At 36.1% G+C, this 60,948-nt stretch overlaps 3 protein-coding genes across 4 annotated transcripts; 2 read left to right on the forward strand and 1 right to left on the reverse strand.

Moving 5' to 3' along the window:
• The first annotated feature begins 31,941 nt into the window (after nt 1-31,941).
• LOC145101889 (uncharacterized) lies at nt 31,942-33,333 on the forward strand. The gene has a single exon (XM_079039193.1). It carries the CDS (start codon nt 32,013-32,015, stop codon nt 33,108-33,110), a length of 1,098 nt encoding a protein of 365 aa, XP_078895319.1. The 5' UTR covers nt 31,942-32,012; the 3' UTR covers nt 33,111-33,333.
• Nucleotides 33,334-34,682: 1,349 nt separating this feature from the next.
• LOC145101890 (protein gamma response 1) lies at nt 34,683-37,689 on the reverse strand. Of its 2 annotated transcripts, XM_079039194.1 has the most exons (4): nt 37,529-37,689; nt 37,300-37,410; nt 35,676-36,843; nt 34,683-35,450 (listed from the first exon to the last, which is right to left on the reverse strand). In XM_079039194.1, the coding sequence occupies exons 3-4, from the start codon at nt 36,841-36,843 to the stop codon at nt 34,834-34,836; spliced, it is 1,785 nt and encodes a 594-aa protein (XP_078895320.1). In that variant the 5' UTR covers nt 37,300-37,410; nt 37,529-37,689; the 3' UTR covers nt 34,683-34,833. The 2 variants fall into 2 exon arrangements, with proteins under 2 accessions (XP_078895320.1, XP_078895321.1); XM_079039195.1 differs by lacking the exon at nt 37,300-37,410.
• A 3,221-nt stretch (nt 37,690-40,910) lies between these two features.
• On the forward strand, nt 40,911-42,877 carry EMB2816 (Small nuclear ribonucleoprotein family protein). Its single transcript, XM_079039196.1, has 6 exons — nt 40,911-41,047; nt 41,594-41,669; nt 41,988-42,069; nt 42,203-42,274; nt 42,378-42,430; nt 42,568-42,877. The coding sequence occupies exons 2-6, from the start codon at nt 41,667-41,669 to the stop codon at nt 42,655-42,657; spliced, it is 300 nt and encodes a 99-aa protein (XP_078895322.1). The 5' UTR covers nt 40,911-41,047; nt 41,594-41,666; the 3' UTR covers nt 42,658-42,877.
• Nucleotides 42,878-60,948: the final 18,071 nt, after the last annotated feature.

Here is a 60,948-nt window from a genome sequence, read left to right on the forward strand (position 1 = left end):
TAGATCTTGGCAAAATAAGGGGGGTTTGTTCTTCGCGTTTTTTCATAAAAACGAGTTTTGGAGCATCACTCATATATCTTTGAATACATCATAGATTCAAGTTATTCTTCTTCTTCTTCTCTTCTATTTTGATCCAGCATCATCCGTTTGATTGGGATTCCGCACCATCAAACGGATCTGATTGATACACAACCAGATTGGGGACTTACAAGTGGTATCAGAGCTTGGATTGTATCAATTAATTTTGTTAGATCTGGAGCTTATTTGATCCTATTTTTGAAGAATTTCTGCGTTTTCGGATAGATCTTGGCAAAATAAGGGGGGTTTGTTCTTCGCGTTTTTTTCATAAAAACGAGTTTTGGAGCAAAAAGTGTGAAAAACGTCGTTTTTTTCTTTGCACCAGTTGAAGGTGTACGACTCGGACGTGTACGACTTGGTGGGTTAGGCTCGACAACATCAGTGTCGCATGCGCATCTAATAAAAATGAAGAAGCGATTTTGGGGGTGTCGGGGATCGAACCCGGGTTTCCTCCAAACTCAAAAAGGCGTCTTACCAATTGAACCGGCTTGCATCACGTTCCTTTCCTTCGCAATTTAATTCAAAAGGCTTCTCAATGTCGATCCAAGTTTCGCAATATTGTCACTTTTAACCCCAAAATCAAATTCCGTTATTTTTAAATTACTTTTTCAGTCCAAAAAATTTTAGTTTTTAATTTTTGACTTTTTGCTTAAATTTTGACTTTGACTTCCAAGTTTGACATTTGACTTTAAACTTTGACTTTCTCGTTTAAACCTTCAATTTTTCAAATTTAGCTTTTTGGTTTGACTTTTAAGTTTGATTTTTTTAATTTGACTTTTAAGGTTGACTTTTGAGGTTTTTTTGGTCATAGGGCATTTTTGGTAAACAATGAGTTCTTTAAGTGTCCCGGTCAATGAAGTTTCATGTACTCCATCTTATGAAACTACGATTAAGTTTCTTCGTGAACATAATGATTTGCTAAAAAGGGAAGTCGATGACCTAAAATATGAGAGGTACACTATAGGAAAGAACAGAAACCATTAAAAGCACAACTAGAAGCCAAAATCAAGGATTTCTGAAAACTTCAAGAAGAATATAGCAATAAATGTCAATGTTATGACTATATTAAGAGACAACTTGCTTCTGTGACTGCCAAGCTTGACACATTGAAAAACAAATTTGAAAATGCAGATTATAATTTTAGAAAATTTAATGCGTCGAGTGAAGTAGTTGCATCAATGATGGAAAATAGTTTGAGATTTAAAAATAATCAGTCAAAGAGTTTACGGTATGATAAAGTGCTTCCTCCTTTTAATCACACCTATCAGTATAACCCTTTAACAAAAGAAAAAATGGACAGAGAGACACATCTCAAATATGGCAAACCTGTTGTATTTGTGTCGGGATGTGATCCTCAGGTTGCGAGTACTAATGTTTCCACTTCTTATGCAGATCAACCATTAAGTCATTGCAAGCAAGCTGCTGAAGAGAGTGTGTTTGATAATAAGATTGTTTCAAAGTCTGATATTTTTGTTTCAAACAATGCTACTCTTGTTTCTAACTCTAAAACTAATGCTTTGTATTGATGTCTTGTTGATATGTTCATGCTTGAAAAATTCGTTTTTTGTGAGCCTACCTGATGGACTCGGCGAGTCCCATTGTGGACTCGGCGAGTAGGCCCCTACTCGGCGAGTCCATATGGGTACTCGGCGAGTTCGAGCGTCAGAAAGAGGGGATTTTGGGATTTCTTGCAGTTTTTCTCATGGATACTTGCCTTATCTGTTTTAGATCATTAAAATACGATTTTATTCATATTTTTGAGTATATCCTTGATTAAACAAAAGATAATTACCAATTGATTAGATAATAACTTCCTTATATGATTAAAGTTGATTATTTGTATTAATTGGGTAACTTATTTTGCAAGAAATTGAAATTAGGTCAAATATAGATAATGACAAAATTAATTGTTTAATTTATATTATGTGTTATTTGATCCTTGTGTTATGAAAAGTTTCAATTTTTCCCCTATAGGTTTTATAGTTTAAATTTGAACTCAAAAGTTTAGTTTTGAAATTTAAATAGTTGAAACCCTAATGTTTTGAAAAGGTTTCAAAACTTGCCCTCAAGTTTTGGAATTTAAATTTTGATTAAAAGTTTAATTTTGATGTATATTTAAATTCTAAACCTAAATGTTTTGAAATGTTTCAAAACTTGCCCTCAAGTTTTGGAATTTAAAAGTTGATTAAAGGTTTAATTTAGGAATGTTTAATTCTAAAACCCTAGTATTGTTTTGAAAAGTTCAAATCACACCCTTATGGTTTTATTAATTAATTAAGGTGTATAATTAAAAGAGGTTTAATAAATCCATAAAAGTTTAGGTTTACAATTTAATTGAATTAAAAGTATAATTGTTAAATTTGACCTCTTAGTATTTTAAAAGTGTAAAATACACCCTATACTATATATAACATTAAAAGTCTAACATTATATATATGTATGAGTAAAAGTCAGTCTTACCGTTAGTAGGCCTCATTCACGAAGCTGGTCTATAAGGGGTGTTTAAGGAAATTGCCTATAAAATGGCGATTGAATGGGTATCCACTCTTACCCACCGCACTCTTGACTAGTGGAGGGTCGTTAGCCGAACGGGTAGAATATGACAAAACCTTCCATTATAAGTATAATGAAGTACAAAAGTAACTAAATGTTTTACAAATTCCCAATCTTAGTTACTTAGGCAAAAGTGAATTGATGCAATTCCATGAAATTACACTTTGTGCCCTTGCGAAGACGTTAGTGGAGCGTGTGTGGTTTACCGGCACACTAAATGGTTCTAAGCAAAGGTAGCAAAGGGTGACTCAATGTTTGTCATAGTTCGATGGAGCGTGTGTGGTTTACCGGCACATCGAATAGGTGACTATAACATGTGAGGGCACCATGTAGATTTGCATGGTTATTCGCACCTGCTTTGTGATCCTCGGCATCCCAGTCACAAACAAGAGGGGCATATCGAGATTTAAACATGTCATTGAAATGTTCAATGAATCTCAAAGGATCTAGGAGTTTTCATAGATTTAAAACTTAAATTTCTTTTTCGTTTTCATGGTGGATATTAGGGAATCGTCATTCACTTACCTTCAAATATTCTGCAACTAGATTACGATATCCCTTTTCTAGGTTGTAGCGTATTGTGTTGGGTCCTAGCCTTAGTATCTCATTTGGGTGATTTACTAAGGACTCAATCAATCAACTAACTTGAATTTGTTTTCTCCTGTTTTGTAGATATCAAAGTATGACAACTATGGTCTTCCCAAATCCCGTGGAACAAGCTTTCCACATGAAGATGATATTCCACGATTCGATCGAGGAACAAGAAATCATGCTTCACTTCCTCCACCTCCTCCAATTATTCTCCCTAACCCACAAGTTCGAAGGCTTGAAAAGTTCAACCTCACTCAAGCCCTTTTGGCAAGTAAACATAAAGAAGGAAAGTCGGTGTGTGCACACGTCCTAGGGATGAAGTCACACATTGATAGGTTAAGAATGTTGGGATCCGTTGTCTGTGAGGAGATGGTTGTTGATTGGGTTCTTCAGTCACTTCCTAACTCATATAGTGAGTTCGTAAGAGAGTACTATATGATGAACTGCGATGTGACCCTTATAGATCTCACCTATATGCTTATTGCTGCTGAATCAGCAATGGTTTGGCGCAATAGAAAAGCAAAGTTGATTGGTGAATCTGCCTTCAAGACCTCTATGGATATAGACAATGGCAACGAAAAACATGCTATGATCGAGAAGTTTGATCATAAGAGAAAGGAAATATCTGAAGTAGTTCCATGTGCTGTTCCAAAAGAGTCGATTTGCTTTTATTGCCAAGAGAAGGGGCATTGGAGACGAAGCTGCCCTATTTACCTAAGAGATCTAAGAGATGGGAGAGTCAAAACGTATGGCTCTACTTTAGGTAAAATCCATTGACTAACTCTTTTAAGCTCCTATTCTAGATTCTTAATACATAATGTGATAAGATTACAATTGATGTTTTGTAGGATCGAAGAAAAAAGAGGAAGCTTAAGGGAAGAAGTGAGCAGAATCTAACCGAGAAGGAATGGATTTCGATCACATTACTTGAAGATTAGATTCTCGAGCTGCTACTTAGAGTTAGAATTAGATTGCTAAGAAAGATGTATTAGCATAGTTTTTCAATGAATTGCATTGTAAGGACAAATTTTTCCGCAATAAAATAAATTTTTGATTTTTATATTATGTATTTATTCTTGCAATGGCGTATATGAAAAATTGATGTTTGAATGTTTCTATTATTAGCAATAATGGATTTGATTCTTAGTTATATTATTTGTGGAAATGTCGAGAATTTACCAAATAGGGAGAGTTTATCATCGCCCAAGTTTCAATTGGACAGAAACTTGGAATCATGCAACTTGGTTGCACGAAGAATGAGAAATTTCATATTTGGAAATTAGACTAATTCATTGACAAAGTGTCAAGTGAAGGACTGAGAGATCGAGTACACAAAGTTGTGTGTTGATCAAGTCCACCACAAGAGTAACAAAGACATTCGTCATGATTTACTAAAGGTTTAGTAAATATGATTATACTTATAAGATTAAGTGTAATTCTGAATTGATTAAAAAGGTTTAAATCAATAGCAGAACGAATAAGAAGAATCAAGTAGGCAGAAAGATAAAAGTTTCTCCATTCTAAGAAGAAGGGAGAGTACCTTTTATGCTTTATGATAGGTCTTAATGATTAAGAACCATATCTCAATTGATCCTCTAAGTGAGTCTTAGTGCAATTGTATGTATAAGAAGAGGAATCAAGAATTGAAGAAATGGTTAAATCAAGAAGTCAATCATACTTCGTTCCAAAAACAAGTCTTAGAGTTAAGATTGTGATATTGAGTGATAAGTCTTAAGAAGGTTTATAACATTCATCAAATGTAGAATTTGGAAAAAGGTTTTCTTATTCTTGCACATTTGAAATTGGTAAGTTGTGATGTCTTGGATAAGACAAAGACCAACTAGGACCAATTTATGAAGTGTTTTTGATAAAAACTACACTAACTCTTGAATATTTGTTTGTCAAGAAATGTTTATTGACAAGAGAATCTTATATGTCAAGGAGTCAGTGGGAGTCTTAATGGTCTTGAAAGGTTTCAAGAACAAATCAAAAATAGACCTTATTGATCATCACTAGCACACGAGTTGAGGTTTACAACCTATCGTGTTGACACTATATTGTTTCTGTGCCGTTCCAATTGAGTTAATTATGCATGTATGAGTTCTCATTTGAATGCATAAAAGGCAAGGGCCTTGATCAATGAAAAGTACATTGATAAGAAAAGGTGAGCTGCTTAACTACTTGGAAGACATGGTGGGCAGCTATGCTACCATAAGGCAAGAAATCAAGATTAAGAAAGTTCGGTCCATATGAGTTTGAATTTGTCGTAAACTTTGGTTTTGACAAATTCACATGGATAAGAACACATACACTATTAAAATCTATGTGTCATAAGATTCCCTCCTTCATGAAAATGACTGTGAGGAAATGCTTTCACTAAGAAAGATTTTTAAAAGATAGTGATTGTGAAAAATTGTATTCTCAAATTCGATTATGGTTACAGTATCCCTTTCCATGATTCGAATTGTGAGATTTGGCAATTAGTCTGTATTGTTTAGATACACATATGAGCTATCTATGGAAAAGGTAAGTTTAAGAAGCCTTGATAAAAGATTATCAAAGCATCAGGTATTAGAAACATGAACTTAAGAAATTCAATAGGTATTGTTTTTCTGAAAGTTAAGTTGTTTCTGAATACATGTCAAAGCTAGTGGGAGCATAAGTGTTATGTCTTATAATAATAATCATGATAGTGGGAGCATAAATGTTATGATTGTATGATTATTATGGAAAGTATTGCAAGTTAGCAATATTAATTATAGAAAACAAGAGTCATACTTTGCAAAGTTGTAAAGGTTGAATAGTTGTTTTGCTATAATTAAGGGAGAGAATATTATGCTTCATTTCAAATCTAAAGGCTTAGGTTGTGGAATGTTAATAAATTTAGTCAAGGATCAATAGTGTGTTCTCGAATTTCGATTATGATTACGGCATTCCTCTTCATAGTTCGAATTTTGAGAACGTAGCACATAAAATATTATGGCAGAAGATTGATAAAGTATCTAATCTTTATGTAAGATATTATGCATTGTGTCCCATACGCTTCGGATTTAGGATCGATTGCAAATGCTATAATATTTGACCATTCTAAAAATTTCCAAATGTCTAGCGCATTTAGAGGGAAAAAGGACAAGAATCGGTTTTGACTAAGATAATTAAACAACTATCAAAGGACAATCCAAAGTTCGTCGAGGATTGGTCGATTGTGAGTAGTTGGAAGTATAGTATTGGATGGACCATATCGACATTATTATGAATAGATAAGATTCTATTAAGAATGAGTTGTCATATGGAAAATATGGAAACTTTTCCATATTGGGAGTTGGATATTGAAAATCTATGTCTAGATTAGAAACTGTTATGCAAAATGATGTTCAAAGGAATGTACTTTGAGTGAGAGACATCACATCTATGGAATTGTCTTGTAACAATCTCCGATAAAGGACTTTGTAATTTCATTGGCAATAGTCATTGTGACTTTGGTGCAGTGATATTACGAAAGCATCATTGCATAAAATGTTAGAATCTAGCATATTCTATGAGTGGTAAGAATTTGATATTCTTTCACTTATGAAAAAGGATTTGGAGTTGTGAAATGAGTATGATTGGAAATGTGTTCATTTGATCTATTTCACAAAGTAAGAACCATAGGTAAACATTGTGTGCATGATAAGAGCATGGGACAAGTGTAATAATTCAAGTAAGAAGTTGATTACCCGAAACAACAAATAATGAGTAATCGATATGGTGATAAATAAAAGGTGTTTTATTTATGCTCAAAGGTTTGAGGCCATATGGGATTAGTATTATTCTTGTGTTTCACTTTGCATGTTTTGACTTCCTGAATAATTTAATTGGTTTAGAACAGTCAAATTATTCGAACGGGCCACAGTCGTTCATATGTTGGAAGTAGGTATGAATAAATACTGTCGTGAATTGGTGTGTGGATTGTCTAAAGAGTATTAGACATAAGCAAATGTTTGCTGCAACGTTCATGAGTGCTTATGAATGTGATTTGAGCATTGGATTAAACCCACGCTCATTTGGATCACTCCATGAATTGTATCACGAGTGATTGGTGAGACGATAACATCTTATATTCTTGAAACCGAGATGTGTGAGTTGTATCTTGCGAATTGGTTGCACATTGATAATATGTAAACGCACCAGTAACTTGGTGTCATAAAACATATTGTTGTGTGTGATTCGGTGAGTAAGTGCAAGCGAGCATTGAATCAAATTTTATCCATTCCTTTTATCCAAAGTAGGATAAAAGCGATATCTTTGGGCCCCTCGATGATTTAGTGATGACAAACGTAAATGCTCGGCCGGGCTAGGGCTAATTTGATTTGTTCAATTAGTCAGTCGTCATAAATCGGAAGTCGAGAAATAGTACAGAGAGAATGATTAGAAATCATGTCTCATACGATATCTAGAATGGAGGAATATATGATCCCTTATCTAAAGGACACGCGTATCTGATAGGATCAGAGTTGACAGCGGCTTTGGAAAGCTACGATTGCAGATCAGGATCTGAAGTCATACGCAGAATAGTTATTAGACTTATCCAAGTGGGAGACTGTTGGATTAGTGTCTAAGTCCATAACTATTTTGGTATGTACTTGGCTCGATGGTGCATGATCTTTTTGGGTTGCCTTCACCAAAGCAACTTGATAGGATGAATTATGGAGAGAAAGGATTAAATATGATTTATTAATATATTATGGGAATAATATATTAAAGGAGAAATCATATTGTTTAATTAATATTAGTCAAGAGTTAATAAGAATTAAGTTTGTGACTAAAAGAGATTAATTAAACTTAAGGGACTGGAATTGTAATTATAAGATAATTGCAATTGGGCTATGGATTGCCTTATATTATAAGGTTGGAGGAATTCTATGTGAAAACCCATTAGAAACCGTCCAAGGCCTTTAAGGAAAGGAGTCCATGGGTTGCATAGGGCTTAAGTGTGACAACCGTCAAAATCTGGTCAATTCAAAGTCAAATAAAGTCAACAAGTCAAACCGGTCAACTCAACTAACCCTTGTGTACTATGGCTTACGTTATGTAATTACTAAACAACTCGCTATTCTAATGAGAGATCATAAATCGAAAAGTACGTACGTCTAGATCTCCTTAACCTAAAACAGTGGTAGGAGACGAACCAAACCGATAAAACAATGTTACATAGCTCATCGGGAGTGTGTAAGATCTTTAAACGAGGCTTAACAGGGTTTACGGACATTGCATTGCGAAGCCGGACACCCAAAAAGGTCACAAACGAAACCACTCTCAATTGTTTTCACTCTATCTCTTCTTATCGAGAATCTCTCCCAAATCTCTCCAAGAATGTCAAATCTCTCCCAAATCTCTCTAAGTATGTGAAATCTCTCCAAGAATGTCAAATCTCTCCCAAATCTCTCTTTGTACGTGAAATCTCTCCAAGAATGTCAAATCTCTCCCAAATCTCTCTAAGTATGTGAAATCTCTCCAAGAATGTCAAATCTCTCCCAAACCTCTCTTCGTACGTAAAATCTCTCCAAGAATGTCAAATCTCTCCCGAATCTCTCTAAGTATGTGAAATCTCTCCCAAATATCTCCTTGTAGGAGAAATCTCTCCAAGTATGTCAAATCTCTCCCAAATCTCTCTAAGTATGCCAAATCTCTCCAAGTATGACAAATCTCTCCCAAATCTCTCTCAAAATCTCTCTCAACTTTCTATAATCACTCGGGGCATCACGACCCTCGAATTTGGCGAAAACAGCCCAAAAACGGAAGTCTACGTGAAAAACGGACTTAAGGAGCCGAAAGTCCTCTTAGGACCCGAAAGCCCTCTTAGGAACCGAACCCTTCTGAGCCGAAGGCTGCTGAACCAAACCCGAAAGGTCCTCTCGGGCCCGAACCTCGCATGCCTCACCCGAACCCGAACCTTCGGTCCATTTCGGGTCAAGGTTCCCTCGGTCTAGTTCGCTTCTGACTTGCTTCGGACCGAGCCTTCGGACTGACCCCTCGCCCTTCGCTTCTCGCTTCTGGTTCGCACCTTTCGCTTCCGACTCGGCACCAGCAAGGACCGAACCTCGGCCTAGGACCGAGAGGTCTCGCTGGGAATGCTTTTCTTCCCGGTTATCGACTAAATTTGCGTTTTAGGCCCGTTTTTAATTGTTTTAACACGGGATTTTCACCCAAAACTTTATTTTAACATATAAGGACCCTTAATTATTAAATAATCACGTTTTAAGGATAAAACCTTATCCACAAGAGAGTAGGTGAAGTACAAAGGTAGAGTGTTGACTTAGCTTTACCTTATGACACAAACAACCACTCCCACACCCACTCTATGACCAGCCACACCTCCCCACCTTACCTAGGTCACTTCAATGTCCTTTCCACTCAATTATCACCCTTTTCCCACGTTTTAGAGCTGGAACAACCATTCTCTCTCCTCACTTCTCTCATTTTCTCTCTTTTCACCAAAAAGATCAAACTCCTTTCTCTCTCACTTCCTCCCTCTAGAATTCGAGATTCAAGGGCTGATCTTGGGTTTTTCCTCCACATTTGGTAAGCAAAATCCATTCTCCTTATGATTATTTCACTTCTTTCTACACAAATCATGGATATCTTACACAAACTCCATCATAATTGTGTTAGATCTTCGAATCTTCAAGTGATCCTTCAAGTGTTCTTGGGTTGAACACTTCTCTTCTTCAACACTCATCTTCTGAAATCACTCAAGGTGAGTTTATACCCCTACATTTTCATGTTTTCTCAAGTTTTTAGGGGGGGGGGGGGGGGGGGAAATACAAGTTAAAACACCAAGAACATAACTAAACTTTTCTAACAGCCTTCATCAGAAAAGTTCAACTCCATTCACGGACTGTTTTGGACAACTTAAGCATTTTAGTTTTCAAAACTGTTTTAGGTGCACGTAGGTCCACTTCTTAGCTTTAAAATGACTACTTGCACATCTCCATACGATTTTTCTACAATTTATGGTGATTTTTACAAAACTGCCTATCATTTCAAACATCAATCCGGACCAGTCTGTGATTATGGACTTTTTCACACAAGTAAGAGGTCATTAAAAATTATAATAAAAATTATGAACAAACTAGACTCATTTTCCAAACTCTCAGAAGTTATAGAACTTGATTTGGACATTTTATGATTTTTCTACAAATTTTCCAATAACAGTTACAGAAAATGTCATTAACAGAATAACACTATAAATTTCGTTTCACCTTGTAACATGTTGAGCAAGGTATACATCATTATGTGATTATGTGTTGTTGCAATATATGACAATTTTGTATTCTTATATAGACATACATCAGAAAACAAATGGATTTTTACCTCCATAAGTATGGTAAATATATAAATGATATTACAAGGCTATATCCATTAAAATACAAACATTGGTAAATTATGACAAGTAAGGCTTATGCTCACTACCCACACAAATATTTAATAAACTATAATAGGTATAGTTTAGGGTTATTTTACATAACAAACACATTATTAAAGGTTTTACACATACAAAAGAGTTATTACCACTATGGATAATTATGATAAACTATAATAAGTATAGTTAAACCATTATACCCCCACAAACGAACACGCTAGTTATAATCGGTATAGTTATGGCATATATATTACAAACAAAGTGATAAACTATAATAGGTATAGTTTATGTTTCATCTACACTATGAACTTAATTACAAGAAAGGAATTCACCATCACCACCACTTTTGATAAGCTATAATATGCATAGTTCATGTTCACTACCACTATCACTATTTGATGAACTATGATATGTATAGGTTATATTCACCATCACCACCACTTTTGGTAAACTATAATATGCATAGTTCATGTTCACTAGTCACTATCACTATCCGATGAACTATGATATGTATAGTTTATGTTCACAGTCACTATTACTATTTCATACACTACACTAGGGTTTGGTTTCGGTTTTTGGATTTAAGTCCACATTAAATTTTCGCATTGTTAGACTTCAACTATAATCGTTGAGCGTATATGCTTGAGTCATACAAGAATTTAGTCTGGATTGGCTTAGAATTGGTGGTGCCCGCCTCATCTCTTGTTCCTCTTTGGGTTGTGGACCTAGGGCAGACCCACTATATTCAACGTTTTATCTAACCTAAATCTTATATAACTTATATACGCTGGACGATTATAGGGGAAATCTACGGGTCATTCTAGGGTTCATTAACGCATCATATAGAAATATTCTGTTCATACTTAACTTAGAAAATATTGGATTTTCTGGAAATCAAACTCTATCGATTTTACAAGGAAAATGGTTTCTACTTCAAACAAAACTCTTATGAACTCACCAACTTAATTGTTGACACTCTTTCAAAACTACTTGTATTCTCAGGAAATCAGTGAAACAGGAAAACTTCAGCGCTTTGAGGATGGGACGTTAAACCGTCAACAATTTATTTTTGTCATCATAATGTAATTGATTTTGAAACATGTAAACATATACTTTGGTGTAACTTTTTCAATTATATTTATGATGGTTGTATTTACTTTGAGCACTATTAAACACGTTGTTGTGATACTGTACATGAAGTCCTCCACCCCCGGACGTTTCCGCCATCCTTGGTTTGGGGGTGTGATATTAAGCATCCAAATTAGGGTTTCCTTGTTAGATAACCCTAATAGCCTCACTATATATAGAGCCCTTATGCCCCAAAAACGGCAACAAGCTTCCTTCTAGGGTTTCCACACGTTTTGGGCAGCCTCCTTCTCTTCTCCTCTTCATCCTCTTACTCTTGGTGTTTGTGAACCATTAGAGGAGTGACATTTGTGACTCTAGGCTTTCTAAAGTCAATACAAGAAGGATTTGGGATTGTTATTGCTACATAACAATCAAGGTATGATCTAAACCCTAATTATATGTTATATTGATTATCATATTCTAGATCTAGGGTTTATAGTCTTGGATAACTTGCATGTACAATAGAGAAACCTAGATCCAAGCATTAGGGTTTGTATGAGCACATAGGACGTTCTTATGACCAAAAACCCATCAAAATCAAGACCGGTTAGGTCAAAGTCATCTTGAAGATCGGCTTCAAGTTCAAAATCAAGTACCGAGGCACCCATCGGATCGAAAAAGAAATGGGTTAAACCCAACTACAGATGGGTTCCGAAGGATCAATCTCCCCAATCACCTAATGACTCTAATATTTCTTCATCTTTTGTTTGTGATAAATAGGATATGGCATGTGAGAGAGTACAGTGCAAGGATGAAAAGGGTTAACCCGGTTTCAAAATGGACTGGGTTCCAAAGACCAACTGATCATGCTCTGTGTCGGAGCAGCTATGGAGGCATATCATCAGACTTCGGTTTGTTGGTAGTGGCTGTTCCAGGCACATGATAGGGGGCATCTCTCAAATGTACAACACTCAGAACATTTTTTGAGAGTATGTGTCCTTTGCGGGAAAGGAAGAAAGGAGGGGATCACTCATGGGTTTTGTGCTTAACGATGTGAAGAATTTTCGGATCTGTTCTGAGATTATGCGTGCTATTCTTAGACCTTCTGGATGCAGATTCAATCCGTGACTTACGGTTTGAGTTTTCTTCTCTATACTCCTGAGTTTATCTTACACTGATTCGTTTTGAAGACAATCTTTTATTTTCTTATAGTCCTTAGTTAGTAGGTTGTTTTGGGAAGTGATATAAAGATAAAGTGATAACGGGCAGTCTAAAACCAGTGTAAGGGATTGAATCTGAATTGTCTAGACTCTATGTTCAATATGCTGCTAGGCACGAAGGATTTAACAGTGTGGATTTAGATATAATTATTTGGACTGACCATACGATGCTCGAGTAGATTGATCAGTGAGATAAACACGGGAACCCACGGGATAAACCAAATTATTACGCATCTAGAACAATGATTCAACTTTTCTTTGATGTACGAACTTATGTCCTTAATTCTGGTTCTGATAGGGCGACTGGGGGGTTCTGATAAAGTAGGTCAGTAGGAAATTATTTTCTTGCTTTCTATCTGTCAGTCATATGTTGCTTCCTCTGCGTGATTGGAAGAGATCCGACCTGGAATGCAACATATGCAACTCTATTTCTACGCACCTCTTTATCTATGAAATTCTTTCTATCTGTTAGTCATATGTTGTCTCCTCTGCGTGATTGAAATGATCCGACCTGGAAAACAGCATGTGCAATATTCTACCTCTCAATTCCTCTATCATAGTTAGCCATATGTTGTCCCCTCTGCGTGATTGAAAGAGATCCGACCTAGGACACAACATATGCAGCTATTTCTAAATCTGACTTCCTCCTTAATAATTGTCTATTTACCTAAAGTAAGGAGTTCTTTGGAAGCTCTTGATAACAAGGGTATATAGGGAAGTAGGGAACACGTTCTAGTGCAACTAACATTGAATCATTTAGAGGTTTTCTGTAGATCTCTGATAGCTTCATTTAATTTACTTCTTTTTATAGTTTTTTTAGCACAATCCATCTTATTTTAGTCAATCTTCATGCATATTTTCTTTTTTTGTCATTTTTCTCCTTCACCGGGTACTTTCTAGTTTTTGAGCTTAATTGCAGGATTTTCCGAAGACTATTTGTTATTGGAGGCTTAGAAGGATGCGGGACTCATGGAGGCATGTGATTTGCTTGCGGACTTGAAGTGGTGCGATTGGGCTAGGTGCATGTGTAAAAGAAGAAATCAATTTGGATCTAATTTATGGGCAAAGATGATGATGAGACGGCGCGGAATCGAGCTACAAGAAATTGGAGGAGTGTTGGGTCAATTTTTAGAAGGCTTTGGAATGGCAAATGGGTCTTAAAGAGTTATGATTATGGGCTGAAGTTGAAGAAATGAAGATTGGGCTTAAATGCATGTTAAATGGACCAACTCTCACATTCAGCGTGACCCACGCGGTCCGCGTGGATCCATACGCGGTCCGCGTGAATTGTGCTGAGTTGTTTCCGGGTTTTGACTTGTTGACTCTATTTGTGGAAGTTTGGTGGGTAGCTTTTGGTCTCTTTTTGAATCCGGAAATTGACCCTCTTTAGCTGGAGATTGGAGGCTCATTTGGGGAGGAACTTGAAGAACACATTCCATTTTTTCTCTCTAAGAAGTTTTGGGAAGATTTGAAGAATATTTGGAAGATTAGTGTAATTTCCTTACATCTTGCATCTAATACAATGTTTGGTACCTCTAATCCCTCTTGTTTTTGTTTAATCTTAGCCATGCTTGGCTAGATTTTCATTTGGTTGACTTGGATGTAATTGCTTGAATGTTTTGGTTATTTTGAAGAATTCCAAGAACTTGTGTTGAACATCTATGATTAAATTTTCTATGAAAACTTTCTTCATGTTTATATATCTCTAGTCATGAATATTGATATATGGATGTTATCTTTGTTGGTTAAATTCTTGGCTAAGTAATGGGTCTTCAATTTAACAAGAACCAATTAGTTTAAATGTTTGTTTACATTTCATTTAGATTAAGAAAATATTTTCTCCATAGTGGTAATAAAAGCAATAGATTACTCTTTGGATTTGGTGACTCTTAAAACCCAATGCTAATTGATTTTCACAAAATTGCATGCTTCATTAGTTTTGTGACTTTGATTTAGGAAATGTGCTATGAGCTTCTCTGGTCATTTTAATACAAAAGAAGACTTGAGGCAAGTTATGCTTATAAATTGCTATAGCCAAATTAGATTATAAACACAAGTATTGCACCTTGGTATTCTCATGATTATTTGACCAAATGTTCAAGTAATGAAAGTCTAAAGTCAACCAACTTTCTCCAATTGATTTTACATCAACTTTTCTTTTGTTGAACTGTGTTTTTAAATGTTAATGTAATTTTAGTTTTATTTTAAACATCTTAAAAGATCAAAATCCCTCAATTTTATTTTATTTTAGTTTTACAAGTGTTTGTACACCAAGATTATCATAGAAGTAACAAATTGAATCAATCTCTGTGGATACGATCTCTTTACCACTATACACTATTTTAGTGTGTGATATTTAGGGTTATTATTTGTGTTGGCCTCGACAACCACCAAATTTTTGGCGCCGTTGTCGGGGATTGGTTTATTTTTAATCAATTTGTTTCTCTATGCCCAGATCTCAGCGTACAGGTGACTTGATTTACAACCCAGAAATCGAAAAAGAAGCAAGGCGTTTGGCGAAGGAAAAGCGAATTGAACGTGGTCAAACTTCTAATCCTCATGGGGACCCGAAAGTTGAAACCGCTTCATTAAGTGATATAGAACCCGATTCTAGTCCCGACCCTCGCCAAGAAATTCCCGAAACACCACCCCTACAACAAAATCCACCCATTATTGAACCAATTGCAATGACGGACGGAGGAGAAGTTCCCGAAAGAACTTTGAGGCAAATGATGGAGACCGATGTTACACAAACTCCAACCGGTATCAATTACCCAGTTTTGGAAGGAGGCTCGGAGTTGAAGTCAAGTTTAGTCCATCATCTACCAACTTTTCATGGATTGGAGAATGAAGACCCTCATAAGCATTTGAAGATGTTCCACATTATTTGCACTAGCATGAAGCCACAAGGGTCAACCGATGACCAAATTAAGCTAAAGGCATTCCCCTTTTCATTGGCCGATAGAGCAAAAGATTGGTTATTCTATCTTCCACCGGGGTCGATCAACTCGTGGACCGACATGGAAAGAGCTTTCCTTGATAAATTCTATCCCGCCTCAAGAGTCTCAAGTCTTAGAAATGAGATTTGTGGAATCCGCCAAGGTCAAAATGAGACTTTCCATGATTATTGGGAGAGGTTCAACAACTTGTGTTATAGTTGCCCACAACACCAAATTCCAGAACAACTCCTCATTCAACACTTCTATGATGGATTGTTGCCAATGGAGAGAAGACTAGTTGATGCCTCAAGTGGTGGAGATGTCTTTAGTAAAACCCCACAACAAACAAGACAACTTTTCAACACCATAGCCGCAAATTCACAACATTTTGGCCCTCGCCAAGATATGAAAAGAGACACACAACACAAAGTCAATGAAGTGGGAACATCAAATCTTGAGTCTCAAATAAATGATCTAACATCCGTTGTCCAAAAGCTAGCCATGGGACAAACTCCACAAGTGATGGTTTGTGGAATATGTGCAACAATGGGACACCCTACGGATATGTGTCCCATCCTTCAAGAAGATGCGGAACATGTGAATGCCACGGGAGAATTCCAAAACTACCACCACAAACCATCCGGTTACCAAAATGCATATAATTCGAGTTGGAAGCCAAATCCCAACATGAGCTACAACTCAAGATCATTGCCTCAAAATGCATTGGTTAGACCGTCCTATCCACCACCACAACCTCAATACCAACATCAACAACCACACTATCAACCCAAACCGCACCCCCCACATCACCATCAACAATCTCCTCAATCTCAACCAAGTAGCTGCGGAATGTCTCTTGAAGACATTGTCAAATCTCTAGCCACTAGTACCCAACAATTCCAAAAAGAAACAAGGACTAGTATCTCCAACCTTGAAGCACAAATGGGAGATATAGTTACATCCATAAGCAAGTTGGAATCCCGTGGTAAACTCCCTTCTCAAACCGAAAAAAACCCAAATGTCAATGTGGTGACCTTGAGAAGTGGCAAACAAACCGGAGAAAGTAGTTCAAAGAAGAAACCAAGAGAAGAAGAGGAAGAAAGAGATCGTCCCCATTGAGGATCCCATAGCTAAGAATGATGCACAAGCCGGAGTCCCAAAGAAGACTACTCCTCTAGTGACACCAATAGCCACTCACCCACCGTTCCCCTCCCGATTTGCAACTTCAAAGAAGAATATGGAGGAGAAAGAGATCTTGGACACCTTCCGAAAGGTGGAAGTGAACATCCCTTTACTTGATGCGATCAAACAAATTCCGAGATATGCAAAGTTCTTGAAGGAGCTTTGCACCAACAAGAGAAAGTTGAAAGGGAATGAGAAAATCTCGATGAATGAAAACGCATCCGCGGTTTTACAAAGGAAGCTTCCACCCAAGTGTAAAGATCCCGGAATGTTCACAGTCCCTTGCAAGATTGGAGATGTCACCTTCAGTAGTGCTATGCTTGATCTTGGTGCCTCTATCAATGTCATGCCTTACTCGGTGTATGAATCATTGAATGTCGGACCCTTAAGCGAAACCGGTGTCATAATATCTCTCGCGGATAAATCAAGTGTCTTTCCTAGAGGTGTTTTGGAAGATGTCCTAGTTCAAGTAAACCAATTGGTCTTCCCGACGGATTTCTATGTGATTGACCTAGACGAACAAGTATCCTCAAAATCGGGTATAATCTTACTTGGGCGACCATTCTTGAAGACGGCTAGAACGAAGATTGATGTGTATGCGGGAAGCTTGACAATGGAGTTTGATGGTGAAACAATAAGTTTCAACATTTATGATGCTATGAGATATCCTAGTGATGTTTCCTCTTTGTGTTTTCTTGATATTATTGAACCAATGACCCAAGAGTTGTTCGAGTTGTGTGATGATGACATGTTAGAGATGATCTTGAGCAAGGGGTTTGACTGTGCAAAATTGGCCAAGAAATTGAAGCTTTACTCATTAGACCCCGAAATTGAAAGATTAGTCAACAATTTGGAAATCAAGAATACCACCCAATTTAGTGTGAAGCAGATTGAATTACCTCAAACTCACACGAGATTGCCACCCTCCCTTGTCCAACCGCCCAAATTAGAATTGAAGGTCCTCCCTCAACATTTGAAGTATGCGTACTTGGGAGACAACGAGACTCTCCCGGTCATCATTTCAACTCACGTAACCAAGTGCGAAGAGGAACAACTCCTAAAGGTGTTGAGGGAACATAAAGAAGCAATGGGTTGGACGATTGCGGATATTAAAGGATTGAGTCCCTCCACTTGTATGCACAAGATCCTAATGGAGGATGAATGCAAGCCAAGCCGGGACGCACAAAGAAGGTTGAATCCTCCAATGATGGAAGTGGTCAAGAAAGAGATTTTGAAGCTCCTAGATGCGGGGATGATCTATCCAATCTCGGATAGCAAGTGGGTGAGCCCGGTGCAAGTCGTTCCAAAGAAGACGGGAATCACGGTGGTCAAGAACAACAAAGGTATGATGGTCCCCACTCGTGTGCAAAATGGGTGGAGAGTATGTATTGACTACCGCAAACTCAATGCAAGCACAAGAAAAGATCATTTCCCATTGCCTTTCATTGACCAAATGTTAGAAAGGTTGGCCGGGAAATCTCATTATTGTTGCCTCGACGGGTATTCCGGTTTTCACCAAATCCCGGTGGCACCGGAAGACCAAGAAAAGACGACATTTACATGTCCATTTGGTACTTTTGCATACCGGAGAATGCCATTTGGATTGTGTAACGCCCCGGCCACTTTCCAACGTTGTATGGTTAGTATCTTTTCGGAATACGTTGAAAACATAATTGAGGTTTTTATGGATGATTTCACGGTATATGGCAATTCCTTTCAAGAGTGTTTGACCAATCTCACCAAAATTTTAAAAAGATGCATTGAAACAAATTTGGTTCTAAATTTTGAAAAATGTCATTTTATGGTGAGTCAAGGTCTCATTTTGGGTCACATTGTGTCTAAAAAAGGAATTGAGGTAGATAAGGCCAAAATTGATGTTATTCAAAGCTTACCTTACCCGACTTGTGTTCGGGAAGTTCGTTCTTTTTTGGGCCATGCAGGTTTCTACCGAAGGTTCATCAAGGATTTTTCAAAGATAACAAGACCAATGTGCCAACTCTTGCAAAAGGAAGTCGATTTCGAGTTCAATGAGGCGTGCAAAGAAGCTTTTGACAATCTCAAAGTGTTGCTTACATCCGCTCCCATCATGCAAGCACCAAATTGGGATCTCCCCTTTGGGTCAAAAGAATGGGAGAGCCTCCCACGTGATCTATTATGCATCAAGGACACTAGACAATGCTCAAAACAACTACTCTACCACGGAGAAGGAGCTATTGGCCATAGTGTTCGCCTTGGAGAAATTTAGACAATACCTACTTGGTACCAAGGTCATAGTGTATTCGGATCACGCAGCTCTTAAGTACTTGATGACGAAGAAAGATGCAAAGCCGAGACTCATCCGGTGGATCCTACTGTTACAAGAATTTGACTTGGAAATCCGGGACAAGAGCGGATGCGAGAACCTCGTTTCCGATCATCTAAGTCGGATCACTTCAAGTGAAACTCCTCTCCCATTGTGGGACGAGTTTCCGGATGAGCATCTCTTTTCCCTTACCCAATCTATTCCTTGGTATGCCGATATCGTTAACTTTTTGGTCACAAAAAGGTATCCCGACACATTCACACGTGCTCAAAAAGACAAGTTGAAATGTGATGCAAAATACTATGTGTGGGATGAACCTTATTTGTGGAAACATTGTCCCGATCAAATCATTAGGCGATGTGTACCCCAACAAGAGCACCAATCCATTTTGCAATTCTGTCATGAATTTGCTTGTGGGGGACACTTCGGACCTAGCCGGACCTTGAGAAAGGTCCTTGAGTGTGGATTATTTTGGCCAACCATGTCACGCGATTGTTATATGTTTTGCAAAAGTTGTAAGCGGTGCCAAAGGACGGGAAACATTTCATAAAAGAACCAAATGCCCCAAAATCCAATCCTTGTTTGTGAAATTTTTGATGTATGGGGGATTGATTTCATGGGCCCATTTCTCGTATCATTTGGCAACGTTTATATTTTACTCTCGGGTGACTATGTTTCTAAATGGGTTGAAGCCAAAGCCACAAGATTGGACGATGCCAAAACGGTTATCGAGTTTTTAAAGTCTAATGTTTTTGCGAGATTTGGTGTGCCTAGGGCTTTGATTAGTGATAGAGGGACACACTTTTGCAACAAAATGATGGAAGCTTTATTGAAAAAGTACAACGTGACCCATCGTGTCTCTACAGCCTATCACCCTCAAACGAATGGTCAAACGGAGGTCTCGAATCGTGAAGTGAAGTCTATTCTAGAGAAAACAGTGAATCTGACAAGGAAGGATTGGAGTTTGAGACTTGACGACGCCTTATGGGCCTATCGGACTGCGTACAAGACCCCGATAGGAATGTACCCGTTTAGGTTGGTCTTTGGAAAGCCATGTCATCTTCCCGTCGAGTTAGAGCACCGTGCATTTTGGGCGGTCAAGCAATGCAATTTCAACATTGACGAGGCGTGAAAGGCCGCCAATCCCGGACTTTGCTTCATTCTTCTTCCACAAATGCACCCACATGAGATCCAAGACGTCCGGTGATATTTGCATTGGGGGATTTGTCACACTTTTGGCTCGCGGTCTTGACATCGAGCTCCCTGATGAATTCCAGCCTGTTGACAGCAAAAATCTTTTGGATGAGCGCGCCCTCATAAACATGCACCACATCTGTCGCAGGAACAGGAGCAGCTTCACGTGGTTTTGTCCTCAAGGGGTCAGGTATCTCGTTCTTCCCGACCCTCGAGTCACCAACTTCACCTTCCACGATCGTACTCAGTGGAGACTCGCGAGGACCATCACTCAGTCAGTCAATGAGGATGTGCTCCAAGACCAAGATGATGATGAGATGCCTATGGATGACGAGCCCGGCGATGCGCCCACCCATGGTCCACAGCCTGCCTAGCCTCAAGCCCCTCCCGGGTATTACCCGCTTCCCCCCAATTTCGCTGAGCGATTCGATGCGCTTTGTGTCTCACACCAAATCATGTCCCAACAAACGCACCATATGTGGGGATGGCACCAATCGCAAAACCATTTCGAGAACGTCCCACTTCCGCCTCCCTAACCATACCCACCCACCCATCCTTATCCCCCTCCACCTTACCCTTACCCCTACCCCCAATACCCGTATCCTCCTCCCGATCCGCCGGTTTAGGTACTTTCGCCTCGCCCCAAGCATTGAGGACAATGCTTATTTCTAAGCTTGGGGTGGGGTATTCCCTTTTTGTTTTTTTTTCTTTCTCATACATTTTAGCTTAGGTTGCATAACACTTAGCCTTAAATTGCATTCATCTTAGTTTTTATTTATTTATTTATTTATTTATTTATTTTTTATTTATTTTTTTTAATTTCCAAAAAGATTTTATTTTATTCTTTTTCTCTTTTTATTTTTGCATGACATTTAGCTTAAGGCATTAACATTCATGCATTTTTATTGTCTGTTTATTCTCACCTCTCTTGGATGCCATGGAACAGGTTCACAGTTATTGTATCATTATTGGTCCAGGATCTTGTTGTTATCTCACCCATCGAACCAAAACCACTAGCTGCAGCTTGGGATTTCATACTTGGGATCAGATGCTGGTAGCTTAAAGGGGTAAGTGATCATGGACAGGTAGTCTCATGAAAAATTATGCATACAATACTAACAACTGTAGGATATACTATAGCAATGGATGTTCTTAGCCTTGCGGTCACTACCGCCGAGAGGATCACACTTGATCATGTTTGAACCGTTAGGATGAAGCACTAGTGCTTGTCCCCGAGTAGAATCCATATCCGGTCTCTTTACATCACCATATCTTTTTGCGATTTTCTTAGGATTTTAGAGAAGTCTTTTAGTCCGCATGTGGACATTTTCATTATCTTTGAAAAAAAATCAAAATCACAAGTTTGAAGAGGAGCTTACATTATATCTTTATGCTCCACACATGGTCATTTTCTCGCTTAGACCATTCGGATTATATTATTACCCTTTCGGTTCCACTTACACACTTTAGGAACCAAATTTTGAGTTAAAGGGTTGTTATTACATTACCTTCATGTTTAAAAAAAAAAAAAGGGGGAAGGCAAATTCCCAGCTGTAGAATTCTGAGAAGGGTGACCGGTTCAATTATTGAACTAAATTTTCCAACATTTTGGTCACCCAACATTTGATATTCATTTATTTAGGTATGTTTTATTGTATATAGATCGAGTTGTTTTTCGCAAATTGGTGATATTAGGGAGACTGTCGAGTCGGATAGTACGGGAGGTTTGGGTCAACACCAAGTGAGCCGATTCCTACAACGGTGCCCGAACGATTAAACCTAGTTACACATGAGAGAAACCGGCAGATGTGAGATCAGAGTGTACATTTAAAGAAGAGCTCCACCCGATCCCATCCAGTTGCTTTCTCCCTACTACAAATGTTCTTCATTGTATGCATGTTCCATTGAGGTTGCGACTGCTCATCCCTCCTTACTCACCTAAAGGAGTTGTCATGACTGTGGTTTATGATTCCATTGTCATCGGATGAAAAAGTTGTGAGATAGCAGCGATATCAATTCTGACCATGTTGACTAACGATGAATAGGTTCCATGGTTCTATCCATTCTTTTTATTTCTAGGGCAGTTCGTTCCAAGTTCATTTTAGTCTTGCCTTACTTTAGGACAAGTAAGGTTTAAGCTTGGGGTGATTTGATAGCTTCATTTTATTTACTTCTTTTTATAGTTTTTTTTAGCACAATCCATCTTATTTTAGTCAATCTTCATGCATATTTTCTTTTTTTTTTTGTCATTTTTCTCCTTCACCGGGTACTTTCTAGTTTTTGAGCTTAATTGCAGGATTTTCCGAAGACTATTTGTTATTGGAGGCTTAGAAGGATGCGGGACTCATGGAGGCATGTGATTTGCTTGCGGACTTGAAGTGGTGCGATTGGGCTAGGTGCATGTGTAAAAGAAGAAATCAATTTGGATCTAATTTATGGGCAAAGATGATGATGAGACGGCGCGGAATCGAGCTACAAGAAATTGGAGGAATGTTGGGCCAATTTTTAGAAGGCTTTGGAATGGCAAATGGGTCTTAAAGAGTTATGATTATGGGCTGAAGTTGAAGAAATGAAGATTGGGCTTAAATGCATGTTAAATGGCCCAACTCTCACATTCAGCGTGACCCACGCGGTCCGCGTGGATCCATACGCGGACCGCGTGAATTGTGCTGAGTTGTTTCCGGGTTTTGACTTGTTGACTCTATTTGTGGAAGTTTGGTGGGTAGCTTTTGGTCTCCTTTTGAATCCGGAAATTGACCCTCTTTAGCTGGAGATTGGAGGCTCATTTGGGGAGGAACTTGAAGAACACATTCCATTTTTTCTCTCTAAGAAGTTTTGGGAAGATTTGAAGAATATTTGGAAGATTAGTGTAATTTCCTTACATCTTGCATCTAAGACAATGTTTGGTACCTCTAATCCCTCTTGTTTTTGTTTAATCTTAGCCATGCTTGGCTAGATTTTCATTTGGTTGACTTGGATGTAATTGCTTGAATGTTTTGGTTATTTTGAAGAATTCCAAGAACTTGTGTTGAACATCTATGATTAAATTTTCTATGAAAACTTCCTTCATGTTTATATATCTCTAGTCATGAATATTGATATATGAATGTTATCTTTGTTGGTTAAATTCTTGGCTAAGTAATGGGTCTTCAATTTAACAAGCAACAATTAGTTTAAATGTTTGTTTACATTTCATTTAGATTAAGAAAATATTTTCTCCATAGTGGTAATGAAAGCAATAGATTACTCTTTGGATTTGGTGACTCTTAATACCCAATGCTAATTGATTTTCACAAAATTACATGCTTTATTAGTTTTGTGACTTTGATTTAGGAAATGTGCTATGAGCTTCTCTAGTCATTTTAATACAAAAGAAGAGTTGAGGCAAGTTATGCTTATAAATTGCTATAGCTAAATTAGATTATAAACACAAGTATTGCACCTTGGTATTCTCATGATTATTTAACCAAATGTTCAAGTAATGAAAGTCTAAAGTCAACTATCTTTCTCTAATTGATTTTACATCAACTTTTCTTTTGTTGAATTGTGTTTTTAAATGTTAATGTAATTTTAGTTTTATTTTAAACATCTTAAAAGATCAAAATCCCTCAATTTTATTTTATTTTAGTTTTACAAGTGTTTGTACACCAAGATTATCATAGAAGTAACAAATTGAATCAATCTCCGTGGATACGATCCTTTTACCAGTATACACTATTTTAGTGTGTGATATTTAGGGTTATTATTTGTGTTGGCCTCGACAACCACCAATCTCGCTGCTTAATTTAAGTGGAGAACAATACCCGTGGTCGTCGTTAGCTAAATGGTTTATTTAGAAAAGTTTGTCGATATCCTTTGTGTTTAAGTGGACCACAATACCGACAATTGACCAGATCTATTCATGAAGGTGAAGGTACTGATAAAAAAAGTTAAGACTATCTCACAACTTTGATCCCAAATATTTTTATTTTTGTTAAATTTGTTCATAGTTTTCCTCTATGCACAAATTTTAGGGGGAGAATTAAAAATTTCAAAAATCAAACAAAAATTATAAAAATTAAAAATCCAAAAATAGTGTTATTTCTTGTTCAGAAAAATCAAAAATCCAAAAATAGTTTTGTTTCTATTTTATTTTTTCAAAAAATATAAAAAACCCAAAAATAATGTGTGCTAACTTTCTTTTAGTTTTGTTTTGTCTTGAAAAGTAAATTTAGATGTAGATGAAACTCATGGAGTTTGTGTCGAAAATTTATGAGCCAAGGCTTCATCCGTACGCAACGAAGAATTCTCATTCAAAGGAGCAATAAATGAATATTATTCTTCCAACATTCAATCTTTCAACCCCAGAAGCAAGGTCAAGTTGTAATTGAAGATTATGTCAGATTGCATTGAAGCCTCCTCAATCAATTTGTTGTTATCTTATATTTGCCGAAGTGATCCAGAAGTTTCGTTCTCTATTCTCTCTAAAGATTCTGTAGCTGAAAGCACCATCTTTCAAGAATCTTTTCAAGAAGTCTCCCCACCCAATGTGCATTCAATGTCAAATTCTGCAGAGAATCCCAACTGCTCAAGATGAAGTCATTTATTGAAGATTCATATGTTCATCTTGATGTTGTGAAGAAATTTGAAGATTAATGCTGAAGTCAAGCTCCCGATGTAGATTGACAAGAAAACCTAGTTACCTTTTTAGGGGGAGTTTGTTGGGTCAGTTATAAAAAGAAAGCTAGAAACCAAGGGGGAAATTGTTGGGCCTAAAATTATGGTTTATACTTTGCTTTTTCTAAGCAACTGTATTTTTCTATATTGTAATAGTGTTTGTAGCTTGTTGTGTGGCTGTGTACGGCCGGACATGTGTGTACGGTCGTATACCCTGTGTACGGTCGTACACGCGTGTGCGGCTGTACACTCGTGTACTGCTGGGAGAGCTATAAGTAGAGGAGTGTATGTGAGGAGTATACGGCTAGAGAAGGAGAGCATATTGTAGAGAGAGAAGCTAGAGATAAAAATAGTGTGTGTGAGAGAATCTAATGTGTATGGAGCATCACTCATATCTTTGAATACATCATAGATTCAAGTTATTCTTCTTCTTCTCTTCTATTTTGATCTGACATCATCCGTTTGATTGGGATTCCGCACCATCAAATGGATCTGATTCATAAACAAGCAGATTGGGGACTTACACTAAGATTTATTCTTAAATCCGATAATTGTTCTATTTTGAACATTTGCATATATATATATATATATATATATATATATATATATATATATATATATATATTACTTTTTCGATTTGTTCTACACAGATTCACAGTGAGTATAGATTCACAGTGTGTGTAACGACCCGTCTCTGGTATATTGCTTCCATGATATTTATTTAGAAGTTTTCAAGAGGGACTCAGAGAGTCTATAGCCCGAATCGTCGAGTAGGGACGGGATTTCGAGCACGTGTTAGTCGGCGACTCGGCGAGTCCATATTCGGGACTCGGCGAGTCTGCCTGCCAGGAAGAAACCCTAAATCCTCGGGTTTTCTCACTATTTAAGCAATGTTATGTGCCCCAAACTCGCCTCCTTCACCCTCAGAGAGCCTGTGAGAAAACCCTTAGCCATTCCTTGATTGATTAAAGTGTTTTGTGTGAATCCTTGAAGGTTTGAAGAAGAGAAAGAAGAAAGGACCAAAGGGGAGAGGTGTAGAGCAAAGATCCAAGGTCAAAATCAGAGTTCATTGAGGTATTTCTCGGAATCCTTCTGTTTTGTGCTTAAAACCTCCATTAGAACACTTCTAGGGCTAGTTTAATGTATTTTTCAAGCTTCATAGTTGTATGGATGCCTTAATGGGTCGAGATTTCCCTAGATCTGTTCATTTAGGAGTTGTAGAGCCCTGATCTATTGCCTTTTTGAAGTTGCTTGGCATGAAAACCCTAGATCTAGCCTTTATTATGCTTTTTGAGCCTTATAATCTTCATGGATGCTTATGGGCACGTAAAGATAAAATCTTTACGTGTTAATCGAGCTAAGGGAGCCCAGATCTATAAGTTTTATACGCTGGATTCAAGCAGAATCGAGTTTAGAGTAGCTGCATGCATGCGACTCGGCGAGTCGGAAGAACGACTCGGCGAGTCGTGTCGCAAGTCCCCGATTTTTTTCCCCTTTTGAGTGATGACGAGTGGGGACCAGTGAGTAGTAGAGTGGACTCAGTGAGTTGGAGGTCATACTCGGTGATGGAGGGACTCGACGAGTTGTTCATACAACTCGGCGAGTCCAAGACAATCTTTTTAGCTCAAGAACAACTCGTCGAGTTGTTCATACGACTCGGCGAGTCGGATGCAGATTGCCTGAGTTTTAGAATCGAAAGGGAACTCGTCGAGTTGATGCCATACTCGACGAGTAGCCACGAGTAGGGTTGAGAAGTGAGAATAGAGACTCGGCGAGTTGGCGGCCCAACTCGGCGAGTCAGGTCAACTGTAGGTTGACTTTGACAGGGAGAGTTGATTTTGACCAGGGGTAAAAGAGTCATTTTACCCCAATGCAGTGATTAGTATTTGATTGAGTGTGTTTATGGAATTGTAGCCGGGGAGATACCGGAGCAGCAACAGATAGCTTCCAGAGCCATACACACAGCAGCCAGTTCACAAGGTGAGTTTTCCTTCCAGTAAGAACGGGTCTACGGCCACAATGCCGGCCCGTTTAGTTAGCAGTAGTTCCGGACTTCAGTCTGATGCAGTAGTTAGAGTGCTTGATGTCTTTGTGATTCAAGCATGTTTTGTGTTGTGTGTTCCAGACTTCGGTCTGATGCAGTATATGTGTTATGTTAGCAAATACGTGTTTATGCTATGCTATGTTCAGACAGTTCCGGACTTCGGTCCGATGCAGTTAGTTCCAGACTCCGGTCCGATGCAGGGGATAAGGTCCCAAACAGTCCGGACTTCGGTCCGATGCAGCTAGTTCCGGACTTCGGTCCGATGCAGTCAGTTCCGGACTTCGGTCCGATGCAACTAGTTCCGGACTTCGGTCCGATGCAGTGGGCAAGGCCCAGTATGTGCTTTATTTGTTATTGTGTGGTATGTGGTAGTTTGGGGTGAGCTCACTAAGCTTCGTGCTTACGGTTTCAGTTCTTGGTTTCAGGTACTTCCGCAAGTAAAGGGAAGAGCTCGGGATGATGGCATCGCACACACCACAACTTCAGTTTTGTCCTGGGAGTTGATTCAGTTTCTTAGATATGTTTTAATACAGTTGTGACACAGTTTTTCTCACAGTATTTTAGCATGGTTTGAGATACGCAGCGTATGGTTTTATTATGTGACACTCAGTTTTATGATTTTTGGTTATATTAAAAATGAAATTTTCGGGTCTTATTTTTGGGATGTTTCAGTGTGAATCTGAACATATCAAAAAATAATATATATATATATATATATATATATATATATATATAGAGAGAGAGAGAGAGAGTTAGGTTCAAATGTTTTTGACAACTATTGTGTGACTGAATGCACCAATAGGAATTGAGGAATAATTAAATAATTAAAAAATTGAATAAGGGTAATTATGTAACTTTAGAATGATAATTAAAATAAAATCCCTTAATTAATGGGAATTACCATAAAAATCTCTTTGACCAACTACTTAACCCTAGCCCTAAATCTAACTCATCATCGTTTCTAATCCACGTCTTCTGCTTCTTCTTCTACAATCAATCATCAAGACTCAAAACTCATTACCAGGTAATTATCCTTCTCCAATCAATTATTAAGATTTTCTTTCTTTTCATAAACTCATTTTTTCTTTAATCGATCAATTATCATCGGTGATGATGGTGGTGGAGGCAACTTGTCACAAGAATTGATGGAAAACGTGTGTAGCCTCTTCCTCGTCTCCTCCGCTACTTATAAAATGGTTCGATTATGTTTCAGGCAGTCATGGCCAACACAACTTCCCCTTATGTCCTCCAAGTCCTCAATCTCTCCCTCTTATAAGTTATATTGTCTCGCGGTTGGCTTCTTCTACTGCTCCACTTCTTCACACGACTAAACCCTTGTAACTGAAGATGAAAAGGGCGTCGCCACCAAATAATTTCAATCCCAGGTACTTTTAATTTTTTTTAGGCTAGTAATTCAAATTGACATCTGATACTGGTGCACATAATCTCAAAAGTACTCAACTTTTGATTGTGAATTATGTTTTCCAGATTTCAAAACCCAATTTTGATTGCCAAAATTGGTAAGACTATCACTAATTTTTTTGAAGAAACTGAAGAAGCACACCACGTGTTTGATAAAATGTCTCAATGAAAAAATAGTTAAAAATCATTAATGTTTTTACTTCACTTTGTTCCTTATTCTTTTCAGAACTATATAACTCAATTTAGATTAGGTTGGATGCCATTTTCATAACAATAGGTTGATGCTAGTTCCTTATTCTGTCAGAATTTGTAGTTTAATACATTGAACATATCGAGAAGAAACACATGGAACCCGAAGAATGTTAGTTCCTTATTCTGTCAGAATAGGTTGATGCTAGTTCCTTATTTTGTTTGTTGGATATATTCTTGATAATAGAAATTCTTAAATAATATTCTTGCAGAATAGTTTATTTTGTAAGAATATTATTTGTTGTATTCTGATAGAATTGTAGTTAATTATTTGTATGTTTAATGTGCAGGTTTTAGAAGTGTATCACTACAAATTACTTGGCAATGAATTTCTAGTAGAAAAGGCTTCAAGAATGACTTGAAGACCTGATGGGAAAGGGTTGAAGAATGAATTAAAGAATGATCACACTCATTTTTTAAAAATGTTGTTATTTTTTAAGAATTATACTTGTTTATTCTTTCAGAATGTTTGTTATTATTCAATGAATCACAATCATACAATGTAATTTTTTGATATATTATTAGTTCAAGAATCGATTTTGTGTATTCTTTCAGAATGTATTTACTAGTTTATGTTTGGCATTCTGTCATTCTGACAGAAGAAAATCGAAAAATACATTCACTAGTTTATGGTTGACACTTTATCATTCTGACAGAATAAAATCGGATTTTTAAATTTGAATTAATTTAAAATATTCAGATTTTTAAAAAATAAAGGAATTAATCATCCCTAAAAATCCGAAAATTTCCTTTTTTAATATAGGTTAATTGACTAAAATGCCCTTATGCTGAAATTTGTGTGATTATATGGTACATGCTATCCTATTCTACTACCATAAACCCTCAAATCATGACATTTGATTATATTCCATCCGTTGGTCCAGATTTATGCATACGGGCACACAATAGATGTCAAGAACATTTGAACCTAGCCCTATATATATATATATATATATATATATATATATATATATATATATATATATATATATATATATATATAATTTATTGGATATATTATTTTAAACGTGCACTAATTTTTCCAAACGAAACCATCATCGTGGCTTAAGGCACATGTGTGTTGGCTTGTTTCTACATAGACCGTCGTCGTGGCTTGTTTATTTTACTTCATATGCATCTGTTTAAGTAAATGTAAAGACAACCCACAATTTTCATGTTTTAAGATCTAAAAACACTACACCTGATGAAGAAAACATGTATCATGACTAGTACCTAACAATAAGGTTCGTACCTTTTATATAAAATTTGGAGTAACGATTCAGGTTTAAGTTTGGATATAAAGCTATATTTAAAACATTAAACAAATAAGTTTGACAAAACATGATTTGAATGTTTGGAAAGCTCTATGCTTAATATGAAAGTAAAGAAAGTATGTATACTTTTATTAAATTTGAATCAAGTTTGTATTATTAAACATACTTTTAATAAATATCTCAAGTTATTGAAACGCTTGAATTGAATTGAACTTTTTTTTTCCTATTCGAGTTGGAGCCTTTCTCAAGAAAACTTATGACTTTTCAATCGAGCTCTACTTTTGCCTAAAGTCATTTAATCTAGGTCAAGGTCGATTTTAGTTACATTAACAAGGATATATTCTCCAAAAAAGCATCTCAAAGTTAATATACCAGATTTGTAGAGAACTTCGATTGATGAAATATGTTTAGTTTGTTACAAACATGGTTGGACTCGTTTGGGAAAAATGTAGTATATTGTAGAGAACACTCAGGTTTCAAATATCAACATAATATGGTTATTGATGTTTTCTTTGACGTTTTTAGCTATGTCAGGGTTTCTGCCAAGAAAGAAACATCAGTAAACTTTTTGCTTCACCCGTTGGAATAAAGATTCACCAACTAACATTTTAGTTTTTGAATGAATAGAAAAAGAAACATGGATGTTTGGATTTAATAGGAGCATCTTTCCTCGTAAGCTTGAAGAGTGGGGGTTTTAGTTTTTTACTGTGGACAAACTATTTTAAAATTTATCTCATAAAAAGTAAGAAAATGCGAGAAAATATGCATGAAAAAATCAATACATGCTTATGTTATTCGTTTTTGATACTTTTGGTTTCTTGCAATAGAAGTTGTGAAGCTTATCAAAATAGTTTAATGGATCATTAACTATATTGTTATAATCTTAAAATCTATATATGTTGTTTTTAAAAGAAAGGTTATTCAAAAATAATTAGTAGTGTATTTTATTGCATGTTTGCCTTGTACCTTAATAAAAAAAATAATAAAAAAAGCCTTTAAATTATATAGATATCGATGTATCTTTGGACGTTTAACATTTTACAAACACTCAAATATCATCAAATACCTTTAAAAAGAATTTTTTTTATTTTTTCTAAAATTATATAACATTATATATCTGTTTATTAGCGGTTTTGCACCCATGATTAACGTTTGAGTGTGTGTGTTTTTAATAATCACTTTAATTTTTTGATAATTCTAGAATGAATGTGCTTTTTCTACTTTTAGTATTCTCCTATTAAATTGTATTTTCTTGTTTATCAGTAATTATTATTCATTACACGTTATTAATAAAACCATTTTTTTCTATAAGTTTTCTTTATTTTGTTAAAAGTGTTCTACTTTTTTATAAATGATAACTAATCAAATCCTTTCATTAAACTACATACAGATCTAAATATTATTAACATCCGTTTTAACTTTCCAAAGCTTTTTCGCCTTCTATTTGTTATAAAATACTCCGATATACGATGAATCACAAAATATCAATTTATTCATAAATAATGTTTGTGAAACTACCTCTTTTTGCCAGATTACAAAATGATTCATATTTTGAGAAATATATATTTTTTAAACAAATAAATAGAAAATAAAATAATTTTATAACAAGAACCATTCATAAAATAATTTTGTAAATTAAAATAGTTTTCCGAAAATCAATTATTATAACATAACAAGAACCATTCATAATTTTTTTTATATAGTTTCTCTGGTTATTTGGTAATTTACCATTTCCCATTTAGGATTAACCGTTGGATATATAGCGCCCCGACTGCTTAAACAAAAACACTCATATTTGAAACTTCCAACGCCAAATTAACTTGAGAGAGAATCAGAGAATGGAAACTACATACCTGGTGGTGACGACGGCACTATTCGCCGCCGTCGTCAACTGCTGCCCCCCGGCGGACCTGTCAGCATTGTTGGCCTTCAAGTCCGCCGTGACGGAACCATACTTGGGCATCTTTAACACCTGGACCGGCACCGACTGCTGCACCAACTGGTACGGCGTCAGCTGCGACCCAACTGACAGCCATGTCATCCACGTTATCCTACGCGGCGAATCGGAAGACAAGCTCATGATCGATAAAACCGGCCAAATAAGTTACATGTCCGGTTCACTTTCTCCTTCTGTGTGTTCCCTGGACCGGCTCACTACTCTAATCGTTTCCGACTGGAAGGGTATATCCGGCGAAATTCCGGCGTGTATCACTTCCTTTTCTCACCTCCGCATCCTGGATCTCACCGGTAATCAGATTACCGGCGAAATCCCCGCAGACATCGGAAAACTCGGGAAACTCGCGGTTCTCAATATTGCTGACAATAATATCACCGGAAACATTCCTCCGTCTATTGTAAACCTTAGGAATCTCATGCATCTGGATCTCAGCAACAACCGAATCTCTGGTGAAATTCCGGCGGATATAGGCAAGCTCTCGATGATGAGCAGAGTTTTACTGAAACAAAACCATCTCACCGGGAAAATTCCGACTTCAATCACCAAAATCTACCGTTTGGCCGATTTGGATCTGTCAATGAATCAGATCTCTGGCACGATTCCTGCTGAACTCGGATCAATGCCAGTCCTCTCTACACTCTACTTGGATAACAACCAACTCTACGGCGAAATTCCGGTGAGTATACTAAGAAACGTTGGTTTAAACATCGTGAATCTGAGCAGTAACAGTCTCGTCGGCTACTTGCCGGATGTTTTTACTCCGACAACGTACTTCTCCATGATAGATTTATCGCACAACGAATTAAAAGGATCTATACCGGCATCTTTGACTTCGGCTAAGTACATCGGACATTTGGACCTCAGCAACAACCATTTCTGTGGCGCAATTCCAGCGGGATCACCGTTCGAACAATTGGAAGCGTCGTCGTTCTCCGGCAATGATTGCCTCTGCGGGACGCCTCTCACACGAGTTTGTTAACGACGTCGTTTCAGGCTCCGTTTGGTTGGTCACGGTTTGTGTATTGGTATTTGATACACTCCGCATGCGTGATACACTGATACGCGTTATTCACATAAAATCATAAAATTACATGAATATTTCATAGATTTGTATAGACTAGTTAGTAACAAATAAATTACTAAACAATACTAGTTATTTAATTCTTTAGTCATAATAATATATTGATACTAATTTATATATAGTTTTTTTTAGCAGCGTAGACATATATTTAATAACTTGTGATTTATAAAAGATGATATGATATCGATTAATGGAATTCCCCTTGCATTTCTCTTTATCATTAACGTATGTTTACAGATCACGTTTAATAACGAATTCTCGTTTGTGTTCCCAAAACTACAAAAATTAAACGAGGATATGTTGTTATTGATGACTATACGGATTACCACAACAAAACTAGAGCATATTCCACTTGGAGATGTAGTGGAGTTAGCCAGATAGGTATCGAAGGAACTCCTAAGTATTGTCAAAAGATACTTTGATTAACATGTGTTTGTTATGCATGCGTTTAAGTTGTTTTCTTTTTGTTTAGAGTTTTTAGATTTAAATATTGGTTTCCTTTTTATTTATATGTACAGATTTTAAAAATATTTTTTGGCGGTTTGTTCTGAAAAACATTATTGGTATGTTCCTTGACTTTTGATGTCATTTGTTTATGTGATTTTGTTAAATTCATAACTTGTATATATTGTTTATGTGATTTTATTAAATTATGCGACTTCGTGAAATATTTGAACTTTGAAAGTTTTTGATTTAGATAGTAACGTCGATATTGAAAGTCTTTCGCTCAGATGTAGTACTATAATATTCTGCGATGAAGTAAGGTTTTCAGCTTTTAAGCCAACAATTATAGCATGTAATTGAACATTTCTCTTGTTGGTTGTATATCATTTTGAGATTTATTTTATTTAAATTGAAATGGAAACATAGATCATTGTGACAGACACAATTATTTTGACCCAACCAGGTCATATATAATAACTATATACAAGATCGTTAGTCCCCAACGAAGAAAAATTGAATACGCCTGAGAAGAAGGAAACTGAAAATCGGATGCATGGGGACTAAACTATAAAATAATCCCTCGATTATACATGAGCATGCACTTTTAGTCCTCTTAGGGAATTATTTTACATTTTCATTCAATGGTGGCAATCCATTAAATCAAGTAACATGGCAGGTAAGGTCATTTTTGTCATTCAACCTAATCCATATTCATGCATTCTGAAATTTAATTTTTGACCAAAACCCAACCAAGTATTTTCTAAAAAAGTTGTGATCTTTAATGAACACAATAAAATTATTTCAAGAACATGATTCTTAGAAATCAGTCAACGAGCACAAAACCTAAAAGACAAGTAGTTAGCTACTTAGTTATGTATAATAGTTGTACTTACAAAATGTAGTTTAAAGAATGTTCACACCATAAGTAACTTAAAATGTAGACCTAATATCCGATTCTATTGAAAACATAAACTGAACCATATTAATCATCAAGAACTATAAGTTTTTGCCCTGAATGACTATTAATTAATGGAAAGTATCAGAACACTTTGATCATATACTAAAAAACATTATTAACAAAATTCAATTATCTTTTAAAAGAATCTCAATTCTAGAAATACAATAACACCCTAAACTTCGAATTTCCAAATCGATTAAAAAAACTTTAATCTTTTTTTCACATTTCAGATTCAAATCCAATATTCCAAAAACCTTCAGGGGTGGAAGGAGGTGCAAACCTGAATCGATGCCTGGAAACCCCCTCATGATGCTCACAACGCAGATTCTGCTTACTATTATCACTCCCCTCAGGAAGAACAGCATCATAGAATTTTTTACACTGTTTACATTCAATTCCTTTAAGATTCGCCCTATCGGCTTTCTTTCTTACTGGTTCAACATACTTGAAGTTTTTCTTCTCAGGCCTCCCGCTTGGATCCTGTGTCTCATCATCTGAGCTTTCAAAATTCATGTCTTTAGGAACCCGATCTGGAAGATGATGAATCACTTCTTCTTCTTTTTCTTTTGATACTTTTTTCAAATCTTGTTTGATGTTTTCTAATGGAGTATCGAGAAAATCATCGTGAGGGTCTGGTCCGTTTCTGTTTTTTGTAGGTCGAGTGTCTCTCCAGTGAGAAACCGGGCGTTTTGTTCCCGATAATAAGTTTGACTTTTTGGTGATGTCATTTGAGGTCGATTTCATTTCTTTTTTGACTTCACAGTTTTGTTGGTTTGTGGTATGATTAGTTGTTTCACAAACAGGCACTGGGATATTCGGAGATTTCTGTCCATTGACTGTAATCATATATTGATAAGAAGCGATATGTTATTGTTACTTAGCTATTGCTTCGTTCGTTGTACAACAAATAGCAATGTACTTTAACCAGTAAGACAAACATATTCATCTTTGTTCTCCAATTAAAGATAGTATGTTTTTTTTTCTTTTTGGTAATTAATATAATTAACAACATAAGAGGATAAAACAAAACCAAGGAAAAAAGGGAAAAGAAGAAGGATTACCAGGTGAATTCAATATATTTTGATCATGGCCTAACGGGTCTTTATTAACTTCTTTGCTTGTGCTACCAATCATATTTTCTGGAGTTAGGCCTGATTTTGAGCATAAATAAATGTACTGAGATTTGAGCTTTTTATAGGCATCTACAACTTCCCTTCTTTTCTGCTTCTCTATCATTATCTCAGCATTCTTCCCTTCAATCTGCTGAAGTAATTTCCCATGCAATTCCATTCCTTCAGTCGACTCATTACTCCTCTCTCTAACATCCATTTGAAGCTTATCAATTTCCTCCTCTAACCCTTTTACTTTCGCAATAAGCAATTGTTTCACATTTTCACAATCATCAAGAAGCTTTCTGGTCTTTACAATCTCTGAAGCTTGTGTTCTCGTTTTTGTCAGCAATGTTTCTTCACACTCGGTCTTTTCATCCATCTTTTTCTCTGAAATTTCAAGCTTTGCAAGAAGCTCATTCTTTTTATCGTTTGCTTCTTTCAATTGTCTTTCTTTTTGCTCTATGAGAAAAACCTTTGACTGAACTAACTCAAGAAGCTCACAGTTTGATTCCTCTTTCTCTTCGATTATTCTTGACTTGCATCTTAGAGTCAATCTTAACTCTTCAAGTTCAAGTTCTTGCCCATTTGTTTTCTCACGAAGCAAGTGGTTTTCATCTTCAAGCTCCTTTAATCTCTTTTCATTGCCATGTACAAGTGAGGCCTTTGAATCTAGAAGTTCACGTAAGCTTTGTTGTAGTTCTCTTTTTTCAGCTATCTCTTTATTCTTTCTTTTCAGCTCCTCTTCAAGATCATTACCATGTTTAGATGATGATCCTGAAACTTTCTTTACCTTGCTATTTTCCATCTTTAAAAACTGGTTTTCTTCCAAAAACTTTTGTTTTTCAGATTGGAGTGTTTTTACTTGATCAATTAGATCGTTTTCCTTTTTCTTACATTCTTCTTCGGCGGCTTTCTTTGCTTCAGAATATACTTTTTTCAGTTTTGATTGGAAATCTGGAAATAATTGCTTGCAGAAGAGATATTCTATCTGAGAAACACTTTCCTTTGTTTCTTGGATTGTAGCAGCTAGTAAGGTACTAAGTCCTGAGATGTATTCTGTATCAGTTCCATCAACATGGTAAGCTGGTTCTGGAGATGTTCGTGAATCCTCTTCCATCTGTGGATTCCATATGAACAATGTAAATATGTGGGAAACGATAACCCCTGTCTCTTTAATTATTATAATCTTTCCTTACAGCTATAACAAATTTGGCAGCTTATAACCACATCCAAACATATATGTCCATTTATCATAACACTAAATGGGTGGAAGAAGGCATAACAAACAGAACAGAGTATTCTAAAATGATTACCGTTTGAATATTTTCAATGATATGATCATACATATTAACAGGGATAGAAACAACCACGGTGAAACAACAAAAACGGTGCCTTAGATTCCCAATTGGTTATCCATAAGGTCATAGATAGTCAATATTTTGTTAAACCTAAGAAAAATCAGAAGTGGAGATATGCTAGATTCTATCAGGTAAAGAATGTATGTGCGAATTACACCTAGATTAGGAGATTAAGACCTAAATTAAAGTTTTACTTGGATGAATTTCAAACTTACGTTTTAGTTTTCAATAGTATGGATTTCGCTAAGATCAACGTCCTTCTATCCCTAGATTTGAAATGTGAGATACCTTGATTGATTCTCGTCCTGACTCCTGAAGATTTCTTTCTAAATAACAAAAAAGTTGTAAGAGAGGGCTCGTGATGAAATAACTACGAACATATATATGTGTTGCATTTGCTTTTACGCGTGAAGGTGTTCACAATGAGAGCTAGTTGGTACTTACTGTTGAATCGGCGACGGAGGAGGAGAAGCAGATACAATATCTCTAGCAGCCGGAATATAGGAGAAGAAGGGAGGAGGCCGGAGGGAAACTGATTTCATTCGATTATTGGGGGCGTGTTCTTAAGAGGTCATATGGACAAATTGAAACGGATTTTAACAATAAAAGTCATTTTGCCCTTTGTACACAAGAGAAAAAAAAAAAGAGTAATCTAACCAGCATATAATGATGAAATATGAATTTATAGAAAAATAATTTTAAAAAAAATTATTTCTAGAAAACTAACTATCAAGTTTCGAACCGTAGGCTCTGACTAAAAAAAATATCAATTTTCAAAAAAAAAAAAACACTTCGGACTAATATTAGGGGATTCCAGACTAATATTCTAAATTGAGAAATTTTATACGTACATTTTTAATTGTTTTGTGTACCCTTGTATAAGTGTAATAGTGTTTGTGTATCTTTATGATGTGACAATTTATATGAATGAGGGGTAAATATAACAACACCCTTTTGGATTTCATATTGAAATTGTGGAGTTCGAAAAAAAAAAACTCTGCAATTTCAAGAACTAACTCTGAAATCCGATGAAACATTTAAACACTTCAAAATGAATATTCTAGATATAAGTAAAGAGATTCTTTAAACATAAATACAAAAAAAAAAAAAAAAAAAAAAAAAAAAAAAAAAAAACTCTGAAATTTAAACAACAGTTTGGAATGGAACACCGGAAGAAAATAATATTTATTCAAAACTGAAAAAAAAAAATGGTTATTTAGAAAAAAACTTATTTATAATGGTTATTTTACTTAATTTTCCGTTGATCATATAACATTTTATTATTTATATTATAGTCATAAGATTATCTGACGATTTAACAAGCCATTAAGATTAATAAATTTATTAAAGTCATCTAAATTTGATTTAATCATAATATTTTTTTTATGATTTTTTTCTTAAAGGCTGATTCTTTAAAAAAAATAGATCTCATAGTAAAAATTTGTATATTTGAGTAATTCAAACAAAACATTTTTTACGTTCTTTTTTTTTTTTTGTTGGTTCAGGTCTTTTACTTTATTGTTGATCAGTTTTTTCGTTGGTTTTTTTTTCGAAACTCTAACGCTTGTATTAGTTGGATTGATTGGATGCACAATCCACTAATGCCTTAATTTTGTACTTTTTTGCTAGCTCCTAGCTAGCTTTTTTCTTAATTTGAGTTTTGTTGCTATTAAAAAAAAGGTCTTTCATTTATGTTCTGAATATAATCGATCCTTCGATCAAGTCCTAACTCTCGATTAAAGTGTCATCAAATCCAAATGTCACATGTAGCCATGTCATCAAATACAAAAGACTACCCAAAAAAATAATAAAAAATGAACAACTTGTAAAAATTAAAAAAAATTGTTGAATGCTATTCCTTGATGTTTATGTATTTTATGTTTGTGGTGGTTGAAGCGTGAAATATTATCACGTTAGATTATTTTTTTTCAAATGTTTCCAAGTAAAATTTACGTTCTTTCTATCTTTCTAAGACTAGATGGACAATTTGTAACATTTTAAATTTCAAACAAAATTTTTATTTTTTTAAACAAGATTAAACATCCAAAAACCATTCTTTAATTACATATCATAACATCCATTTGTTTCAAAATCACAATATTAAACCAAAGTTAAATTGAAAAAATCAATGGAAGACTCAAAATAACAACATAACACTAATGTGAATGTACAATCATGTCATGCCCTTCTGTTTTAACCTAGACAACCTGCAAAACATTTAACTTAACAACGTAAGCATAATCCTTAGTGAGTTCCACAACAATAAGCTCACAATTTCACCGTGCATAACAACTGTTGGCTCCCAACTATCATACTATTATAGGCTCTCAACCATCGAGCAAATTATAGGCTCCCAGCCCTCATAACACTTGTACGCTCTCAACCATGATACAAACTATAGACTCTTAACCATAATGCAAAATATACCAAAGTTTATGCTAATATAGACAAATTGCCTTATGAATGCATAATCATACGTAGTTGAAGTCGGATAAACGATGGAACAAATGTTCATACCCGAAAGTAATATATCAAACAATAACCATGCAATAAGGCCAAGTCAAGAGTTATAAGGTTATCTGATTGTAACTACATACAACCCTTAAAGCATTCACTCAACGGTCTACCAATAGTAACATAAACACTAACCAAACAAAACATGTTGTATATACTAACACAAGACTATTGTAGCCTATCACATACTCATATACTAACAAAATATAAACATCATATCACTCATTGGACATATAATGTCACACATAGTATAGTGAGAAAACTCACATGAGTCTAGAAACAAAATCTCAACGACAACCTCTGCAAACAAGACAACTAACACAAACCACCTAATACCAATCCTCAGTTAAATACTTAAATCCATCAAAGTTTGACCAAAACGGTCAAAGTCAATAGTCAACATGCGTCACGAGTTGCTTCCTGTATGGATGTGTCACGTCCATTAAAAGACAAAATAGTCGTGATGACACCAAACTCAACGTGCCGCGTCCAATAACAAACACGTCATATTATCTAGGCAAATGCACTTTTTTTTATTAAATGCTTAATCCTTTAAGGCAGACGATCTCACTAAATGATGTTTTTAATGGATAAACTTTCCAACTTTATCCAGATTCATGTCTCTAATAAACTAAACTATAAAATGTAGGTCTAAAATGAATCTAAATGCTTAAACACTCCATGCATGGTCCAAAACGAAAGACAAAACTCTCCTTATCACTAAAATGAGTCCATAAAGCAACTCAAAACAGCCTTTGGACCTAGAATTTTCCAAACTCCAAAGAAACATGATAATAAGGATCTAAAACAACACAAAATACTAGACCTTTGGTGAAAAACATATTAAGGTTGCATCTTGATGACTTACAAAGATACAAAAGGTTATGAAAAAGCTAGAACAACTTTGGATCTAGCTTCACAAGCACCAAAAACACATTCTCCTTCTTTAACTCCACTCTCAAGGCACAAAACATCACAATGGGATGAGAAATGGGTTGGGTTTTGCTCTCTAACGTTTCAGGAGGATGGAGGTTGTAAAATGTCGGACCCTAGAAGTTAGAGCTTGTAATAGGGTCCAAAATCCGAGACATAGGTTTTTGAACTTAGTAATAGGCTTAAAAAAACTATTGGACTTTATATATTCGCAAAAGTGAGATTTTAAACATTTAATATGTTGAAAATGACTTTTAACTAGCGATACTTACTTGAAAGACCAATTGGCATTGTAGTAGACGAGCTACTTTAAAGTTCACATATTCGCACTCAGCGAGTTGAAACTTGTCATACTTCAGGGACCAGTTCTGAAACCTTGAAGGTCTATATACTCTAGTCGAACCGCGTTCCTTTCCCCTACTTCTCCTGTTCTCCAGACTCTCACACCTTCTGTTTAGAGCATACTCCGGCTGCCTGAGATCCTACCTCCGCAGCTCCTCCGTCGCCCTATCAACGGTAAGTACCAATTATGCCCTAAACTAACTCTAACTCAACTTTCGCACGCGCAAACCCAGTTGCAAACAAGCACGTACGTGTTCGTTGTTACGATGCAGATCATACCCCTAGGTTTTATATACTGTGTATGCATAATCGGAGATTTGATTGAAGTATGAATATCACTGTTATTCATTGTTAAAAACGGCAATTTAGAATTAATCTGTCTAACCATCAATTTAGGGCATAATGCCCAATGTAGTTTGAAATTTCTAATTAGAACAACTATTCTCGATACAGTGCTTTCAAGTATGTCTGTTGCGTCTTTATTCCTTAATGTAACATGATTTCTAAGATTCAATGACCTGGTAGACGTATCACGAATGGGGATTCCAAGCCACATTTACCATAATTCATATCAATGATCGTATGTGTTCATTACTTGGACATAGTATATAATTTTAGACTACTAGGCTAATATGTCTTTCTTTCTTTTCCGTAGGTGATGATATGTAAAATTGTTTTTTTTTTTAAATCTTGACTTATTCTCAAGCTTGAATTTTTCAGGCATACATTTGTTCGTGAGCTTCAGATTCAGAAAGGAACTTTTGGTTGCAGTTAATCGCTAAAAACATTTGCAATGGTAATACAGTAATACTAACACTACATCTTTTTGACATCTTAAAAGACCAACTTTTCTTAAAAAGATTGAATGCAGTAGTTTATGCTAGTAAGATCAACATTCTAGGGTAGATGAGTATCTGATAACCCCTCTTATATATTTCTCATTCTTGATGAAATCATTAGCACCCTATACAATCAATGTCAGTATATCTTCTATCCTCATTGTCCATTAAGAACAACACTTTTCATTAGATGCAAACATGGGGCCCTTATGGTCCAATTTCTAGTGCTAAAAGACCTTCTTAATTTATTGTCATTTTTATCTTACTTATTTCAGTCAGGCAGGAAGGAAACAGTTCTAGATTTGGCAAAATTTGTTGACAAGGGTGTCCAAGTCAAGCTCACAGGTGGAAGACAAGGTTAGCAACCACATTTACTGTTTGTTTATTTTTGACTTGATGCATAAAGCATGTCTTAATAGGTTAGTTCTCCCACATAGAGAAGCTTTGTGGTTGTTACTTGTTAAATTTATATTCTTTTTTTTATGTATAGTGTCAGGGACACTTAAAGGATATGACCAGTTGCTTAACCTTGTATTAGATGAAGCCGTGGAATTCCTTAGAGGTAATAATTTCATTTTTTGAGCTAACATGAGTATTATTGACAAATCTTCTGAAAAACTTCAAATTTTTATCAATTTTTTAAGCCATGTGAATATGTGATGCAGATGCGGATGATCCACTGAAGACAACTGATCAAACACGTCGCCTTGGCTTAATAGTATGATTTCCTAATCCTCATCACTATGAGTTTACAAACTTTCTAGAGCTATTTTTGATAACGAGGATAAAAAGGGCATTCATGTCTTTTGCCATTGTCACACCTTTTTCTTTCTTTTATAATTGTATGTATTGCAGGTTTGTAGGGGTACAGCTGTCATGCTTGTTTCTCCTACTGATGGTACTGAGGAGATAGCCAATCCATTTATCCAGCCAGATGGAGCTTAATCTTTTTCACTTTCTTAGCAACAAAGTTAGCTACTTTCTACTAAAAACCCTTGTTTAATCAAATTTGGTGTGGAATATTACAAAATATGATCTATTTTAAAATACATCATATTTTGGAAACCTTGTTTTATCTTTGTAAAATGTAAACCGTATTTGGACTCAGAGAGGTTTCTATTTTTTTTTTCTATGAAATACAATGGAAAACCGGGTGAAAGAGCAATGAGGTTTATAGATCTTTTAAAATAAGATAATGCATTTTTTAACCATATTAACATATTTATATTTTTATGTGGAAGTTACGAACCTGATAGTACTTGATTATATATGTTATTTGGTGTATGCATAAAGATGATGTGAAACTCAGTTAAAAACCTTAAACTATAAGGCTTGAGTGAGTGGGGTGTAGTCTCGGGTGCACTCTTGCCACAATGTGGTATTTTCCCCGCTCCTACCATACGGTTTCAAAGTGATAAAATGAGAAAAATTATAAGTTGTCGTCTACGTGACATAGGAGGAAGTGCGGTGTTTGTGTCACCACTCTCTTTAGCCTAATGTCTTTTATAAACAGGAGAGTCCTAATTATCTAATTTTATAAACAGGATAGTTTATCATTTTTTGTTGAAAAAAATAACTGTTGTTTTGTAAATGCCCCTTAACGGGTCCGTACCCATCACCCTTATATTTTGTCCTTTAAGTTATTTTTTGTTCAAAAATTATCATTGAACTTGTTTGAAATGTAAACAAGTTTAATGTTGATATAGGAACAAAAAAAAACATAAGAGACTAAATGTGAAAAAACCTAAACTATGTTATCTTTATAAATCACAGAAAAAATAATGTATTCATACTAGAAAAAACTAAGAGTAATATGCATACTTTTTTTTTTTTTATGCAAAATAATCGAATAGTAGTAGTTTCTTTAGAGGCTGCATATTTCAAGCATGTTTTAAGGCAAAATTGCAGAATGAAAATTTAAGCATGTTTTAAGGCAAAATTGCAGAATGAAAATTTTCGAAGTTTTTTGAAACCATATTTCAAGCATGTATTTATGTAGCAGAGAGCATACAGAAATTGTAACTAATTTTTTTTTAAAAAATTGGTCAACATGTTATATGAGAAAAAAAAGTCTTTTTGTGAGAATGGTTTTTAAAAATAGGTCAATCACATAATATATCATAGTACTATATTTAGGATAGAAAAAATGCAATATTATATTTAGGACAACGGGAAATCACATTAATTTAAAGGATAATGTATATGGAAACACTAGGCGTGCGCGGAATAAAATATATATCGGGATTTCTGAAGGCGACGTTACTTCAACTAGAATACAAGATTCAGTCGCTACTTAAACAAGAAACCAATATCAATCTACTACTTATAAAGAAACCAAAAATAATAAGACGGTTGCTCATCACATTCAAATCCAATATTAATATTAATTTGCTACAAATGACAGACACCTTACTCCTTCCGAAGATATAGACGAAGAGTTTGATGATCGTTGTTGATCTTGGCTATATGAAAAAAGGGTTCTCTACCCTAAGGATGATCGTTTGACCGAAAAATCGAACCAAAACCATTACTGATTGGTATCAAATTAGCTTAATCGGCCTAGTTGTCGATTCTTACTTTTCCTTAATTTTAGTATTTGGTTATACGGGTTTCGGGACTACCACTTCCAGGAACCAGAACCAGAAGTTTTTGTTTTTCAACATTGGGCGAAATTATCACTCCACTTTAAACTGCCATAACTAATTTGTTATTAGTCCGATTGGCCTAAAAAATTTTCCATCATGTAGCTCACCTCTTTACCTATATTTTAGACTCTTAAAACGTCATATTTGGTTATATATTAGTTGGGTTACTATCCCTAAATATGGGTATTAAAGCTGTAAGGGTTGTTTCATCGCTCAGAATATCATTCCACTTTAAACTACTATGACAACTTTGTTATTAGTCCGATTGGCCTGATTTTTTTTTCTAACATGTAGCTCACTACTTTACATACATTTTAGACTATTTCCGGAATTTCTCCATATCTACCTAAAGGAATACTGTACAGGCATCACATGATTCCATTTGTGAGCTATTATCTTCCCTCTTCAGACTCGGAACAACTTGATCTGCCAAGATCTCCTCATGGAAGATATTACGTCAAGTTCACCCCATTGCATACGTCTGAATAACAAGAAATTCTTGTTCGAACTGAAAGAGAACGCTTATGCACCTTCTACGCCACTAATGCTTTTCCTAAAAAAGAAGTCTGGTCAAAACGAAACTGTCCGGAATCATGGAGAGCATCGATAATCATCAATGGAAGTCCACCCACTGAATTTGTGATGTCAAAGGGTGTCTGGCAGGGAGACCCTCTCTCTCTCCCTTCCTCTTCATCATTGCTATGGAAGGTCTTAACTTGGCAATGAAGACGACAGTGGATACTGAAGTTTTCGACGGGATAAAACTCCCAAACTCTAACATTTGTTTGTCTCACTTATTTTATGCAGATGACACGCTTTTCATGGGAGAATGTCAAGGAGAAACATTGCTAATCTCGCCCGTATTTTGAGATGCTTTTATGTATCATCCGGGCTGAAAGTGAATTTCAGAAAATCTAAGGTGTTCGGGATCGGAGCTTCCCCCCTCGAAAATATCAAATTGGTCCTCTCCCCTTGGTTGTGAACCATCGACGTTACCTTTTACCTATCTTGGAATCCCCGTTGGTGGAAACATGAATCTAAAAAGTGCTTGGAGGCCGATAATAGATAAATTTCAATCAAAACTTTCACTATAGAAAGCTAAAACATTGAGCTTTGGTGGTAGAATTATGCTTGCAAAGGCGGTGCTAGGTAACCTCTCGATGTAATATATGTCCATCTTCGTAGTTCCTAATGGAGTCATTGACACTCTTGAAAAAATAAGACGAAAATTTATATGGAGTAGAGAATACAACAAAAAAAATCTGTTGGGTGAATTGGGAAAAGATCACTGCCCCAAAAAAGGTGGGGGGGGGGGGGGGGGGGTATTGGGCTTGGATCAATTAAAGCTCTTAATCTCTCCTTGGTCACTAAATGGTTGTGGAAACTAAAAAATGACAATTTTGCCCTCTAGGCAAAAGTGATCAGTTGCCTACACGGACTATCGGGGAGGCATTGGACTGTGTTTGGTAACTATACTATCACCAGGGTTTGGAAAAACATCATAAAATTTAGCAGGAGCTTGGCAAAACTTAACATCGACCCCAATGAAGTTGTTTCTTGGAATCCAGAGGAGAACAAATGGGTCTCTGATTTCCTGTTTGGCGATCGATTCATTGTTAGTTTGTTACGAGACCGAATCGAGTTAGTGAGTCATATTGTAAATGATGGTCCCTTTGATTGGTGGAAGGTGATCCCATACAAGATCCTATACATGCTTCATATGAAGGGAAAAACACGGAAGAATTCCAGTTGCTGTGGCATTAAGTCAAAGGGGAATTACCATTCCAATCACCATATATAGTATATGTAATGCAGATGAGGAGACAAGTGATCACGCTTTACTTTCATGTTATGCAACGAAATCCGTGTTGGAGTCGATCTTGTCTTGATGTGAAATCAAAACTGATAGCTTTACATCGGTGAAAGATATGGTTCTCTTTATTTCTTGATGGTCCAGATGTAGAAAGAAACAGAGCTTACTGAATGTAATTCTCTGTGGAGCTTTATGGTGCATATGGACAACTAGAAACAAATGGATTTTTGATAAAGTTTCAGTGATTCCGATGAGTATAGTGGATAGAATAAAGGCAGTTACCTTCACTTGGTGCAAGCATAGAGGTTCTTTTGGTAAAATTGATTGGAGAGTGTGGAACATTAATCCTTTCTTTTGCTTGTTATTTGCATGTACTTTGCTTTTTCTTTTTCTTTACTTTTGTACTCTTTTCCCTCATTGTCTTGATGGGGTTCTTTAATTCATTTGCTAGTTTCCAAAAAAAGCCTATTATGTGCAATATATTTTACGTAAAATCAACATTACCAGAAAATCAATATCACGTGGATATTATTAATGTTTGTGATATTACTTTAATTTGCGTGATATTATGCGGTAAGATTTAGGTTCCGTTTAAGTGTAAATGATTATCATCAATAAATGTAAATTACATTTATATCTAAATGTAAAAATTACATTTATATCTAAATTACATTTAAGGATCCATTTATATGGTTATGTAGATTGCATTTACGTAAATGAAGATAAGGTTTGTTTACTTTACAAATCATTTTTCTTTAATAAGCAAAAGTAAACACCTAGTTCAAATCATAAAACCATATTAAAATAATTAAATAAATGTTTGATTCGTTCGGTTCAGATGTTTGTAGTTGATAGTAAGTGTTATATTTATATTTATATTTATGTTAATCATCTACTTTACTTTGGGATACCTTAACTTTTGTCATGAATTGTTTGGAATATTAAATAGAAAATGATTATTTGTTATGCACTATATGCAATTAGTAGTTGTCTATTCCATTAATGTTTTCGTAAATTTTGATTAACGACAAATAATACTAGATGGAAATGTATTTTCGTTTAAGTTCTATCTCTACTAATAAGGTTTAATTTTTTAAGCAATGCTACAATCGGATGTATGTTTATGTAAAAGTAAATCATGTTATTACGGTTGTAATATTTGCAGAAATTATGAAATCTGTATTTTTGATACCAATTAATATTTGTAATTTTTTTGTTGTCAATAATTTTCAGTTATGGCATGTTATTTGTTTTCAAAAGTAAATTAATTGACACAATATATTGTCAAATAAATCATTTTTGTGAAAATTATTTTACAAAGAACATAAATGTTCAGGTTTTTTGTGTTTATTATTGCGAATATTAACCGACCCAAAGGTAGGTTGATATTTAACCGGATAAATGCATATATGATAATAACCATGAGACAATTTTTTTAGGTTACATGTCATTAATAAGTCAATCCAAAGAGGGCTTTTAATTGACATGATTTATTGTCAATGTTTATTATTAAATTTTATGATTTATGTGTTTATCAATGCGGATATTAGTCGACCTAAAGGTTGGCTGATATTTTGTCGGATAAACACATATGTAGTGATAAACATGTGGCGATTTTTTGGTTCCATGTGATTAATAAGTCAATCCAAAGAGGGCTTGTTAATTGACATGATTTATTGTCAATATTTATCTCTAAAACAAAGATATCGCTTGCAAGTTAGTATTACTGTCCAAAGACTTGATATTAATGTTGTGTTTATACCTTGTAAATATGTCATAAATTGAATTTATTGATTACGGTTTATGGATTAATGACCATAAAAATAGATTTGCTTATGTTTGAATTATGGTATTATATCTGCTAACATTGATCACATTTGTGATTCATGTACTCAATGTGATTAACTTTAAATAATGGAATGAGGGCATTATGTTAGTTCTCAATTGCATAGATATTAACCTTGCATTTTGGATAGAGAAACATTCTTTGAGGATGTTGAGTTTGGGGTAGAAACAATGTTAAAACATTATCCTTAAGGAGGAATCAATCTTGATTCCTATTATTGTTTTCGATAGCATGCAGATTATGAATCAGTGATTGACAATGTTATTCAATATCCTATTCTGAATGCACAAACTCAACAACCTCAACTTTTGATATCCTATGCGCGCTACCACATTTTTCATCAATTTATTATCTCTTTTGGTCTTGAGGATTTATACAGTAGATGATTTTGTGTACCATAGATTAAGTGGGAGTAAATTTATCTTTCTGGTTTTAGGCAGATATCTACGCAACCCAAGTTTTGATCATAAGAAAGCAACCAAACGGATTTTGAGATATCTATATATAACAAAAGGCTATATGCTCAACTAAAGGAAATCAGATATTTTGGAGATCATTTTTATTAAGAATCTGATTTTATTAGATGCCAAAATGGTGTGACATCCCTAAAATTACGGCCAAAAAAGACCGATTTAATTTATACTTTTAAAATAATTTTCAGAGTAATCCTTTGATTAAAAGAGTTGTGGGATTTGTTTGTAACGTCCTAAAAACACAGTCTGAAAATTTCGTTTAATTTAATAATAAAACCATATTCATCAAACGTCATATAAGAATCATAAACAATGTATCTCAAAATATCTTAACAACTGTCAAATATACCAGAGTATAAACATCTCAGGCTGAACAAATGGTGTGTGCACTGCAATCTTCCCGAGCTCCTCTTTTGAAAACTGAGTACCTGAAATCAAAACTGAAAACCGTAAGCACGAAGCTTAGTGAGCTCCCCCAAACTACCACATACCATATAATAACATATAAAAACATATTGGGCCTTACAAACTGCATAGGACCGAAGTCCGGAAACTACATCGGACCGAAGTCCGAAAACTAACCAGGGCCTTGCCCTCTGCATCAGACCAAAGTCCAGAAACTGCATCGGACCGGAGTCCGGAACTGAATGGGACCTTGTCCCCTGCATCGGACCGTAGTCCGGAACTAACTGCATCGGACCGAAGTCCGGAACTGACTGGGACCTTGTCCCCTCCATCGGACCGAAGTCCATAACTGACTGAACATAGCATAACATTAACTCATATCAACTAGCATAAACACATATACTGCATACTGCATCGGACTGAAGTCTGGAACACATAACACATAGACATGCTTGAATCACAAAGACGTTAAGCACCCTGAACTACTGCATTAGACCGAAGTCCGGAACTGACTGCTAACTAAACGGGTCGGCATTATGGCCGTAGACCCGTTACTACTGGAAGGAAACTCACCTCACACTGCTGAAGTCTCGTAGACACAATCCCACACTGCTAAAGTCCCGCAGACTCATCCCAAGCTGCTGGATGGTAGATTCCCGAACTGTCAACACCAAAACAACACCCAATTAATAATTGGGTTCTAACACATAACTATATAATACATACTTTGGATAATTACTACATTACCCCTAGCTTGGCTTACCCAAGCCCAAGGCCTAATCCATAGGCCCAAAGTCAACTAGGGATCAAAGCCCAACATATGGCCCAACTTTCCAAATTGGGCCCAAACCTCTACATGGACTTCCCTTAAGGCCCAATTGTTCAGTCCAGTCCAACATGTCTCATTCTAAGGGCTCAATATCATACAACCATCTAGGCCCAAAATTATGGTCCATCTATGGCCCAATTTTCCAAATTGGGCCCAATCCTTCATATGGGCCTTATCCTAAAGCCCAACTAATTACTCTAGTCCATTTGCTTGTTCTTGGATGGCCCAACACAAAGCCCAAGTGAAATTAGGGTTTTACATAAAATGATGATTAGGGTTAAGTATTTCTTACTTAACCCATTAAGGACTTAATCCATTAAGTCCTTTACTCTACTAGATAAATGATATGGAGAAAATTAGGCTTAATACACAATCCAATCTCAATAGCCCAAAAGTGGGTTCAAATAAGTCCAAGGCCTAAATGCTAACAATTAGGGTTTTCCACCCAAACATGGCCCAATAGGCCCAAAACCAATCTCTAAGCCCATTAGGGTTTTCTAGTGGGGCACCACCCACTACCACCTCGGGTAGTGGTGGTCAATGGCGGCTCACGGCGGCGGCCACCACCCTACGGTGGTGTTTTTGAGTTTCTTTTTATTATTCATCTTGCTAATTACAATTACATTGCTTTAATTCAGAATAACACACACACACTCACTAACACACACTAACTAATACACACACTAACTACACACACGCACACACAGCCACACCATGGTGGCCGGCGGTGGCGATTGGCGGCAGCCACCACCCTATGGTGGTGGTGATGTCTTTTCCGGGAATTCTAGCCATACACACATACACTCACCAACTGCAACACACCCATCTTCACGTCTTTTGCTCAGAAAGAGAAGCCAACCACTCGCCTGGCGGTGTAGGGCGGCGGCAGCAACAACCCTTGCGGTAACAGCCACCACCTCACGGTGGTGGCGGCGGTTCTATTGATTCAGCCAAGAAACACACGCCCATAGCATCAAAACTCGCACATCCACCTTCGAATACGCACCAGCCCCGACCACCCCTGTGGTGGCGTGAAGCAGACGAGCAGAAAACGACGGAATATTCATCGGGATCCCACAACGTCGCATCACCGAGAAGAAGCAGAGAAGAGAGGAAGAATACAGTATAGAGGTGGTCGTACGACATCCAAACAACAACAACGACTAGGCTATCTCGGACCTCTACCGCTCGTAACTAGGCATCGACTTCATAGCTCACCCTTTGTCGTTCACAACGCATAAATTTGGTCTCAGTGGTCCTTGTCGCTCACAGCGTCGCCGACAGTGGATAGCAACTTGGTCCGCATCATAAATATGAGTGGAAGGGAGGTGGCGACTGAGGAGTCACAAGGTGGGAAGGTGGCGGCTAGAATAGTCTTCTAGGGTTAGGGTTCCCGAAATACATATATACCCCGTGCCATTAAACTTATTTCCATATTGACAGGATCAGCCCCTCCTTCATTAAAACTTTTCAACTTTAATCAGTTATTTACTCTCTTGCTCCTGGTTCCATAATTCTTTTCATAATAGATCCCCATAATACCAATAACCCCCCTAAGCCTTCAAATCTTTTCAATTTAAACCCCTTTATTACCAAACGGACCCTGGCTTCTGAAATCCTCTTCAAATTAAGTCCAGAACTTGCACTTTTAACCCCCGACTTTTAAAATTCTTCACAAATTATTCTGGGACTTACATTAATAAATTTATTTAAATGAACGGGGCATTACATTGTTCCTAAAACAAAATATGATAAATAAAATTTATCAAAGCATTCCTTAAAGAAATGTATTTTCATATATAACAAAACTCAGGATGTCATCTTCCGATACAGACCAAAAGCATAGGCGACGCATTATAAGCCTTACAACAATTATATACAAGTACTGGCCTATAACCAAAATATCTTCACAAGTTGTCCAACTTATGCTCTCGCGCCACTACCTGCAATACAAAGAAACTGAGTGGGTCAGACTTGGGAGTCTGGTGAGTATATAGGGTTTTCAACCCACAATATATATATATATATATATATATATATATATATATATATATATATATATATATATATATATATATATAATTTCACCAACCAACAATAACCCAATTACCTATTCCCGTTATCCTCACCTTACATCCCTAAAACAACAACTATCACAAGGGACCTAGTCTAGAATTTTTCATCAGGATGAACATTACTGCAAAAGGGTTTCCTCAACAATAGATGTCCTAAAGGCAACCATGAGGGGGACAGAGTACACCGGTAAACACATCGTTCACAACACCTACAGGTTATGAACCTGCCAACGTTCCACTGGACTGTCTAGAAAGAGTCTGTGGTCGTCATCCATACTCCGCTAGATGACTAGATCAACAACATCGAGACCTCTCATCAATTTTATTTCATCACACATCAACTATCTACCCATGTTTTACCCAACATTTTTGTAGATATACATATATATATATATATATATACACACACACACATACACACACACACACACTCTTTCATACACAACTTAAAACCAATATAATATATTCATTCAATACTCATTCCAAATTATAGATAATATATAAACACATAACAAGTATTTTATAGAGAAATAATTCATATCTATGTGTTAGAAGAAAGCAACTACACACTCACTTGATAAGACGATGCCTGGATAGCACTAAGGCTCTTAAAATAATAATCTTCGATGAAACCGAGATATCTTCCAAAAACCAGGCTTCTCACGGGCAGAGCTTCGACTCGGAAACTCTCTTCTTCTCGGTATCTTCGGGGCTTCGGGACTCGCTTCGGGTCTCGGGATGATACCGGGGCTTCGGGAGGTATTTCTTGCCAAGTAGAAGAAAGAAAAAGGTGTGAAAGAATGGAAATTAGCAAAAAAGATCGGCAACCCTCAAGTTCTATTTATAGGGGCTGAACCCCCGATTTACACTGGGCGTACTCCGTTGTCGACATGTATGCTGGGCGTACGCCTAGTACGTTGGGCGTACTGGGTGGATCAAACCGGACGCGTCATGACTTCGGATAAGCTCCAAATTAATATTATTTATTTATTTATTTATTTTTATTTAAAAACTTCAGAAATTCTTAACTTCTGCATACGAGCTCCGTTTTTGACGTTCTTTATATCCACGCGTAGGTGAGACTATGCTCTACAACTTTCATTTAGACTCCGTTAAATAAGTTTGACTTTATTTTTATTATATTATTTTTAGTAGGTCGGGACAGGAAAACTCCATTAGAAATTCATAACATCTTCATCTGACGTTCGTCTTCGTCTGTCTTTTTATCGTTGCATTACTATTGACGAGATCTTCGATTCTCGTTTAGATTGTTTCCGCTAGAAATCACTCGATCTCATATTCGAACTTTGGGTTGCATACCGCTAAGTCGAAATTTCGAAAAATAATAACTTCCTCATACGAAGTCAGATTTAGATGTTCTTTTTATGCACGCTCTCGGTTTAACATATTCTAAAACTTTTGTTTAAATTACTAAGGCTAATTATCGCTCTATCGTTAATTCACTATTTACGTCATACAGTGTCGCACCAGTTCTGTCGCGAAACTTCGACAGGTCATAACTTCTTCGTTATAAATCAGATTTCGGCATTCTTTATAATTTCGGAATCCTCGTCACGACCACTACAAATTCCTTCATAGATATCGGGCTTATCTAATATTTTATTATTACGGTTATTCTTGTTCTTAATTCATTTAAGTCACACAATCATGCATAAAACACATAATACTCAAAGAATGCTTTCTTATTATTTCAAAACGAGTTACAAAGGTTAACCTAGACTATTATATCAACATTAATGCCTAGCCTAGAAACACGGGCGTTACAAATGGTTACCGATCCATATCGGGATACTTTACATTTTAGCATAATGAGCCATTTCATGGAATAGACTTTAGTAACTTCTTCCATAATGGCAGCATAGTTTTTAGCATGGAATATGGTTGCGGAAATTTGTCACGAGGCTACACAATATTGGTATTGAAAGACAACTAAAGTTGTGATAATAAGTCAACAATGTTATATTCCAACAACAGAAGTTCTACTAAGTCAAACATATTGACATCAAGTTTCCTTCTGTTAACACAATATTGCAAATTGAGCATACTACACACAGTGTGATATTTGGTTTTAATGGGAGTTTTATGGTGCTTTATGTTTTCTTTAAGAACAATGAAGATTTTCTATATAGAATTAAGAAGTCGGTTAATTCCATTATTAGTTGCACTTATGTGAAGTTTGATCTTACTTCAATATAAAGAGGAACTCGTTAGAAATCTTTTTAGATTTTAAAACCACACATCAGGTTTAATCTACGTCGTTAGTTATATATGTATATGTGACCATTGATTGGTTTAGTTACATAAATTGTAACGAAGACCACTTTGATCCTATACTATTATGATTAGTGGATGAGATTGTTTAAGGGTACCAATATTATGATAACATTCATTAAAGCCCTTATACAGTTATACATATATTTATATATTCGTGGTCCAGTGGGAGATTTTTAGATAATTATATAATTATGGGACCACATTATATATATATATATATATATATATGTATTGTTATCATTAAATCAGTTATTATGGTAAGAATATAAATTGTTGATGGACCGATTTATAGAATATTTATTTACCTTGTGGGTTGAGTTCCCGGTTTGACTCAAGATTCTCAAGATCCATTCCATCTCTCATATTAGGGTTTATATCCATCTATAAATACATGTAATGAGGAGAAAATCAACACACAAAATACACATGAAAATTTGTTTAGGGTTCGCTGAGGGATTTTAGAGAGAGCTTTTGAAATCAACTGGAAAACTCAACCCTGGTTCTTCAGATTCGAAGATCATAATGAAATCAGGTATGTAATCGTTCTTTCATGTTTAAGTTTTCTTTTAACTAGATTCGAGATTAAAGTTCCAAATTATATGCTTCCGCGTTTATGTTTTGAAGAGAATTGTTATCGAGAATTTAGAAAAGAAAAGATAGATTTGAACAATGAAAGATGATGAACACGAAAAGTAAATATTAATCAGATCTCATTTTCATTAAGACTGATTACAGAATAAGCTGAAGAGAGATTTCGTGTTTTGCTTTCTTATCTCTACTTCAAGCCTAAGTCCCTATTTATAGGGAACATACAAAAAATATACTAAGTCTATTCATTTACACTTCGCATACTACACTTCGCATACAAAATTGACTTAGTAAAATAACATACAAATGCGAAACATTACAATACACACTATTCGACTTTTACAACATACATCTACATTCTCCCCCTTTGTAAACAGTCGATGCAATTCAACTCAAAAGCTTTTGAATTGCAGAGTGAATTGTTCTTCGCACTTCTCCATACCAGGAGATCACTTTCTTCAAGTCTTTCTTGTCTCCTTCGTTATTTTTCTTGCAATTGTTCATACGTACAATGAAGTGCGTATATTGCGAAGAATTGTATCTTTCAATCTCTGATGCTTTGAATAGAAACTTCTTCGGTTTTCCTTTAGTATCTCTTCCCGAAAATACCATGCCAAAAGGTTTGAGGCATATCTCACCCACAACATACTTCGACAGAGCAGATTGTGTCAAAGTATCCTCCCAAGGAACTTTAACTTCTCTTCCTAGCACATTCGCTAATTTTTCATCAGTAAGAGCAAGACAATCGAAATAGTTATCGATGAATGTCTTTACGTGAGCGAATCCAACTTTGAACACATCTATCTCAGAGCCTTTGAGTTTGTTTTCTTCCATATGCTTCAGGATCAGAGCTACTTGAATAAGATCGTTGTAGTTCATCAACGGAAAATCAGCAACTGTGAAGTCATATTGATTGTTGTCAGCTCTGATGACAAAATATCGAAAGTTTTGAAGCATGTCTTCAAACAGAACATCCTTTTTTATTGTAAGCACCTTCTTGATCTTCATCAGGGACCAAACTTCATCTGGATTCTTCCCAAGAACAGCATGAAATCTGATTTTCATATGAGTGTATTCATCCGGATTATCGAATTTCTCACTGATCTTGTATTGAGCTGTGATGAACAACATTTCGTTAATTGGGAAGTCCAGCTGACAATGATCTGAGTTCGCAATATCGTAACTTCTTTTAGGCTTCTTCTCGAACTCATACATCTCCCTACCCACAACTTTTGACTCTATTGTTTCGTAAGAGTAAAGTTTTGCAGGATCTCCTTTGTTCATGGAGGGAGGATCACTTGCCCTTTGTCTCATGATGCTCTGAACTTGTCTCATCCTCTCCAATTCAGCCTCAGCATCAGCTTTTAACTCCTCCTTCGACTTTTCATACAAGATGCCTTTTCCTTTTCCTGATACATCTTTCTGAGGTTTTGAGCTTGAACCTCCTTCGTTTTCTCCAATAACAATTCCCTTGGAAATTGTTTTTGTGGTGATTGTTGTTGAAGAAATCGGTTTTGTAGGAATGGGAAGAGTAGCAACCAGTTGAGTCGAAATCACTTTTCCCACTATTTTAGCCTCATCTTCTTTGCTTCGACTTTTCTCTCCCCCTTGCACCCCTGTGAAAACAGGTGGAGCACCCTTCGGAAGTAAAGAAGTGAAGTTTGTAAGCGGAGCAAGAGCTTTTTGAATAGCTTGTTCTAAAGTGTTAATCTTTAGAGACAAGAATTCAGGAGTAATGATTTGCAAAGATGATGAATGCGAAACGGCTGATTTAAGCTCAGTGACCAATTTGATCAAGTGATCAAACTTCTCCATTGTGGCAGCTTTCTGATCTTCAACAACAGGAATATTATTGAGTTTGTGGAGTTGAGAAGAAATTTCCACAATTTGCTTTTGAAGATCTGCTTGTCTCGTATGCACATCTTGAAGATCCTTCGCAAGTTCAGACTTCAATTCCTGAATTTTGAAGTTGACATCCTCACGAACTTTCTTGACGTCTTGTACAAAAAGAATGTGTCGTTCTTTTGTAGCAGCTTTAAGATCTTGAACTGCAGACGTAAAATTGTTCCCTTGTGCTTTAACTCTGAGTTCGTTATTTTTATCGGTTTGATCTACTTTCACCATGATTCTTTTCTCAGCACCTTTAATCATGACATCAACCTCCATTGCTGATATCGAAGACATTCTCCCAGAATCGGCTTGCGATTGGATAATAGCCTTTAACTTTTGATTCAGTATTTTAAACTGCTTTCCTGTCATCAGCATATGATCAGGAATGTCTTCTTCATCTGAATCAAAAGGAATGTCATCTAGAATTCCTCCAAAAGCACCTCCTTCGACTTCAGGATCAGACATTTGTTGCGAAGGTGGAGGATTTTCAGGTGATTGGGATGGAAAAAGTGTGGTAAATGGGTTTTGAAGGGCATGATCAAAGATGGATGAAGTGGTAGATAAAGTGGTAATAGGTAAGGATGTTTGTATTGTGGGTGCAACACTCGAGATAGGTGCCCCCGTATCAGATACGTTGACAACCGTATCGGAAATAGGTACCTCCTCAGTAACTGATTTGGTAAGAACTATTTCAAGTGGTTGGGTTTGTGAAATGGTAGTAGAAATTTGCGAAGTTTGAGAGATTGGTAAAGAAACATTTACCATAGTTGTGACAAGTGGAGTTTCTGGAACGACTTCTTCATCTGATGATTCATTGCGAATCACCATTTTTCTCCGTTTAACCAGCGTGCGTTGCATGTTTTTCGCAACATCTTCAGCCCGTTGGCATTTCTTTCCTGGAGACACTGGTGCAGCAATACTGCGAATAGTAACTCCTTTACTACTCACTTCCGCTTTGCGAATTTGTTTTAGAACCCCAGACTTGGAAGGTAAAATTTCCTTCTTCGATTTGGATAAAGTTTCCTCAGTTGGAACAACTTCATCTTGTACAATTGGGGAGGATGAACCCTTCGCACTTTTCTTGCTAACCTTCTTCTTCTTCGACGGAGTAGCAACATCGGGTAATACGCCGGTCTGATCAGTTGTATCAATGTTTCGCAAATATCTCACCAACACTTTGTGAGTGGGAGAAACTTTGCGAAGCATCGCATCCAGAATACGAGCCACACGAGTAAAAATGGCTTCATCATCTTCAACCACTTTGGGAAATTGGTAGAAGGAAAATTCAGCAACTTCGACATCTTGCATTATTGGAATAGCTTCTTTCTCGTAAACTTTCTCCAAAATTAAACTTCAGTATCTAGCACAAGAGATCCCCTTCTCCGAATTTGTATTTTCCAGGCTTTTCACAAATTTTTTCCACAGCTGAGTTGCGTAATTGACATTGATGTCATAGTAGATACCCATTACCATGGCATAAACTTCGACTCTTCCTCTATCCAAGCCGACTGATCTTCCAGTAAGGCACCGTAGAAAAATGCCAAAAAGAAAATTCCAGATGCATGGCAATCCCGACTTCCTGAAGTCACTGATCTTCTCCAACTCCGGTTGATGTCCCATCTCATTAAACATATGAATGATCTGGGAGTTTACAGGTTTAACAAAGGGAGGGTTGTTTGGAATCTGCAAGAACTCCACGAACAAATTCTTTGACAGTTCAACCCTTTTGTTGTTGATGAGATTGAAAGTAATCACATCCGTCGTGTGATTGTATGAAGCCGTGGAAGCAGCACGAGATAGCCACACCATTGGAACGGGAAATGATCTGAACATGGCAGTTGATAACGGTGATCGTTTCAAAGCCACAATAAGCATCTTAAGGTCTTCTGGATACGTAGAAACGGTGGGATCAACTTGATAATTGGTGCTTTGAATCTTCATAAGTGATTGAGAAAGAACCTCATCAGTGTTGGAATTTGTTGCTGCCATTGTTAGGGTTTGAAAGAAAGTTGAAGTTTGGATCAAGGTGTAAGCTTTGAAGTTTTGTGAGAATTCTTGTTTGCGTAACCGTACATAGTGTTCTTGATCCCCCTTTTATAGGTTACTCAAACTTGATTTGAAATTAAAGCGAGATACATTTAATGTTATCCGATGTGGCACCTTGAAACTCGGATCATTACTGTAAAAGATGACTATGTTTCAAAAAGTAACTGTCACATCTCCTCGAAAACCGGATAGAATACCAACCATTTTGAGTATACAGCCTGTCAAGTATCCGTTATAGAATCTGAACCGGTAAAACCCTTCGCATGGAAGCAAGGCTCTTTCACTTTTGGGATTTAAAGTGAAGTCATATACCAGACTTGCGAAATCATCAGTCTGAGTTGGTTTTACTCAGAACCTCAAGGATTTCGTGTGTGCATTGTGCCAATGGAATAAGATAAGAATCAAGAAACTTTGGAATGTTGTGATGTCAAAAAGTTAATTTGACATGAATGCAGTAAAACCCCAGGCAAAGGTTGCTTCGTTAATCATCAAGAGAGATAATCAACAACTTGTTTAGTTTCCCGTGAATTACAATCGAATACTTGTAAAGAAGTATCAAAGGGCTTCTTTTAAAAGTCATTTTGGGTTGGTTTGAAATTTCATTACATATCAGCCTTAACATAAGGTGAGAAATTGTAAATGAAATTACTTGTTTAACCAGTATAGTCAGTGACAAGTTGGCTTGTGAAAATATTTATCATGACAAGAATTTGCGAATGAAACTTACACTGAAATCATATTCAAAAGAAAATTTGTTTTGGATCTTGTTGGGTAACAAATATTCTTGGTTGTAAATATTTGATCAAGACCACACATGCGAATTGAATATGATTTGAAGTTTCGAAATTTTTGATACTGAAACAAAGGTTTCGTAAAAATCTGGAACAAAGTTCCCCGTCAATTCCTTAAGGTGTATGATTTTTGGGTTTCACTTTCATCACGGACCCATGATGTTAGATCTTAAACACAGAGTTGTGATTTGTCTAGGTTTTGATTGGTTTGATCAAAGACCTCAAGGACAAATCCTTTTAAAAAAAATTTGGAGTGTAAGAACTGTTTGGTTTAAAAAGATTGGATAAGAAACGAAGTGTACCTCTGTTATAATGACCAAGACAGAAAACTCTTAACTCATTTGAGAAGAGTAAGGTAGCTCGTTTTGACTTATGCAAATATAAGCCTTTTTGGGAAGAAATTTTCTTGAGAGAATTTCATTAAGGCTTTCTTGTCACACATAGAGTCATGTTGAGGCTTTTGGTCTACATACAGCAGCATGCTTCTAGGGACACCCTAACTAGTTTGTAAAAGAAATTTAATACCTTCCCACAGAAACACAAATGTATGACCTCTTCGCATTGTAGCCCTGTATTAAATTCTCAACATACACAATTTAAAGAACAAAGAAAACAAAAATATTTTTGTGATTTTTGAATTTTTCAAAACTAAAAAACAAACAAAATAAAATCTTTTTGTATTTTTGATTTTTCAAAATTAAAGAACAAACAAAATAAAATCTTTTTGTATTTTTGATTTTTCAAAATTAAAGAACAAAAATAAAATCTTTTTGGATTTTTTATTTTTCAAAATTAAAAAAAATTATGCGTAAACCTTACCGTAACCATCTAAATGCGAAAAGATGTGGTTGCGAAGCCATGTGAAGCCTCTGAATGAACGGTAACCTCTGAATGATGTTGACTCTTATCTGCTGAACAAAACTGTTACTCTTGTGTTGATGAAATTGAATTCGCATTAATCATCCCCAAACCTGCTAAAATTCGAACAAATGATTTTTCATCAAGAGGTTTTGTAAAAATATCAGCAAGTTGTTCAGTTGTTTTGACAAAATGAATTTCAATATTCCCATCTTCCACATGATCTTTAATAAAATGATATCGAAGAGCAATGTGTTTTGTCTTTGAATGTTGCAATGGATTGTGACAAATGCGAATTGCACTTTGTGAATCACAATACAAAGGAATCTTTTTCATGTTTATTGCATAATCACGAAGTTGACTCTGAATCCAAATAATTTGCGAAGTGCAAGCAGCCGCAGATATGTATTTTGCCTCAGCGGTTGATATAGCCACACAAGTCTGTTTCTTTGATTGCCAGCTCACTAACTTTCCATCCAATAGTTGACATCCACCAGTCGTACTTTTCCTATCCAAAGTACATCCTCCTAGATCGGAATCTGAAAAAGCGTGAATGAAAAATCCTGTTTTCGCAGGATACCAAAGTCCTAAAGAAACGGTTCCCTTTAGATAGCGAAAAATATTTTTCACTGCAGTCAAATGAGGTTCTCTTGGATTAGCTTGATATCTAGCACAACAACAA

The sequence above is a fragment of the Lactuca serriola genome, chromosome 4 (genome assembly GCF_051521515.1).
Source record: "Lactuca serriola cultivar US96UC23 chromosome 4, Lser_US96UC23_V15, whole genome shotgun sequence".
Classification (NCBI taxonomy): domain Eukaryota; kingdom Viridiplantae; phylum Streptophyta; class Magnoliopsida; order Asterales; family Asteraceae; genus Lactuca; species Lactuca serriola.

Excerpts from the sequence above, each read along its gene's own strand:
- LOC145101889 (XM_079039193.1), top strand. The coding sequence starts at position 32,013 with ATGGAAACTACATACCTGGTGGTGACGACGGCACTATTCGCCGCCGTC.
- LOC145101890 (XM_079039195.1), bottom strand. The coding sequence starts at position 36,843 with ATGGAAGAGGATTCACGAACATCTCCAGAACCAGCTTACCATGTTGAT. Across the intron at positions 35,451-35,675 it reads AAATATATTGAATTCACCTG|TCAATGGACAGAAATCTCCG; the intron begins GTAATCCTTCTT and ends ATATGATTACAG.
- EMB2816 (XM_079039196.1), top strand. Across the intron at positions 42,275-42,377 it reads AGCCGTGGAATTCCTTAGAG|ATGCGGATGATCCACTGAAG; the intron begins GTAATAATTTCA and ends TATGTGATGCAG. Across the intron at positions 42,431-42,567 it reads CACGTCGCCTTGGCTTAATA|GTTTGTAGGGGTACAGCTGT; the intron begins GTATGATTTCCT and ends TATGTATTGCAG.